Consider the following 72089-nt stretch of genomic DNA (forward strand, 5'->3'; position numbering starts at 1 on the left):
GGCTTTCATACCCGGCCACCAAAAATGTTTCTTGAGATCCTTGTACATCTTCCCCGTTCCATGATGTATTGAGTATCTGGTTTTATGAGCTTCTCTAAGTACCATTTCTCTCATATCTCCAAATTTTGATACCCAAATCCTTTCAGCCCTATACCGGGTTCCGCCTTCCCGAATATTAAGATGTTTCTTCGATCCTTTGGGTATTTCATCCTTTAAATTTCCCTCTTTTAAAACTCCTTGTTGCGCCTCCTTTATTTGAGTAGTAAGGTTAGTGTGAATCATTATATTCATAGATTTTACTCGAATGGGTTCTCTATCCTTCCTGCTCAAGGCGTCGGCTACCACATTTGCCTTCCCCGGGTGGTAACGAATCTCAAAGTCGTAATCATTTAACAATTCAATCCACCTACGCTGCCTCATATTCAGTTGTTTCTGATTAAATATGTACTGAAGACTTTTGTGGTCGGTATATATAATACTTTTGACCCCATATAAGTAGTGCCTCCAAGTCTTTAATGCAAAAACAACCGCGCCTAATTCCAAATCATGCGTCGTATAATTTTGTTCGTGAATCTTCAATTGTCTAGACGCATAAGCAATCACCTTCGTTCGTTGCATTAATACACAACCGAGACCTTGCTTTGATGCGTCACAATAAATCACAAAATCATCATTCCCTTCAGGCAATGACAATATAGGTGCCGTAGTTAGCTTTTTCTTCAATAACTAAAACGCTTTCTCTTGTTCATCCTTCCATTCAAATTTCTTCCCTTTATGCGTTAATGCAGTCAAGGGTTTTGCTATTCTGGAAAAGTCTTGGATGAACCTTCTGTAGTAACCAGCTAGTCCTAAAAACTGGCGTATGTGTTTCGGAGTTTTCAGGGTTTCCCACTTTTCAACAGTTTCTATCTTTGCCGGATCCACCTTAATACCTTCTTTGTTCACTATGGGACCGAGGAATTGAACTTCTTCCAACCAAAATGCACACTTTGAAAACTTAGCGTACAATTCTTCCTTCCTCAATACTTCTAACATCTTTCTCAAATGTTCACCGTGTTCTTGGTCATTCTTTGAGTAAATAAGTATGTCATCAATAAAAACAATGACAAACTTATCAAGGTATGGTCCACATACTCGGTTCATAATGTCCATGAACACAGCTGGTGCATTAGTTAAACCAAACGGCATGACCATAAACTCGTAATGACCGTAACGTGTTCTGAAAGCAGTCTTTGGAATATCATCTTCTTTCACCCGCATTTGATGATACCCGGAACGTAAGTCAATCTTTGAATAAACAGACGAGCCTTGTAGTTGATCAAATAAGTCATCGATTCTCGGTAGTGGGTAGCGGTTCTTGATGGTAACTTTGTTCAACTCTCGGTAGTCGATACACAACTTGAATCTACCATCTTTCTTCTTGACAAACAAAACAGGAGCTCCCCACGGTGATGTGCTTGGTCGAATGAAACCACGCTCTAAAAGTTCTTGTAATTGGCTTTGCAATTCTTTCATCTCGCTGGGTGCAAGTCTGTAAGGAGCACGAGCTATTGGTGCAGCTCCTGGTACAAGATCTATTTGAAATTCAATGGATCGATGTGGGGGTAATCCCGGTAATTCTTTCAGAAATACATCGGGAAATTCTTTTGCGATGGGAACATCATTGATGCTCTTTTCTTCAGTTTGTACTTTCTCGACGTGTGCTAGAATAGCATAGCAACCTTTTCTTATTAGTTTTTGTGCCTTCAAATTACTAATAAGATGTAGCTTCGTGTTGCCCTTTTCTCCGAACACCGTTAAGGGTTTTCCTTTTTCTCGTATAATGCGAATTGCATTTTTGTAACAAACGATCTCTGCTTTCACTTCTTTCAACCAGTCCATACCGATTATCACATCAAAACTCCCTAACTCTACTGGTATCAAATCAATCTTAAATGTTTCGCTAACCAGTTTAATTTCTCGATTCTGACATATATTATCTGCTGAAATTAATTTACCATTTGCTAATTCGAGTAAAAATTTACTATCCAAAGGCGTCAATGGACAACTTAATTTAGCACAAAAATCTCTACTCATATAGCTTCTATCCGCACCCGAATCAAATAAAACGTAAGCAGATTTATTGTCAATAAGAAACGTACCCGTAACAAGCTCCGGGTCTTCCTGTGCCTCTGCCGCATTAATATTGAAAACTCTTCCGCGGCCTTGTCCATTCGTGTTCTCCTGGTTCGGGTAATTTCTAATAATGTGGCCGGGTTTTCCACATTTATAACAAACTACATTGGCATAACTTGCTCCGACACTACTTGCTCCGCCATTACTCGTTCCGACACCATTTGTTTCTTTCGTTCTATTAACCCCTGGTCCGTAGACCTCACACTTCGCCGCGCTATGACCATTTCTTTTACACTTGTTCCAAAATTTGGTGCAGAACCCCGAGTGATACTTTTCACACCTTTGGCATAGCTGCTTCTGATTGTTGTTGTTGTTGCGGTTATTATTGTTGTTGGGATGATTGTTAAAGTTGCTGTTGTTGTTGTTGTTGTTGTTGTTGTTGTTGTTGTTGTTGTTGTTGTTGTTGTTTTTGTTGTTGTTGTTGTTGGGCCGTTTGTTGTAGTTGCGATTGATGTTGCAATTGTTGGGATAATTGTTGCGATTATTGTTGTAATTGCTGTTGCTGTTGTATTGGTGATTCTTATCACCGTTTTCCTCCCACTTTCTTTTGACTTGCTTCACATTGGCCTCTTCAGTAGTCTGTTCTTTAATTCTTTCTTCAATCTGGTTCACTAGTTTGTGAGCCATTCAACATGCCTTTGTATGGAGGCGGGCTCGTGTGAACTTATATCTTCTTGGATTCTTTCCGGTAATCCTTTCACAAACGCGTCGATCTTCTCTTCCTCATCTTCGAATGCTCCCGGACACAATAGGCACAATTCTGTGAATCGTCTTTCGTACGTGGTAATATCAAATCCTTGGGTTCGTAACCCTCTAAGTTCTGTCTTGAGCTTATTGACCTCGGTTCTGGGACGGTACTTCTCGTTCATCAAGTGCTTGAATGCTGACCACGGTAGTGCATAAGCATCATCTTGTCCCACTTGCTCTAGATAGGTATTCCACCATGTTAACGCAGAACCTGTGAAGGTATGCGTAGTGTACTTCACTTTGTCCTCTTCAGTACACTTACTTATGGCAAACACCGATTTGACCTTCTCGGTCCACCGTTTCAATCCGATCGGTCCTTCGGTTCCATCAAATTCCAAAGGTTTGCAGGCAGTGAATTCTTTGTAGGTGCGTCCTACACGATTTCCTGTATTGCAAGATCCAAGGTTATTGTTGGTATGTAGCGCATCCTGTACTGCGGCTATGTTTGAAGCTAGAAAAGTACGGAATTCCTCTGCATTCATATTCACGGTGTGTCGAGTAGTCGGTGACATTTCCTTCAAAATAGTCAAATGGAACAAGTTAATCATACAGAATATTAAGAGTAGTTAATAGTATTTCGTAGCATAATATGAACTCATTTATAAAAGCTTTTTCTTCATATTAGCGTTTTATAAGTTTAAATTCGGGTAGTACCTACCCGTTAAGTTCATACTTAGTAGCTAATATAAAATTCAACTACTACAATTCTATATGAAAAACTGATTATAATAATATTTCGCGTTCAAACTTTTACACAATATTTTACAAACTTACAATACCGCTTATTTTACATATAGCATGAAATATTTCACACAATAAATTTGATACAAGATGGTTGTGAAGATAATTCTTACTAGTACACAAGTCGTTCAGCAAAGGCAATAAAGACACGTAATTCATACGTCCAGAAACAAGTCATGCATTCTGGTTTTACTAGGATTACTTCCCATCCTTGGTCTTGTGGAACATAACCGTTATGGCCGTTGATAAGACAGCGTGTTGTAACGTCGTCAAAGGGACGAGGGTTACGTAATGTCCAACAGTCCCGTAACAATCTAAAAACCTCATTTCTTACCCCAATTACCGACTCCGTCACTTGTGGGAACGTTTTGTTTAATAGTTATAGCCCGATGTTCTTGTTCTCACTTTGGTGAGAAGCGAACATTACTAATCTGTAAGCATAACATGCTTCTTTATGTTGCATGTTTGCCGCTTTTTCTAAATCACGAAGTCCAATATTCGGATATATTGAGTCAAAATAATTTCTTAACCCATTGCGTAAAATAGCATTTGGGTTCCCCGCAATATATGCGTCAAAGTAAACACATCGTAACTTATGGATTTCCCAATGTGATATCCCCCATCTTTCGAACGAAAGCCTTTTATAAACCATGGCATTCTTGGAACGTTCTTCGAATGTCTTACAAACTGATCTCGCCTTAAATAGTTGTGCCGAAGAATTCTGACCGACTCTAGACAAGATTTCATCAATCATGTCTCCGGGTAGGTCTCTTAAAATATTGGGTTGTCTATCCATTTTGTGTTTTTATACTTTAAAATAGACAAGAGTTAGATTCATAAAAAAAAATACTTATTAATACAAGCAATTTTTACATATATCATAAAGCATAAGCACACTATATTACATATATTACACCACACGAATACAACTATCTTATTCCGACTCGCTTGTTTCTTCTTCTTCGGTTTTGGTTCGTTTTGCCAAGTTTCTAGGGATATATGATGTTCCCCTAATACGAGTCGTCGTTTTCCACATTGGTTTAGAAAAACCTGGTGGTTTAGAGGTTCCCGGGTCATTGTTACAACTTAAGGACTTCGGGGGTTGACGATACATATAAAGTTCATCGGGGTTGGAATTAGATTTCTCTATTTTTATGCCCTTTCCCTTATTATTTTCTTTTGCCTTTTTAAATTCAGTTGGGGTAATTTCTATAACATCATCGGAATTCTCGTCGGAATCCGATTCATCGGAGAATTGGTAATCCTCCCAATATTTTGCTTGCTTGGCGGAAACACCATTGACCATAATTAACCTTGGTCGGTTGCTTGAGGATTTTCTTTTACTTAACCGTTTTATTATTTCCCCCATCGGTTCTATTTCTTCATCCGGTTCCGATTCTTCTTCCGGTTCCGATTCTTCTTCCGGTTCCGACTCTTCTTCCGGTTCCTCTTTGGGAACTTGTGAATCAGTCCACGAATCATTCCAATTTACATTTGACTCTTCATTATTATTAGGTGAGTCAATGGGACTTGTTCTAGAGGTAGACATCTATCACATAATATCAAACGCGTTAAGAGATTAATATATCACATAATATTCACATGTTAAAAATATATAGTTTCCAACAAAATTTGTTAAGCAATCATTTTTCAAGTAAACACGGTCGAAGTCCAGACTCACTAATGCATCCTAACAAAATCGATAAGACACACTAATGCTAAATTCTGATTCTTTAAGACCAACGCTCGGATACCAACTGAAATGTCCCGTTCTTATTGATTAAAAACGTTCCATATTAATTGATTTCGTTGCGAGGTTTTGACCTCTATATGAGACGTTTTTCAAAGACTGCATTCATTTTAAAACAAAGCATAACCTTTATTTCATCAATAAAGGTTTAAAAAGCTTTATGTAGATTATCAAATAATGATAATCTAAAATATCCTGTTTACGCACGACCATTACATAATGGTTTGCAATACAAATATGTTACAACAAAATAAGTTTCTTGAATGCAGTTTTTACACAATATCTTACAAGCATGGACTCCAAATCTCGTCCTTATTTAAGTATGCGACAGCGGAAGCTCTTAATAATCACCTGAGAATAAACATGCTTAAAACGTCAACAAAAAATGTTGGTGAGTTATAGGTTTAACCTATATATATCAAATCATAATAATAGACCACAAGATTTCATATTTCAATACACATCCCATACATAGAGATAAAAATCATTCATATGGTGAACACCTGGTAATCGACATTAACAAGATGCATATATAAGAATATCCCCATCATTCCGGGACACCCTTCAGATATGATATAAATTTCGAAGTACTAAAGCATCCGGTACTTTGGATGGGGTTTGTTAGACCCAATAGATCTATCTTTAGGATTCGCGTCAATTAGGATGTCTGTTCCCTAATTCTTAGATTACCAGACTTAATAAAAAGGGGCATATTCGATTTCGATAATTCAACCATAGAATGTACTTTCACGTACTTGTGTCTATTTTGTAAATCATTTATAAAACCTGCATGTATTCTCATCCCAAAAATATTAGATTTTAAAAGTGGGACTATAACTCACTTTCACAGATTTTTACTTCGTCGGGAAGTAAGACTTGGCCACTTTGATTCACGAACCTATAACAATATATACATATATATCAAAGTATGTTCAAAATATATTTACATTACTTTTAATACATTTTGATGTTTTAAGTTTATTAAGTCAGCTGTCCTCGTTAGTAACCTACAACTAGTTGTCCACAGTTAGATGTACAGAAATAAATCGATAAATATTATCTTGAATCAATCCACGACCCAGTATATACGTATCTCAATATTGATCACAACTCAAACTTTATATATATTTTGGAATCAACCTCAACCCTGTATAGCTAACTCCAATATTCACATATAGAGTGTCTATGGTTGTTCCGCAATATATATATATATAGATGGGTCGACATGATAGGTCGAAACATTGTATACGTGTCTATGGTATCTCAAGATTACATAATATACAATATAAGTTGATTAGGTTATGGTTGGAATAGATTTATTACTAACTTTCACATAGGTAAAATGAGTAGTTTTTATCAATCTTGTTTTACTCGCCATTTCTTCGTTTCTAATCCGTTTTGAGTGATTCCAGTGGCCACGGTTTCGTATTGAACTTAACTTTATGAATCTAAACAGAAAAAGTATAAGTTTATAGTCGAAAAACTAAGTTACAAGTCGTTTTTGTAAAGGTAGTCATTTCAGTCGAAAGAACGACGTCTAGATGACCATTTTAGAAAACATACTTCCACTTTGAGTTTAACCATAATTTTTTGATATAGTTTCATGTTCATAATAAAAATCATTTTCTCAGAATAACAACTTTTAAATCAAATTTTATCATAGTTTTTAATTAACTAACCCAAAACAGCCCGCGGTGTTACTACGACGGCGTAAATCCGGTTTTACGGGGTTTTTCGTGTTTCCAGGTTTTAAATCATTAAGTTAGCATATCATATAGATATAGAACATGTGTTTAGTTGATTTTAAAAGTCAAGTTAGAAGGATTAACTTTTGTTTGCGAAAAAGTTTAGAATTAACTAAACTATGTTCTAGTGATTACAAGTTTAAACCTTCAAATAAGATAGCTTTATATGTATGAATCGAATGATGTTATGAACATTATTACTACCTTAAGTTCCTTGGATAAACCTACTGGAAAAAAGAAAAATGAATCTAGCTTCAACGGATCCTTGGATGGCTCGAAGTTCTTGAAGCAGAATCATGACACGAAAACAAGTTCAAGTAAGATCATCACTTGAAATAAGATTGTTATAGTTATAGAAATTGAACCAAAGTTTGAATATGATTATTACCTTGTATTAGAATGATAACCTACTGTAAGAAACAAAGATTTATTGAGGTTGGATGATCACCTTACAAGATTTTTAGTGAGCTAGCAAACTTGAAAGTATTCTTGATTTTATGTAACTAGAACTTGTAGAATTTATGAAGAACACTTAGAACTTGAAGATAGAACTTGAGAGAGATCAATTAGATGAAGAAAATTGAAGAATGAAAGTGTTTGTAGGTGTTTTTGGTCGTTGGTGTATGGATTAGATATAAAGGATATGTAATTTAGTTTTCATGTAAATAAGTCATGAATGATTACTCATATTTTTGTAATTTTATGAGATATTTCATGCTAGTTGCCAAATGATGGTTCCCACATGTGTTAGGTGACTCAAATGGGCTGCTAAGAGCTGATCATTGGAGTGTATATACCAATAGTACATACATCTAAAAGCTGTGTATTGTACGAGTACGAATACGGGTGCATACGAGTAGAAGTATTTTGATAAGTGTATTGAAGTCTTTCAAAAGTGTATAAATACATATTAAAACACTACATGTATATACATTTTAACTGAGTCGTTAAGTCATCGTTAGTCGTTACATGTAAGTGTTGTTTTGAAACCTTTAGGTTAACGATCTTGTTAAATGTTGTTAACCCAATGTTTATAATATCAAATGAGATTTTAAATTATTATATTATCATGATATTATCATGTATGAATATCTCTTAATATGATATATATATACATTAAATGTCTTTACAACGATAATCGTTACATATATGTCTCGTTTAAAAATCATTAAGTTAGTAGTCTTGTTTTTACATATGTAGTTCATTGTTAATATACTTAATGATATGTTTACTTATCATAGTATCATGTTAACTATATATATATATCCATATATATGTCATCATATAGTTTTTACAAGTTTTAAAGTTCGTGAATCACCGGTCAACTTGGGTGGTCAATTGTCTATATGAAACATATTTCAATTAATCAAGTCTTAGCAAGTTTGATTGCTTAACATGTTGGAAACATTTAATCATGTAAATATCAATCTCAATTAATATATATAAACATGGAAAAGTTCGGGTCACTACACATGTGAGTCACCTAACACATGTGGGAACCATCATTTGGCAACTAGCATGAAATATCTCATAAAATTATAAAAATATGAGTAATCATTCATGACTTATTTACATGAAAACAAAATTACATATCCTTTATATCTAATCCATACACCAACGACCAAAAACACCTACAAACACTTTCATTATTCAATTTTCTTCATCTAATTGATCTCTCTCAAGTTCTATCTTCAAGTTCTAAGTGTTCTTCATAAATTCTACAAGTTCTAGTTACATAAAATCAAGAATACTTTCAAGTTTGCTAGCTCACTTCCAATCTTGTAAGGTGATCATCCAACCTCAAGAAATCTTTGTTTCTTACAGTATGTTATCATTCTAATACAAGGAAATAATCATATTCAAACTTTGGTTCAATTTCTATAACTATAACAATCTTATTTCAAGTGATGATCTTACTTGAACTTGTTTTCGTGTCATGATTCTGCTTCAAGAACTTCGAGCCATCCAAGGATCCGTTGAAGCTAGATTCATTTTTCTATTTTCCAGTAGGTTTATCCAAGGAACTTAAGTTAGTAATGATGTTCATAACATCATTCGATTCATACATAAAAAGCTATCATATTCGAAGTGGTAAACTAGTAATCACTAGAACATAGTTTAGTTAATTCTAAACTTGTTCGCAAATAAAGTTAATCCTTCTAACTACACCTTTAAAATCCACTATACACATGATCTATATCTATATGATATGCTAACTTAATGATTTAAAACCCGGAAACACGATAAACACCATAAAACCGGATTTACGCCGTCGTAGTTACAACCGGGGGCTGTTTTGGTTTGGATAATTAAAAACTATGAAAAACTTTGATTTAAAAGCTATACTTCTGGGAAAATGATTTTTCTTATGAACATGAAACCATATCCAAAAATCATGGTTAAACTCAAAGTGAAAGTATGTTTTTCAAAATAGTCATCAAGATGTCGTTCTTTCGACGAAAATGACTACCTCTTTCAAAAACGACTTATAACTTGCATTTCCTACTATAAACCTATACCTTTTCTGTTTAGTTTCATAAATTCAAGTTCAATATGAAACCGTGGCCGCTTAAATCACTCAAAACGGATTAGAAACGAAGAAATGGCAAGCAAAACAAAATTGGTAAAAACTACTCATTTTAGCTACGTGAAAATTGGTAACAAATCTATTCCAACCATAACTTAATCAACTTGTATTGTATATTATGTAATCTTGAGATACCATAGACACGTATACAATGTTTCGACCTATCATGTCGACACATCTATATATATTTCGGAACAACCATAGACACTCTATATGTGAATGTTGGAGTTAGCTATACAGGGTTGAGGTTGATTCCAAAATATATATAGCTTGAGTTGTGATCAATACTGAGATATGTATACACTGGGTCGTGGATTGATTCAAGATAATATATATATATCGATTTATTTCTATACATCTAACTGTGGACAACTAGTTGTAGGTTACTAACGAGGACAGCTGACTTAATAAACTTAAAACATCAAAATGTAATAAAAGTGTTGTAAATATATTTTGAACATACTTTGATATATATGTACATATTTGTTATAGGTTCGTGAATCGACCAGTGGCCAAGTCTTACTTCCCGACGAAGTAAAAAATCTGTGAAAGTGAGTTATAGTCCCACTTTTAAAATCTAATAATTTTGGGATGAGAATAATGCAGGTTTTATAAATGATTTACAAAATAGACACAAGTACGTGAAACTACATTCTATGGTTGAATTATCGAAATTGAATATGCCCCTTTTTATTAAGTCTGGTAATCTAATAATTAGGGAACAGACACCCTAATTGACGCGAATCCTAAAGATAGATCTATTGCGCCTAACAAACCCCATCCAAACTACCGGATACTTTAGTACTTCGAAATTTATATCATATCCGAAGGGTGTCCCGGAATGATGGGGATATTCTTAAATATGCATCTTGTTAATGTCGGTTACCAGGTGTTCACCATATGAATGATTTTTATCTCTATGTATGGGATGTGTATTGAAATATGAAATCTTGTGGTCTATTATTATGATTTGATAATATATAGGTTAAACCTATAACTCACCAACATTTTTGTTGACGTTTTAAGCATGTTTATTCTCAGGTGATTATTAAGAGCTTCCGCTATCGCATACTTAAATAAGGACGAGATTTGGAGTCCATGCTTGTATGATATTGTGTAAAAACTGCATTCAAGAAACTTATTTCGTTGTAACATATTTGTATTGTAAACCATTATGTAATGGTCGCGTGTAAACAGGATATTTTAGATTATCATTATTTGATAATCTACGTAAAGCTTTTTAAACCTTTATTGATGAAATAAAGGTTATGGTTTGTTTTAAAATGAATGCGGTCTTTGAAAAACGTCTCATATAGAGGTCAAAACCTCGCAACGAAATTAATTAATATGGAACGTTTTTAATCAATAAGAACGGGACATTTCATTAAGTAGAATGTAAAAGTCATGTAACATGGCAAATGATGATTATAAAGTCTATGAATCATCATCTTCCATTAAAAATTTAGCATGACTTACTGTAATATAATCACGTTGGCCTGACGTCATTATATTATACTAACTCATGCTTCAATTCCCAACACTACCTCAAATCATTCAAAATTTAAACTTGTATGTTATAGAAATATAGAAACTAAAATAGTTTTCTTTATTATGTAACACAGATAGTGCGAAGTGATAAATAATTTCGGACAAGAATAGTTATGAAGGTATCTTTAGAAATATAGAGGATATTTATAACAAAAGATACGATGATATCTTAGAATTTTCTAAGATCCAATGATAATGAGGAAAATTCTTCTGTAAGGATTTAGAATGCGTAAGGAGATCTTTTGTGGTTTTCATCAGAATTCGAATCATCTAGATTCTTTGATTACAGGTTTAGTCCTTGTGATTTGTCCATGGTCTCCTTCATGGTTAGCATAATCCGTTTTTCAGTTCTAAATCTGAGCTTTTTCAATATGTCATTCTTTATCATCAAACTTTTAGCCATTAAGACCACCTATAGCTTTTGCTGCTTCGTCAGCATTCTCAAGGTTAACGAATCTGAATCATTGATTATCAATCCGAGGTGTTTTCAATAATTTTGAATTTGAAGAGTTTAAGCGTAGGATGTAACCATCAATGGTTCTAATTTTGGTGGTTTGACGTGATAATTCATCACAAAATACGAATGAATATATATATGAATTTAGTAATCTTTAGGAAGATAACACCTGCTAAAGCTTTACTTGGATTCTGATATGTCAAAATTAGAATATGTAATTGAATTTGTACGAAAATAGTTGTTCTTTAGTGAACGGATACATATATCTTGTGAATGTAAGTAGTATAGTTACTGATTATTGAATCAGGATTGAAGAATGTACAATGCAACATATTAATGTGAGATATAAATATTTCTCGGGTATTACCTAACCATTAAAATATTTTCACAATTAACAGTTTGTACAAAAGAACTTTAATTATAATCTTTATGGAGATATACGTTCATATATGTATTCTTCGAATATAATATAGATTTAATGAGTTAATATAATATTAAAATCATTTGATTTGCGGTTGGAACAAGAATAAATAATCTTCAAAACTTGAGAGATTACATAATCGTCGCGGAATATTTCTTTGATGGAGTTATGAATCAATACTTCATCGTTCATTGTTATTGATATACCTCGGTATATGATGTTGGTGCTCGTGGATTTATTGTGAAATTCACAAGGCACGAATAATGTTTTCTAGAAAGTTTTGAGTACATCGAAAATGGAAGTGTAAAATCAAACATGTATTTGAATAATACACTTGATTTAATATGAAAATGGAGTTTATTGTGCTGAATCAGTGATTAACGATTGTTAAGTCATTAACGAAGGATGTACATCATAGCATATTAGTGATATGAATTAACCGAGTAGTATTTACTAGTTAAGATTCACACGTAATAGCTTAGTACGAAAAGATTTATTATTGTTACAAACCATATATATATAAAGTATACATATATAATTCTTCAGGAAGAATGAGTCAATACATCTTAACTCATTATTACTAATATTCCTTGGTATCTATGGGGCGTATGATGTTAATGTTTGAGGTACTTAGTGTGATGTTGAGGTGTGGAATGCAGATCTTGTTGTTGGTGAAGCTGATGCTGTTGGTGGTGATGCTGATGGTACTGGTGGTGCTGGTTATGCTGCTAGTGCTCGTAAGTTTTGCACCATATTTTCTAAAGCCACTACTCGAGCGCGAATTGTAGTGACCCGAACTTTTCCATGTTTATATATATATATTAAATGAAATTGTTATTTACATGATTAAGTGTTTCCAACATGTTAAGCAATCAAACTTGTTAAGACTTGATTAATTGAAATAGGTTTCATATAGACAATTGACCACCCAAGTTGACCGGTGATTCACGAACGTTAAAACTTGTAAAAACTATACGATGACATATATATAGTTATATATATAGTTAACATGATTTTATTATAAGTATGTATCTCATTAGGTATTTTAACAATGAGTTATGAGTTATATACATAAAAATGAGACTATTAATTTAAGAAACTCGAAAACGATATATATAACGATTATCGATATAACAACGTCTTACTAGGTACATATGAAACATATTAAAATATTGATACACTTGGTTAATTATATTAAATAATAAGTAAATATATTATTAAGTGTATTAACAATGAAATACATATGTAATGATGTTCATAACATCATTCGATTCATACATATAAAGCTATCTTATTCGAAGGTTTAAACTTGTAATCACTAGAACATAGTTTAGTTAATTCTAAACTTGTTCGCAAATAAAAGTTAATCCTTCTAACTTGACTTTTAAAATCAACTAAACACATGTTCTATATCTGTATGATATGCTAACTTAATGATTTAAAACCAGGAAACACGAAAAACACCGTAAAACCGGATTTACGCCGTCGTAGTAACACCGCGGGCTGTTTTGGGTTAGTTAATTAAAAACTATGATAAACTTTGATTTAAAAGTTGATATTCTGGGAAAATGATTTTTATTATGAACATGAAACTATATCCAAAAATTATGGTTAAACTCAAAGTGGAAGTATGTTTTCTAAAATGGTCATCTAGACGTCGTTTTTTCGACTGAAATGACTACCTTTACAAAAACGACTTGTAACTTATTTTTATGACTATAAACCTATACTTTTTCTGTTTAGATTCATAAAATAGAGTTCAATATGAAACCATAACAATTTGATTCACTCAAAACGGATTTAAAATGAAGAAGTTATGGGTAAAACAAGATTGGATAATTTTTCTCATTTTAGCTACGTGAAAATTGGTAACAAATCTATTCCAACCATAACTTAATCAACTTTTATTGTATATTATGTAATCTTGAGATACCATAGACACGTATACAATGTTTCGACCTATCATGTCGAGACATCTATATATATTTCGGAACAACCATAGACACTATATATATGAATGTTGGAGTTAGCAATACAGGGTTGAGGTTGATTCCAAAATATATATAGTTTGAGTTGTGATCAATACTGAGATACGTATACACTGGGTCGTGGATTGATTCAAGATAATATTTATCGTTTTATTTCTGTACATCTAACTGTGGACAACTAGTTGTAGGTTACTAACGAGGACAGCTGACTTAATAAACTTAAAACATCAAAATATATTAAAAGTGTTGTAAATATATTTTGTACATACTTTGATATATATGTATATATTTTTATAGGTTCGTGAATCAACCAGTGGCCAAGTCTTACTTCCCGACGAAGTAAAAATCTGTGAAAGTGAGTTATAGTCCCACTTTTAAAATCTAATATTTTTGGGATGAGAATACATGCAGGTTTTATAAATGATTTACAAAATAGACACAAGTACGTGAAACTACATTCTATGGTTAAATTATCGAAATCGAATATGCCCCCTTTTTATTAAGTCTGGTAATCTAAGAATTAGGGAACAGACACCCTAATTGACGTGAATCCTAAAGATAGATCTATTGGGCCTAACAAACCTCATCCAAAGTACCGGATGCTATTGTACTTCGAAATTTATATCATATCCGAAGGGTGTCCCGGAATGATGGGGATATTCTTATATATGCATCTTGTTAATGTCGGTTACCAGGTGTTCACCATATGAATGATTTTTATCTCTATGTATGGGATGTGTATTGAAATATGAAATCTTGTGGTCTATTGTTACGATTTGATATATATAGGTTAAACCTATAACTCACCAACATTTTTGTTGACGTTTAAAGCATGTTTATTCTCAGGTGAATACTAAGAGCTTCCGCTGTTGCATACTAAAATAAGGACAAGATTTGGAGTCCATGTTTGTATGAGATTGTGTAAAAACTACATTCAAGAAACTGATGTCGATGTAACATATTTGTATTGTAAACCATTATGTAATGGTCGTGTGTAAAGATGATATTTTAGATTATCATTATTTGATAATGTACGTAAGGCTTTTTAAACCTTTATTTATGAAATAAAGGTTATGGTTTGTTTTAAAAATGAATGCAGTCTTTGAAAAACGTCTCATATAGAGGTCAAAACCTCGCAACGAAATCAATTAATATGGAACGTTTTTAATCAATAAGAACGGGACATTTCAGTTGGTATCCGAGCGTTGGTCTTAGAGAATCAGAAAATTTGCATTAGTGTGCCTTATCGAGTTTGTTAGGATGCATTAGTGAGTCTGGACTTCGACCGTGTTTTCTTTAAAAATGATTGCTTAACATTTTTGTTGGAAACTATATATTATTAACATGTATATATTATGTGTTATATTAATCTCTTAACATGTTTGATATTGTGTGATAGATGTCTACGTCTAGCACAAATCCCATTGACTCACCTAATAATAACGAAGAGTCGAATATATATTGGACTGATTCACAAGTTCTCGAAGAAGAACCGGAAGAAGAATCAGAACCGGAAGAAGAATCAGAACCGGGAGAGGAGGAACCGGAGGAGGAAATAGAACCGGTGAGGGAAATAATAAAACAGTTAAGTAAAAGAAAATCCACAACCTACCGACCAAGGTTAATTATGGTCAATGGTGTTTCCGCCAAGGAAGCAAAATATTGGGAGGATTACCAATTCTCCGATGAATCGGATTCCGACGAGAATTCAGATGATGTTATAGAAATTACCCCAACAGGATTTAAAAAGGCAAAAGAAAATAATAAGGGAAAGGGCATAAAAATAGAGAAATCTAATTCCAACCCCGATGAACTTTATATGTATCGTCAACCCCCGAAGCCCTTAAGTTGTAACAATGACCCGGGAACCTTTAAACTGAAATGACCCGTCCTAATCCATCCGGACAAAGTCCATATCGATTACAAACGATTCACAATAGTTGGTTACATCACGAGGTACTTGACCTCTATATGATACATTTTACAAACATTGCATTCGTTTTTAAAAGACAAACTTGCTTTATATCGAAAACTAATGACATGAAAATCATTTCATAATATATTCAACTATAATTGACTAAATAATAATCTTGATGAACCCTGACAACTCAAATGCAACGTCTTTTGAAATATGTCATGAATGACTCCAAGTAATATCTTTTAAATGAGCAATTGCACAGCGGAATACTTCTTTCTTACCTGAGAATAAACATGCTTTCAAGTGTCAACCAAAAGGTTGGTGAGTTCATTAGTTTAACATAAATAATCATTTCAATATTTTAATAGACCACAAGATTTCATTTCTAATTAAATATACGTCCCATGCATAGAGACAAAAATAATCATTCATATTGATTGAACACCTGGTAACCGACATTCACAATATGCATATAAGAATATCCCCATCATTCCGGGATCCTCCTTCGGACATGATATAAATTTCGAAGTACTAAAGCATCCGGTACTTTGGATGGGGCTTGTTGGGCCCGATAGATCTATCTTTAGAGTTCGCGTCAATTAGGGTGTCTGTTCCCTAATTCTTAGATTACCAGACTAAATAAAAAGGGGCATATTCGATTTCGATAATTCAACCATATAATGTAGTTTTGATTACTTGTGCCTATTTCGTAAAACAGTTATAAAAACAGCGCATGTATTCTCAGTCCCAAAAATATATATTGTAAAAGCATTTAAAAAGGGAATAATGAAACTCACCATACTGTATTTTGTAGTAAAAATACATATAACATCATTGAATAAGTGTAAGGTTGGCCTCGGATTCACGAACCTATATCATTTATATATATTAACACATATAATTTAACATGTAATAATAATCAACTTAGTATATATGTATTATTTATATAATATATTACTTATAGTAATATATTTGTTATTTCAATTGTTATATGTATCTACATCTCTGTTATATTAAAATAGTACATTAAATATATCATATATTTTAGATAACTAATTAATATTTATTATAGAATTATTAATATAGTTAGATTATATGTATTAAATATATTTTTTATATAACTAATATTTATTTGATAAAATTATATCAATAATAATTATAATAGTAGTAATTATATTAATATTAAAGATAGTAAAAAAATGGTAGTTTTACTAAAAATGAGAATTTTAGTAAAAATGATAATTGTACTAATCATGATAGTCTTAATAAAAAAAATAATTTTAAAAATAATGATATTTTTAATGATAATAATAATAATATCAATAGTCATAATAATCTTCATGCCTACTTCCTTACTTATAAATATGAACTCGTTAGTTCTAATTCGTAATCATAATTTTTATCGTGCATGTTTTAACATAATTAATCTTCTTCCGTATCCTCTTTTTCTAACATTTTCATATATTCAAATTTAGTCATAATTAACCTCTTTGATATCCATAATAATAATAATAATAATAATAATAATAATAATACTTAATGATAATATTATTAGTAATAATAGTGATAATACTATTAATTATACTAATAATCATATTACTAATATTAGTGATAATAATAATTAATTTAAAAAACAACAACAACTAATAATAATAATAACAACAAAAATAATAATACTTGAAACTACCTTCAAAAGCTTTTTCCCTAAAAAAAAAATGCCTCAGATAGGGCTCGAACTTGAGACCTCTCGCACACCCACTATAACCCCAAACCACTAATCCATTTCTGTAATTCTATTATAATAGGAAACCCAATCATATTACTTACTATCTTCGGCCCAACTCCATTAACCGGCCCAACAGAAGGGAAAGGATTCGGCCTATCATATTTCTGGTTCCTTTTTCAGAAAAAAAAATGCCATAGCAAGGATTGAACCCGAGACCTCATGCTAACGCGACACCCCTCTTAACCATCCATCTAACTCTATCTTTCTGTTTTATCTACCGAATTATAATTTTATAATTCATCTCATCGTCATCATCAAATTAACCATCACGATTATCATTTTATCATCATAACTATTTTATCAATAACAAACATTGATTATCATATCATAATTCATTATCTTTTTCGGTTATAGTTTCATAATAACATCTCGATTTCAAATTGAAAGATATGAGTTTCGTTGTCAAACATCCCGACTGGAAGAAGCTACCAAGACCAACAGCCCATTAAATGATCGAAGCCCAACAACACAGAAGACATTCGGCCCAACTGGATGCGACAGCCCATCTTGCAACTTAAAAAGGGATTTAGTGGCCCATCTCATTTCTCTTACAATTTCACACGTTCCAGAAAGAAAAAAAAATATGATCTACTTGTACTTGATGAAGTTGATTTACCTTGGTCATAACCGTGGGGTCTTCATCACCCACTTGTGTGCACATCTTCTATGATTTGGCCTACCACTTGTTTTACTTTTGCATTTTCTAATTATTGTTAGTGTTTATATAATGTAAATGTACAGCTCAAAAGTAGTTCTCCAACATTGAATCTCTCCTTTACAATCTTAAATGATTAACATCAATATTTCTATCATGCACGTATTATCATTATCAAAGTGATCAATTTTACATCTTCATTCATTTGTCTAGCCATCGTCGTCTTTATTTGTACACTAATAGAACGAATTAGTAGTAACAACAATACAGCAGTGTGGAAGTAATGGAGACGGTAATAAATGGCGTAACAACATCAATTTTACAAGGGTGGGTTGGTTAAAGATGATGGTATACATGGTGGTTAAGGAGATGATTAAAGGTGGGTTTTAAATGATGACTAATGGCTGTTTTGGTGATGAGTGATTTAAGTGGTGGGTTGTAATCGAAACAAAACAGTTATTATGGTGGTGATGGGTTTCACCGAGAAGAAAAACAAGAAAAAAGAAAGAGAGAGATGGGGTGTTCGATGGTTGGTGGTGGTGGTGGCTAACAGTGGTGTTTTGGTTATAAATTGAAAAGGAACAAGTAGTTTGAGAGTGGTTAAATGGGTTTCAAATGGTGATGACTCGATGGTGTTTGTGTTCGGTTTATTGTGGGTCAAGGTGGTGATCGAAGGTGTTAAGTGGAGGCTTGTGGTCCAAAAGTGTGATGTTTCTTGTGATGGCGATTTATGGTGATTACCGTATGGTTGTGATGGCTCACGGGGGTTGTTAAGATGAAGGCGAAGGATGATATAGATTGAAAAACGTAAACCTAATGCATACACAAATGCATGTGATCAATGAGACGTATGATCCATGCTTAAGGCACATAACAAGTAGAGATTGTTTGGGTTGCAAAATAAGGATACGATCATGGTGTTGGAAAGTGTAGTTGTAGGTGTTGGTAACCAAAGGCAGAAATAGAAAAAATGGGATATTTGTTGATCATATAAGAATATGAATCATATCTCTAGAGATATAGATATTGAACATAGATATAATATAGAATATAGAATAAACAATATCAATATGCAGTAAGATATATCAATCATTTCTTCAATCAGTGCATATTATAATAATAATAACAGAAATGTGAATTCAATTTAAAATAGTAAAGCCATCGCTGAGTTTGGATTATTCTGAGTCGACATGAATAAATAATTAGATAGATGACGGAGTGTTATATCGTGTCCATTGCTAAACAGTTAATATATAAAAGTATTCCTAAAAATCCCAAATTTTTAGATTAAACATATTTAATTATTTCACTCATTACCTGTTTGAAACCTGATCAAAAAGGTTCGAAAATTATTTATTTTTTGTTCCGATTTGTATGTACGGAGTGCTAATATTTAAACTTAAAAAGGTAAAAATATTTTTAACAAATCTACCATCTTCGTAATCAATTTACAATCCATCTTTTATTTCAATCCTTCATGAACATGTATAATATTTATATTAAAACTAACAAAATATCAACCGAGTGTTACTGACCTTTACTAATTAAGCTCGAAATCATTCATGTTTCATTTACTCTCTCTCTCTCTCTCTATATAATCAGTTTTAAATAACAAGTTTTATCCCATAAATACATATTATATATTTTTAAGCAAATAGTTTAAATATTATTTTATATATTTACAAGTATTATTTATATACATATTTATATACATATATATATATATCTATATCTATTTACATTTAGTTGTTCGTGAATCATCGGGCAAGGTTAAAGGGTCAATATATGAACATAGTTCCAAAGTTTTCGAGACTCAACATTACAGACTTTGCTTATCGTATCGAAATCATATAAAGATTAAGTTTAAATTTGGTCAGAAATCTCCGGGTCATCACAGTACCTACCCGTTAAAGAAATTTCGTCCCGAAATTTGAGTGAGGTGGTCATGGCTAACAATAGAAATGTTTTCATGACAAATATGAGTTGATAAATGAAGTTTTATCATTATTGACTAATATAGAATAAACGATTCGATTAGGTGATGCGTACGAATGAAGCTGTCACAACAGATTTAGATAGATATTTAACTTTTGACGTAGTCATGGTGGAATTTAGAAAATAATGTGCGTCTTAACTTTTGACGTCGTCTTGGTTGAATTTCCGGAATTCAAGGAATTTAGAGAAAATCTTCGAAATCTAAAAGATTTGATTCTCCGGCAAGTAAGGAAATTAAGATCTCTATAATTAAATACGGTGATCTGCCTCGATTACTCTGTCTGATATTTTCATTATAAATTAAACTTTTTCCGTTCCATTATTTTCCACCACTCACATTTTCTATACTTTCATTCTTAATTCTTACTTCTAAAAGATTTTGAAAATGCTTCATCCAGTTCTAATCATTGATATTTTCCTAATTATCCTTTCTGTCATCCTTCTTTTTAATCTTCCACCAGAAGAATCTGTTTACTTCTACTATTACCTTGAGGTGATACTATTCTTAATTATACCGTGTCTTTATATTGCTATTCGTATTAATATCCACGGTTTGTAACTTCCGTGTTGTTATTGGGCTTTATATTTTCTCTTATAATTTGGAGCTCTTTGCCTTTTTATTATCCTCCCGACCTCTAGTAAAGCGAGTAACGGTTCAGAATTCGTAAGTATGGAGTTTCAAATGAACATAATGTTCTAAACAAGAAAGAATGTAATAGCATGATTTGATTTGTCAAATTACCTGAATCATTGAGAATAGAACTATCAAGAATATACTTTCTTGATATGTTCAGAAGTTAAGTAGAATGTAAGAGTTATGTAACATGGCACATGATGACGTTATGATCTGTGAATCATCATGTTTCATTAGAAACTCAGCATGACTTACTGTAATATAATCACGTTGATCAAGTGTCATTATATTATACTAACTCATGCATCAGTTCCTAACATTACTTCAATAACATTCATATTTTTAAGCTCAAAAGTTTACAGAATATAGAAACTAACAGTTTCTATATGATGTAACACTGATAGCACTAATAGATTAATGATTTCAGATAAGAATAGTTACGAAAATATCTTCAGAAATATGGAGGATATTTATAATGAAAGATACGATGATATCTTGAAATTTCTAAGATCAGAGGATGATGAAGAATATTTTCCGCAAGGGTTTAGAGTAAGGAGCAAGATATTCGCTTAAGACTTCAGCAGACATTGATTCATTTGGATTCTTTGAAGTCAAACTTATTCTTTGTTATTTGTCCACGGCTTCCTTCATAGTCTCGCATAATCCGCTTTTCGATACTAAATTTTCTATTGAGTGCTTTCAATATAATGATACACAGGAAGCACGAAGAGGTATATAATTTCGGACGAGAATATTTATGAAAATATCCTCAGAAATATCGAAGATATTGATGATGATATTTTGGAATTTTTAAGTTCGATGATTGATGGAGAAAGATTTTTTTTCCCGCAAGATTTTAACATGACTTCGGAGCAAGATATTTTCTAAAGATTTCATCGGATCCAGAATTATCTGGATTCTTTGAATATAGGGTATGGTCCTTGTATTTGTCCTTGGTCTCCTTCATGGTTAACTTTAACCGTTTTCCAGTTTCAACGTTTCTGAGCTTTTCCAACATACTATTCTTTATCATTAAACTTCCGACGATTAAGGTCGTTTACAGTTATCTACAGTTTCTGCTGCTTCATTCAGCTTTTTCAACATTCAGAGTATTGGTTTGTAGGCTGAGTGCTGTTCAGAATTTCAGAATGAAGGATCATACTTCTAAGAGACGAATGTCATACATACAACTGTTGATATAGATATGCTGTGAGTTTTTAAAGTACTGATTGCTGATTCCCGGTAATTGGTATGTCAGTTCTCGTTACAAGATGCGGATGAGTATATGATAGGGTTTCAATGAATAAATATAATGATTTATTAGAGAGATTTAAGTCAAGAAGTAACGAGGTTGCTGGTACGTCTGCTGGTAATATAGTGGAATATAAATGGTTCTCCGGTAACAATAAAAGAACACACATATAAATCAAGGTTATAATATGGTTGTTTCGAATGAAAAGTCAAAGTTGTCTTGCTGGAGCTGTGACAAAATTGGCTATTTTGAAGAAGAACTGCAAAGTTATTTTGGGTGATGATAACACTAAAGGAATTAGCACAGCTACGTGTTAAATGTTTACTTAGTTGTCGAGAGTTTCTCAGGTGTATGACTATATGCATCAACCTTTTCTTCCCGTAGATGATGTGCGGTTGGTTTATCCTCTCGATGGAGGTGTTTTCAAGAATCATGAAAAGTTTGAACGCAGATTGGAATCGTGAAGATACAAATCAGGTTTAAGATGAAATCAAGTGGTAAACTTGAAGAATTGTTTAGTTTCATATGTTATAGTAAATATTTTAATTCATTTTAAATGTCCAATGTTATTAGTCCACAGTCGATAGTCTACAGTTGACAGCCCAATAATTCATATATAGTTTAATATATAATATTCGAATTAATTAATACGTGTCGTGACCCGTATATGTCTCAGACTCGATCACAACTCAAAGTATATATATTATTATAGAATGAACCTCAACCCTGTATAGAGAACTCGATCATTACTGCATATAGAGTGTCTATGGTGATTCCAAATAATATATATAGATGCGTCGATATGATATGTCAAAACCTTGTATACGTGTCTCGATATTTAAAGTGCGTATAATAAATAACAGAAATTAAATGACGATAAATTAAATTGCGATAATTAAATTGCGATAAATAAAGTGTAATCAGTTAGTTAGGAACAGTTAGCTGGAAAGAGTTAGCGTGGATTCTTAACAAAATTCTTCATAGTTAATTAGTCTGTTTCTAACAAATTTTATTTTATCAAATGTTTTCTTCATTATGCCACTTGTTGGATTCTGATAGGTCAAAATCCAAATTTAAAATTGAACGAAAATGGTTATTCTGCGGTGAACGGATACGTATATCGGTGGTTGTAAATAAGATAGTAAACGACTGTTGAATCAGATTCAAAGAATGTACGGTGTAATTTATTAATGTGAAATCTAAATATTCCTCGGGTATTACCTACCCGTTAAAATATTTTCACCATTAACACTTCGTACAAAAGAATTATTTTTAATTACAATCTTTATGAAAATATACTTACATATATATATTTTCTTCAGATGTAATTATGGATTTAATGAGATAATATGATATTAATCTCATTTGATTTAACGTCCGAACTATAATACATAATCTCTAAAACATTAGAGATTACATAATCGCCATGAAGAACGAAGATAATTGTTGTAGAACGATACGTAGAACGATGTTTATGCATGAGGTATAGGATGAGATGTTGAGTCATGGATTGTTGATGGTATTGATGTTGCTGGTGCTGTTGCTGAAGCTGGTACGTTTTGCACCATATGTTCCAAAGCTACAACTCGAACGCGAAGCTCGTTGACTCATTTCTCCGGAACGATTTTTTTTTGATAGAAACGAGCGGATGAATAAAGTTTATAATTTGAGATAGTATTTAATCGTGACAAAATACTTTAGAACTGAGAGAGAAAATGGTGTTTCGAATAGGTTCGTCAGTAAATGCTTCAGGTTCATCGCCAAGAGGTCAATTCGGTCGATGAAAAGGATCACCTTATTCTTGTCTCCAATGATTAAGTAGACTACGAACCCATCAGATGAATTGGGGATGGCTGACGGATTGATTCATTCTGGTGACACCGCTTTCGAAGCTTAGGTGAATATCCATGTCAGAATAGCTATCGGAACCTGAGGGACTCGAACTGGTTGAGGGATTCATCTTGTACGATCAGATGAAGTATTTTCGATAAGAAATAGATTATAGGATGTAGATTAGTACTCTGTAATACATAATTTACATATGTATAATTAATACTAAAATCCCATAAGTTACGGAGGAATCTACGAAATATGTTAGGCAAAGTCTACAGTAGCAGATACGCGAAGATATGAATTAGCAGATATGCTAAGATATGAATTTTGTCTACACACTATTCATGCAATCAATGCAGTAAGATGTGTCTAGACTAAGAATGATACACAAGTGATTCCCTAAGAATGATAAGTAGATAATTTTCGACACGAAATGATAAGCAAAATTTTTTTCATGCAGGCACGGTCGAAGTCCAGACTTACTACTGCATCCTAACGACTATCAATTAGACACACTAATGCAAGACCTGGTTCGCTAAGATCACCGCTCTGATACTGATAATGCTAAAAACGAACATATATTTCATAGCATTATTCCTCAAGAAAGACAAGCTTTTAGTTGCAATTGTTCTATTTACAAGTGATATTCGTTTAAATAATAAAAGGTGAAGACAAAAGACAGATTCGACGATTTAAAGACGCAAACGACCAGAAAGCTCAAAAGAACAAAAGACAATCAAAAAGGTTCCAATTATTGATAAGAAACGTCTAAAAATCACAAGAGTACAAGATTCAAAACGCAAAGTACAAGATATTAAATTGTACGCGAGGACGTTCGAAAATCCGGAACCGGGACCAGAGTCAATTCTTAACGCTCGACGCAACGGACTAAAAATTACAAGTTAACTATATATATAAATATAATATAATATATAATTAATTATATTAATTATATATATATTATATATATATAATAAAAACCGTCGGCAGCCAGAAACTCCAAGGGTGTGAAATGAAAATACCTCTCCGCGACTCGCGGAGTTTGAAGGGCTTTTTGCCGCGAGTCGCGGAGCCCCAAAAATCACTTCTGGCTATAAAGCCAACCGAATTCTGATCGAATTTTACACATTATTTTCATCTCTCTCTCAATATATACGAGTAATATATATTTATATTTATAATTTATATTTTAATTTTAATTATAATTCTAATAATAAGGGTATGTTAGCGAATGTTGTAAGGGTGTAAGTCGAAATTCTGTCCGTGTAACGCTACGCTATTTTTAATCATTGTAAGTTATGTTCAACCTTTTTATATTAATGTCTCGTAGCTAAGTTATTATTATGCTTGTTTAAAACGAAGTAATCATGATGTTGGGCTAATTACTAAAATTGGGTAATTGGGCTTTGTACCATAATTGGGGTTTGGACAAAAGAACGACACTTGTGGAAACTAGACTATGGGCTATTAATGGGCTTTATATTTGTTCAACTAAATGAAAGTTTGTTAATTTTAATATAAAGATTTACAATTGGGCGTCCCTATAAATTACCATATACACTCGATCGGACACGATGGGCGGGGTATTTATATGTACGAATAATCGTTCATTTAACCGGACACGGGAATGGATTAATAGCCACTAGAATAATTAAAACAGGGGTGAAATTACATTCAAGGGTAATTGGTGTAATTGTTAACAAAGTAGTAAAACCTTGGTTTACACGCAGTCGATAACCTGGTGTATTCATTAAACAAAGTATTAAAACCTTGTTACAATTCGAATCCCCAATTAGTTGGAATATTTATCTTCGGGTATAATAATAATTTGACAAGGACACTTGCAATTTATATTTATGACTGATGGACTGTTATGGACAAAAACCAGACGGACATATTGAATAATCCAGGACAAAGGACAATTAACCCATGGGCATAAAACTAAAATCAACACGTCAAACATCATGATTACGGAAGTTTAAATAAGCATAATTCTTTTATTTCATATTTAATTTCCTTTATTTTATATTTAATTGCACTTCTAATTATCGCACTTTTATTTATTGTTATTTTATTTTATCGCACTTTTAATTATCGTACTTTTAATTATCGCAATTTAATCGCATTTTTATTATTCGCAATTTCATTATCGTTATTTACTTTACGCTTTAATTTAAGTCTTGTATTTATTTTATATTTTACATTAGGTTTTAACTGCGACTAAAGTTTTAAAATCGACAAACCGGTCATTAAACGGTAAAAACCCCCCTTTATAATAATAATATTACCTATATATATATTTGTAAAATTATAAAAGTAAACTAATATAGCGTTGAGCTTTGTTCAAAGATTTCCCTGTGGAACGAACCGGACTTACTAAAAACTACACTACTGTACGATTAGGTACACTGCCTATAAGTGTTGTAGCAAGGTTTAAGTATATCCATTCTATAAATAAATAAATATCTTGTGTAAAATTGTATCGTATTTAATAGTATTTTCTGCTAAAATTAATAACTATTTTATATACACCTCGCGAAACATCAAGTATTTTTGGCGCCGCTGCCGGGGACTTACTCTTAAAAGCCGGAAGCGCAACGCTAATATAAAAAAAAAAAAAAAGATTTTTATTTACTTTTATTAAAAGTCGTTTTTGTAAAAATTACGTTTTAAATATTCAAAAATATAAAAAGAAAAACAAAAATATAAGTATTTTTAGGATTTTGTTAAATATTTAAGTTTTATAAGTTTCTTTATCTTTATTTTAATTTATAAAAATATAAATTTTATTAAAAATCGTTTATTTAAACTAAAAACAGAAAAAAGAAAATAAAAAAAAAAATAAAGAAAAACGCGTAAAAACAAAACCTGTCAACTGATTTCTGGATCCCCGCGACTCGCGGGGTTTTCCTCTTTATTCACCGCAACTCGCGGAGGGCCTCTGACACTCGGACAAAAACCCTAATCACGGGTTATTATTTATTATTATTATTATTATTATTAAAACCTAATTACTATTATTATTATTATTAGATTTAATTTTACTTTTTATTTAATTTGTTGTATTTTGTTAAATTAGTTTTAATAAAATTGTATTATTTGTAGTTTTATTAAATAAATAATATAAAAATAATATTTTTATAAAAATTGTACCTTTTACAACTTTTTGTATAATTTTATATTTTGTACCTTTTTAATCGTTGTAGCGTAATATTTGTATTTTTTAGCTCATATTTAATTTTAAACTTAGTTTTTACTATAGTTATTTTTACTCCTAGATTTTTAGGCTTTGCCGTAGAATTCCTTAAGTGCTTTTTCTTTAGACTAAGAATTAGGTGCTTTAGAATTTTGCGACGCCTTTTTAAGTTTTAGTTTCTTTTTAAGTTATTTCCAATTGGAATTTAGTTTTTCCTTGTAAGCTTTAATATTTTTAGACCTTTTACTATGTATCAATTATCATTCCAATTAGTAATTTCAATTTGCGATTATAATTTTAAGTTAGTTGTAGTAATAAGGTTAAATTAGTTAAGTATTTTTAAGTTTTGATAAGTTTCTTTTATTTCCATCACCTTTTATTTTTCAACCATTTTTCTTTTTCGACATTTTTCGACGCGCAATCTTTTTCTCTCTTATTTCTCGCCATTCTAGTTTTAGGACTTAGAATTTTATTCTACTTCTTATCTAAATTTCTTAAAATTACGAAAATTTATTTTAAGTGGTTAAATTGATAGACATCAAAATTTTCTGGTTCGTAGTAATAGTTGGATTTGTACGTGGACCGGGTTATTGGAGCCAAACAGTCCTCAATTATATTGAGACCAAACGAATCCTGCCCCTCTGCTGCATCTTTTGGCTATTCGAAACGTGGGCAAAATCAGAAAAGTCTATCTATTGGATAACTTATTATAATTTTTCTTTCCTTTTAAAAAACTAATAGGATATTCTGTGAATGCACCGAGCAAGACGTTCATCACCTTTTGTACGTTCACCACCTGTAACTCGATCAAGACATCGTTTAACAAATATAACCGCCGTTGATTTTTCTTTAGAATCGTCATCCAGTCGACCAAGTACTTCAGTTCAAATTTCCGATAATCCAGTTTTTGAAACAAACCTCACAATTGAGAATCCAGAAAATATTCAGGAACGGTTCATAGATCCTGAACCATTAAACTTTCCTCCGGAACCACCAATCATTCAAACAGAGATTGTTGAGGAACGAACTATTAAATCAGAATCATCTAGTGATACCGATTCAACAAATTCAATTATGGAGAATCTGGAACCTTTAAGTATGGAAGACCGAATGAGAGCTAAACGCACTGGCCAAGGTCACGCAATTACTCATCCAGACATTAATGCGCCAGATTATGAAATCAAAGGACAAATTCTACACATGGTGACTAATCAATGCCAATTTAGTGGTGCGCCGAAGGAAGATCCAAATGAACATCTACGTACCTTTAATAGGATCTGCACACTATTTAAAATACGAGAAGTGGAGGATGAACAGATATATCTCATGTTATTTCCCTGGACTTTAAAGGGAGAAGCCAAAGATTGGTTGGAATCGTTACCCGAAGGGGCGATTGATACATGGGATGTTTTAATTGACAAATTTCTTAAACAATTCTTTCCTGCATCTAAAGCCGTAAGACTTCAAGCAGAAATTGTTACGTTCACACAGAAGCCAAATGAAACTCTATATGAGGCGTGGACAAGATATGGGAAGTTATTAAGAGGATGTCCGCAACATGGTTTAGACACCTGTCAAATAGTACAAATATTTTACCGAGGATGCGACATCACTACAAGAAAAGACATAGATATAGCAGCTGGTGGTTCGATTATGAAGAAAACCGAAACTGATGCTTACAAAATTATTGATAATACTGCTTCCCACTCGCATGAGTGGCACCAAGAAAAAGATATCATTAGATCATCTAAAGCAGCTAGAGCCGATTCTAGCCATGACTTAGATTCCATTTCGGCAAAGATAGATGCTTTCGAGAGACGAATGGAAAAGATGACTAAAGATATTCACTCAATACGAATTAGTTGTGAGCAGTGTGGAGGACCACATTTGACAAAAGATTGTCTCAGTATTGAATTAACAATGGAGCAAAGAGAGAATATTTCATACATAAACCAAAGGCCTGGAAATAATTATCAGAATAATTATCAACCGCCAAGACCGATTTACAATCAAAACCAGAATTATAACCGAAATATTCCATACAACAACCAACAAGGTCCTAGCAATCAACAAGTATCCAATAATACTTACAATCAGCAAAGACCGAATTTTCAAAACAAACCACCACAACAACCCGATGATAAAAAGCCGAATTTAGAAGATATGATGACGAAGCTAGTTGAAACTCAAACGCAGTTTTTCACATCTCAAAAACAAACAAATGAACAAAATGCTCAAGCATTTAGAAATCAACAAGCTTCTATTCAAAATCTGGAACAAGAAGTAAGTAACCTAGCAAGGTTAATAGGTGAAAGAAAACCGGGAAGTTTACCTAGCGATACAAATGCTAACCCCCGGAATGAAACAGCTAAAGCTATTACCACAAGAAGTGGTACAACACTTAAACCACCTGAAATACCTGTAAATTCTGATGAAACTATTCCTACTCCACAAGAACCACAACCTGATCAGGATAAGGAAAAAGAACCGGTAGTTGAAAAGGTTAATGAAGATAACACAGTTAAGGATAAACCTTATGTTAAACCATACCAACCACCACTTCCTTACCCAAGTAAAATGAAGAAAGAAAAACTTGAAGCCGAGCAATCCAAATTCTTGGATATGTTTAAACAGATAAATGTAAATCTTCCTTTCATTGATGTAATTTCAGGAATGCCAAGATATGCTAAATTCTTGAAAGATCTAATCACGAATAGAAAGAAAATGGAAGAACTCTCGGCTGTTACTATGAATGCAAATTGTTCAGCAGTGCTGTTGAATAAGATACCAGAAAAACTATCTGATCCAGGAAGTTTCACAATTCCATGTTTTCTGGGTAGTCTTAGTTCAATAGAAGCATTGGCAGACTTAGGTGCTAGTATAAATTTAATGCCGTATTCACTATACGCTAAACTAGACCTTGGAGAATTGAAACCAACCAGAATAAGCATACAACTAGCCGATAGATCAATAAAATATCCTAGAGGGATAATGGAGAACATGCTAGTTAAAGTTGGTACTTTAGTATTTCCAGTAGATTTTGTTGTTTTGGACATGGAAGAAGATTCTCAAGTTCCTCTCATATTAGGAAGACCATTCTTAAACACGGCTAAAGCAATGATAGACGTGTTCGGTAAAAAACTGACCCTAAGTATAGAGGATGAGAGTGTTACCTTTTCAGTTGATAGAGCAATGCAACAACCACAATCTGCAGATGATACATGTTATTATATTCAAACTATAGATGCACATGCAGAATTATTAGAAGAATTTCCAGAATTACAAGGAACAGGAGAATGTTCTTTAGGAGAAAGTAATGAACCAATTGATGAAGCTGAAATGTTAGCTACACTTATAGCTAATGGATATGAACCAACAACAGAAGAAATTCAAATGCTAAAAGAAGAAGACAGATATCGATATAAATCATCGATAGAAGAACCTCCGAAATTAGAGTTAAAGCCACTTCCAAACCATTTGGAATACGCTTATTTACATGGTGAATCTGAATTACCTGTAATAATATCGTCTTCTCTTACTGAAAATGAGAAATCACAACTCATTTCTGTGTTGAAAGCTCATAAACCAGCCATTGCATGGAAGATTCATGATATTAAAGGAATAAGTCCTTCGTATTGCACACATAAAATCCTTATGGAAGAAGGTCATAAAACGTATGTACAACGCCAACGAAGACTAAATCCTAATATGCAAGATGTAGTTAAAAAGGAAATTATTAAACTGCTAGATGCAGGTTTGATATATCCAATTTCTGATAGTCCATGGGTAAGCCCAGTTCAATGCGTACCTAAGAAGGGTGGCATGACTGTCATCACAAATGAGAAAAATGAGCTTATTCCTACTAGGACTGTAACAGGATGGCGTGTATGTATTGATTATAGAAAATTAAATGACGCCACCAGAAAAGATCACTTTCCCTTACCTTTCATAGATCAAATGTTGGAAAGATTAGCCGGAAATAGTTACTATTGTTTTCTAGATGGATTTTCCGGATATTTTCAAATTCCAATAGCACCCGAAGACCAAGAGAAAACCACATTCACGTGCCCTTATGGTACTTTTGCTTACAAACGCATGCCATTTGGACTTTGCAACGCCCCTGCAACCTTTCAAAGGTGTATGATGGCGATTTTTCATGACATGATAGAAGAATGCATGGAAGTATTCATGGATGACTTTTCAGTCTTCGGTGATACATTTAAATCATGTCTAGTTAATCTGGAACGAATGCTAATTAGATGCGAAAAATCAAATCTAGTACTTAATTGGGAGAAATGCCATTTCATGGTTAAAGAAGGCATCGTTCTTGGACATAAAATTTCAAAAGAAGGAATTGAAGTGGATAGAGCTAAAGTAGATGTAATTGCTAAACTTCCACATCCCACCAATGTTAGAGGAGTTAGGAGTTTTCTAGGGCATGCCGGTTTTTACCGACGTTTCATAAAAGATTTTTCCAAAATTGCCACTCCTATGAATAAACTCCTAGAAAAGGATGCGCCATTCATCTTTTCAGATGAATGTATCAAATCTTTTAATATTCTTAAAGAAAAACTCACTAATGCACCAATCATGATAACACCAAATTGGAATCTACCATTTGAACTAATGTGCGATGCAAGTGATTTTGCAATGGGAGCCGTTTTAGGACAAAGGATTGAAAAACGATTTCAACCTATATATTATGCTAGTAAGACATTACAAGGAGCACAAACGAACTATACAACTACTGAAAAAGAACTCCTTGCTATTGTCTTTGCTTTTGACAAATTTCGATCATATCTCGTTCTAGCAAAAACGGTGGTCTATACCGACCATTCTGCTCTTAGATACCTATTTTCAAAACAAGATGCTAAACCAAGATTAATCCGTTGGATCTTACTCTTACAAGAGTTTGATATTGAAATCCGAGATAAAAAAGGAGCAGAAAATCTCGCCGCTGATCATCTTTCTCGTCTTGAAAATCCCGAATTAGAAGTTCTGAATGAATCGGCCATACAAGACAACTTTCCTGATGAATATCTATTGAAGATAGATTATAAAGAAATCCCATGGTTTGCAGACTATGCAAACTACTTAGTTTGTGGATTCCTTGAAAAAGGATTATCGTACCAAAAACGGAAGAAATTCTTCAGTGATATAAAACACTATTTCTGGGAAGATCCACATCTGTTTAAAAGTTGTCCCGATGGAATAATACGCCGATGTGTATTTGGAGATGAAGCTAGTAAAATTTTAAACCATTGTCACACAGGACCAACAGGAGGGCATTATGGGCCTCAACTAACAGCAAGAAAAGTTTATGAAGCTGGATTCTATTGGCCTACAATTTACAAAGACGCACACCTTCTTTGCAAATCCTGTGATGCATGTCAAAGGGCCGGAAGAATAAGTCAACGTGATGAAATGCCACAAAATGTCATCCAAGTATGTGAAGTATTTGACATTTGGGGTATTGACTTTATGGGTCCATTTCCAAAATCTCATAATAATCTATATATACTCGTAGCCATTGATTATGTATCTAAATGGGCGGAAGCACAAGCTCTCCCAACTAATGATGCACGAGTTGTAGTAAACTTTTTAAAACGTCTTTTTGCAAGGTTTGGAACACCGAAAGCTTTAATAAGTGATCGGGGTACTCATTTCTGTAATAATCAACTTGAGAAAGTTCTTAAAAGATATGGAGTAACTCATAAAATCTCCACCGCATATCATCCACAAACAAGTGGACAAGTTGAAAATACCAACCGAGCTTTAAAACGTATTCTAGAGAAAAACGTAGGATCAAATCCGAAGGAATGGTCCATTAAATTGGAGGATGCACTCTGGGCTTTTAGAACAGCCTACAAAACTCCAATTGGAACCACACCTTTTAGACTTGTTTATGGAAAAGCATGCCATCTTCCAGTAGAAATTGAACACAAAGCATTTTGGGCTTTGAAGACATGTAATCTTGATTTACATGAAGCCGGACGTCTACGATTAAGTCAACTAAACGAATTAGAAGAATTAAGACATGAAGCATACGAAAATTCGTTAATATATAAAGAAAGAACGAAGAAATGGCATGATAAAAGAATCAGAAGTTCAAAAGAATTTAAAGAAGGAGACAGAGTTCTTCTTTTCAATTCACGATTCAAGCTATTTCCTGGAAAATTGAAATCAAGATGGTCTGGACCATTCATAGTCAAAAGAGTTTTCCCATACGGAACGATAGAATTAATAAATTCAAATGGGATTGAATTTAAAGTTAATGGTCACAGAGTTAAACATTACATACATGGTCCGATGGAAGTCGACAACGAAGTTAATCACAATTTCGACACCACAGCTAACTAAGTGTGGGGAGAATCAAATCTTTAAAGGATAATATGTATTTCTGTTAGAGTTAGATTGTCTGTTTTCGTGTAGTTCTCGAAAATGGAACACGTATGGTCTTTCCCTAGCAGACCCTAAAGAACTAGTCTTCTCCCCCCATTCTGAATTTTTATTTTTTTTTAGGTTTTTACAAAATGAAGACTGCCTGTGAACTAAACCATGGTCTAATGCTACACGCTTTGATCACTAAACGTAATAATGACATACTACCGAGTGAATTAGTATCAGTAATCAGAGAAAGAATGGACGGAGTTAGAAAAGGATCCAGATGCGAAGATAATAAGTTACAATTTGGTAAAGGAAAATCAAAATCCGCAGCGAAAAGAAGAGCACGACACCTAGAAAAATGTCACAAATGCGGAAAATGGTCACATGGAGGTAAATGTTCAAATAATCAAACCTATTCAAATACCGAATTTGTTACTTTATGCAGAGACGGACCGTTCATATGTTTAGAAGAAAAGACAATGAATGCTCGAGGTTACGCCTATGCAGCCATGGAAAACCAATTAAACCGACTATCTTATGAATATAATAGATCATATAACTAAGAAATCTATTTCACAGGTATGTCTGTACAGTTTTTATTTTTATTTTTAATCTTTTGATAATAAACGCTAATTTGTTCGCTAAAAAGTATTAAATTGGTATTAAATAAAATTAGGTTTGGCGACCGAAATTATTGATATTGTTCAAAAATTTATTACATCACTGCGAAATTTAACGTTTATTCTTAAGGTATAAATATCTTTAATCAATCAACCCAAAATATTTTAAAAATTCGTCATGAGTTAAATTAGGTCTTGGAACCGAAATTACTTTACCGAAAAGAGGGGCGCATATTTTTGATAATATTTGATTGATTAAAGTGGGATAAAAAGACAAAAAGATTTTTAATTTTATTATGTTTTTAATCTTAATATTTAAACCTTAAATTAATATTGTAAACTTTATAAAAACAATATATTTAAAATTGTAAATATTTGAAAAATTAATATAAGTTTGATATGAATTTATGAATTTTTAAATTAAGTTTGGTGTGAATTTTTAATTTTTAATTTTTTAATTTTGAATTTATTATTTAAGTTGTGTGAATTTAAAAACAAAAATTTACTTTATCTCATTAAGTTAAAAATATGATTTTTAAAATTCGTCGTAAGTTGAAGACTAGGTCTTTGAACCGAAATTGCTTTACCCGAGGGAGGGACGAGAACTTTTATTATCATTATTTTTAATCTTATTGATTTAAAGTATGCCAAAAACATTGAAAAAACCCAAAAATCTTAGCTTTTAAAACAATCGCTACAAAAAGACAAATTTTAAAAATTTTGTCGAGGGACGGACTAGGACATCGATCCGAAACGACCTCGTCCTAAATAACAAGGGAAACAAAATTTTAAAATTAATTTCTTAATTGTTTTATAAGTTAAAGATTATATAAAAAAAAAAAAAAAAAAAAAAAAAAAAAAAGTAACTCCGCGACTCGCGGAGTTTTAAGTACAAACCTCCGCGACTCGCGGAGGGATAAAAATACAGAAAAAAAATATAACCAGCTGCACGAACAGAATAACACACACACACATACTGCACTTCGAAAAAACCCGAAAAAACCCACAAAAATCATCCCAAAAACTCAATTTTTCACCGTTAATCTTCAAATTTTTCACTACAATCATGTTGAGAAGGATGATATCTAGGAACTACTCAAGAAAACAGGTACAATTACACCCCAAATCACCTTTAAATCCGAATTTTAGTGTGTTCTTGAGCATATTTTCATAATTTGAATTTTGTTAATTTTTAGTGTAATTAGTGTTAAATTGTTAGTATATTATGCATGTATAACCTAGATTGATGCTTGTTAACATGATTTGAAGCCAAAAACTTCAAAATCTTTAGAATCTAGGGTTTGTGTTCTTGAGCAATTTGGGGCTTTTTGATATAAACAGGTTATGGCCGATTTTTGTCATGAATTGTTGCTAAATTGAGTAGTGTAACATGTCTAGGTAGTTAAAAGATCCAAACTTTGAGCCTAAACATGATTTTGAGAATTAAAGTGGACTTTTTCAAGTCCAAAATTCATGAACTTGATTTTTGAAAGATAATGCCATTTGAGACTTGTTTATTTGCTAGTAATGATTATTTTGACATGTTATTTGAGTTGAATGCTTATGAACTTGGCGAAAATTTTCGTATATGCTTATTTGAAAAAGTGTAGATTTGATAAAAATGTGAAAATAAGCTTAAGTTTGATATAAATTGATAATGTCATTGTAATTATTTTGATTGATGATTTTGCTGACACTAATGCATATTTGGATGCACAAAATTTGTGTTTGATGTGTTTTGCAGACTGAAAGGGGTGAATCTTCATCCCAAGCCCGCCATGCTCCTGCTGAGAACTTGGAACAACAGGAGGTAGATAACTACTACAAGCAGGATGTACCTCATCCAGTCATGACCTTTTCAGATATGCACTTGGAACAGTTACACCCGAACCTGCGATTTGACAGACTTTGGATAGATTATCCAAAATATCAACGGGGTTTGCATACTCTTCACTCTAAGGTTGTTGAGGTACCAAGGGTCATAGAATGGGGACCCTTGGAAGCTGTAGAATTGGCCGGGCCAATTAGGGAATTACTGGTACAGAGGTATGGTAATTCTTCTTTTAATGACTGGATATGTTTATTCACCATACGCAGACCTGTATATAAAGTATGGTGTGAAGAGTTGTTATGTAGTATAGAGTTGAATGATCGGGTAGCCAGTTTAACCGATCGTTCTTTTGTTAGATTTTTGTTAGGCGGTTCGATGCGCCACATGTCTTTACTAGACATGGCTCAGGCTTTACGTATATATACGCCTGAGGAATTAGCGTCTGCCGATTGTAGAGGATTGATACTAAACGGTAGGAAAATAGATGAGAATTTTGATACACACGGTGTGTGGAGTCAAATGACAAGCCATCACCGTTTTAAAGGGGGAAACTACTCTTATTTGGATATAGATAGAGCCGAATTAAGAGTAATACATAGGTTTTTAGCTAACTCGATTACACAAAGGGGTAAAAACAAAGAAAAGGTAAATGAACAAGATTTGTTTTACCATATGTGTATTCGAGACCCACACAGCGCTGTAAGTATACCATATTGTGTGGGTTATTATTTATCAGCTATGGTTCGAGGGATGCGTCCACATAGCATAATAGGGGGTGGTATTTTTATTACTTTGATTGGTGAATATCTCGGTGTGGATATAAGTCGGGGGGGATTATTAGTAGAAGAGCCGGAACCCCGCGACACTATAGGTTTAAATGTGTACCATGGTGCGAAAGTTTTGAAGCGGCGAAACAACGCCGCAGTACGATACAATGGTAGACATCCACAAGTAGAGAGAAACCAGGAACAAGGTAATGTAGGAGGGGGGCAAGAAATGCATAGGTTTATAGCTTCTCAGGAATACGAAAATGCTAGACAGAGAGCATTTGAAGATTGGCAAGTTCATCAGAACCAGATCATAGCGCATTGCCAACATATAGGTAGAAACTATATTCCTACACCGAAACCCGTCTTCCCTCCTTGGTCGATAGAGATGCAGCCACCATATCCTACGTATGACCCTGCCGAAGCATTCTATAGCACTTATGGTTATGCGTGGAACCCCTATTGGTACCAATATCATCCTTAGTTTACTTATTATTTTTTATTATTTTGTAATTTGTAATTATTGATATATTTAATATTTTTGTTAATATTGTAATCATTTTTATAATTATCTAACTTTTATTCTTAGATTTTAATAATTTTTGAATGTGGGGTAATAAACCAAATTTCAAAAATATGTATATATGTTTGCAGTTTATCTTATGTAAACAACAGGGTAAAACAACGCATTTTCAAAGACTGGCATTAAGTTCAGCAAAAGCAAGTAATTTTGACGACAATGATGCAAAATATATGTGAAATAACAACAAGACGGAATGAACAAATGACGTGCACCATTTATCATTCAGCAAACAAACGCCAATATATTTGGAAACTTTGGTAAAAATTTAATCATTTTCACACAAATCACCCTCAATAATTTAAATTGTTACTGATTTCTTGCAAATGAGGGCATTGCAAGATCTTAAGTGTGGGAAGGGATTAAATTCTTTCGGATTTTAAAATTTTTATATTAAACACTTGGTTACCATTAAAAAAACTAGTAAAGCAGTAGTTGTATTAGAATCTAGTGCTCTCTGATAATAAAGAACAGCCCTGGTCTTATATACTGACTACCCAATTCTAGTAAAAATTTTTCAAAATTTTCAATTAAATGAATTCAAAAACATGTTTATACATATTTATGAACGATAAAACTAGGTTTTAACACCGAAATTATTGTTACCTCAAAAAGGACATAAATTGAGAAACAAACTAAAACGTCAAAATTCATTTAAAATGGAATAGAGGACGATAAAAAGAAAAATAAAAAGCCAAGTGTGGGAAAATTTACCAAGTTATTTTAAACATATGCCACATATATTTGTAACAAATAACTGAAAATACTTTTGCTTTGAACTAAACTAAACTGTTTTACCCAATGAAAGAAAAGAAGAGATGGATCTACACGATGAATCAATTCCATCATTAAAAGGAAGTAAAGTCTTCCGAAAAAGACACGCGCTTCTTGATTTAGGTCATGAAGTTGTCGTCCAGACCAGCTGTAGGTTGACGAAAAATCTAGAAAAGTCATCACTAAAATCAGCAGGAAATCCACGGACCTCAGCATTAAACAGGGTCGCCAAGTGGTCAGATTTATCCTAACCATGAGAAGGATTTATCTCGTACAATGGGGAGGCACCGTGCAAATTAGCTGGATAAGACTAATGAATCAGATCCCCAGAAAGGATAATCTCCTTAAAGATTAAAAATCAGCTTTTAAGACTGATATTACTCAATCCTAGAGATTGACCTTAAAGATTGAGAATTACAAACTCATGGAATTCAATGATATCTAAACTCGAGCTTGAACGAGAAAATATTTTGATCAAAATTATAAACCGATTTGTTTTCTGAAAACCCTATTTTCAATGCGTTCATTACCATTGAACGTAAAATCCTAGGAATTCACCTAGAATTCATTAGGTCACCTGAACCAAATCGGGTGTCAACCGTAAGAACGGTGGTTGCATAGCATGGTCAAAGACAGAACCTTGTGCCAGACCGACAAATTATAAGGGTGAGCTTTACTATTGCTCCTACCAAGAATAGTAATTGCGTCCGACACGTTATAGACCATAATCAAAAGCATGTCACGGGACATTGCCTTAACAGTTGCTTGTTCAACGCTTTCCTTTACAACCGGACGGTAGTTTGCCGAAAGGTAATATACGGAACAAGTAAACTGGACGTGTTGCTTTCCAAATACAAGGTTAGCAAGTGGGTGACACAAAACCGCAAGTTTTGAGCTAAAATTTTCAAATCTGAAACCCACCAAACCCACAAATATTTTGCAAACACCGGTAAAGGGTTATTCCGGAAAACTTATCTAGGGTAAAAACTAGATTTAATTTTCAAAAGATCAAATGTTTTCATAAAGATCCAATTTCCTTAATGGATCTAAATTTTTATAGTCATGTGGGACTGTAAACCATATCGTTACTACCATTGTTTATACCGCCGTATAGAAATCACTGATGTACAAAGTGTGAAGAATAAAGAAGTGATTCTAGTATTTCAAGACAATATTGCTTGAGGACAAGCAACGCTCAAGTGTGGGAATATTTGATAATGCTAAAAACGAACATATATTTCATAGCATTATTCCTCAAGAAAGACAAGCTTTTAGTTGCAATTGTTCTATTTACAAGTGATATTCGTTTAAATAATAAAAGGTGAAGACAAAAGACAGATTCGACGATTTAAAGACGCAAACGACCAGAAAGCTCAAAAGAACAAAAGACAATCAAAAAGGTTCCAATTATTGATAAGAAACGTCTAAAAATCACAAGAGTACAAGATTCAAAACGCAAAGTACAAGATATTAAATTGTACGCGAGGACGTTCGAAAATCCGGAACCGGGACCAGAGTCAATTCTTAACGCTCGACGCAACGGACTAAAAATTACAAGTTAACTATATATATAAATATAATATAATATATAATTAATTATATTAATTATATATATATTATATATATATAATAAAAACCGTCGGCAGCCAGAAACTCCAAGGGTGTGAAATGAAAATACCTCTCCGCGACTCGCGGAGTTTGAAGGGCTTTTTGCCGCGAGTCGCGGAGCCCCAAAAATCACTTCTGGCTATAAAGCCAACCGAATTCTGATCGAATTTTACACATTATTTTCATCTCTCTCTCAATATATACGAGTAATATATATTTATATTTATAATTTATATTTTAATTTTAATTATAATTCTAATAATAAGGGTATGTTAGCGAATGTTGTAAGGGTGTAAGTCGAAATTCTGTCCGTGTAACGCTACGCTATTTTTAATCATTGTAAGTTATGTTCAACCTTTTTATATTAATGTCTCGTAGCTAAGTTATTATTATGCTTGTTTAAAACGAAGTAATCATGATGTTGGGCTAATTACTAAAATTGGGTAATTGGGCTTTGTACCATAATTGGGGTTTGGACAAAAGAACGACACTTGTGGAAACTAGACTATGGGCTATTAATGGGCTTTATATTTGTTCAACTAAATGAAAGTTTGTTAATTTTAATATAAAGATTTACAATTGGGCGTCCCTATAAATTACCATATACACTCGATCGGACACGATGGGCGGGGTATTTATATGTACGAATAATCGTTCATTTAACCGGACACGGGAATGGATTAATAGCCACTAGAATAATTAAAACAGGGGTGAAATTACATTCAAGGGTAATTGGTGTAATTGTTAACAAAGTAGTAAAACCTTGGTTTACACGCAGTCGATAACCTGGTGTATTCATTAAACAAAGTATTAAAACCTTGTTACAATTCGAATCCCCAATTAGTTGGAATATTTATCTTCGGGTATAATAATAATTTGACAAGGACACTTGCAATTTATATTTATGACTGATGGACTGTTATGGACAAAAACCAGACGGACATATTGAATAATCCAGGACAAAGGACAATTAACCCATGGGCATAAAACTAAAATCAACACGTCAAACATCATGATTACGGAAGTTTAAATAAGCATAATTCTTTTATTTCATATTTAATTTCCTTTATTTTATATTTAATTGCACTTCTAATTATCGCACTTTTATTTATTGTTATTTTATTTTATCGCACTTTTAATTATCGTACTTTTAATTATCGCAATTTAATCGCATTTTTATTATTCGCAATTTCATTATCGTTATTTACTTTACGCTTTAATTTAAGTCTTGTATTTATTTTATATTTTACATTAGGTTTTAACTGCGACTAAAGTTTTAAAATCGACAAACCGGTCATTAAACGGTAAAAACCCCCCTTTATAATAATAATATTACCTATATATATATTTGTAAAATTATAAAAGTAAACTAATATAGCGTTGAGCTTTGTTCAAAGATTTCCCTGTGGAACGAACCGGACTTACTAAAAACTACACTACTGTACGATTAGGTACACTGCCTATAAGTGTTGTAGCAAGGTTTAAGTATATCCATTCTATAAATAAATAAATATCTTGTGTAAAATTGTATCGTATTTAATAGTATTTTCTGCTAAAATTAATAACTATTTTATATACACCTCGCGAAACATCAGATACCAACTGAAAGGACCCGTCCTAATCCATCCGGACAAAGTCCATATCGATTACAAACGATTCACAATAGTTGGTTACATCGCGAGGTACTTGACCTCTATATGATACATTTTACAAACATTGCATTCGTTTTTAAAAGACAAACTTGCTTTATATCGAAAACTAATGACATGCAAATCATTTCATAATATATTCAACTATAATTGACTAAATAATAATCTTGATGAACCCTGATGACTCGAATGCAACGTCTTTTGAAATATGTCATGAATGACTCCAAGTAATATCTTTTTAATGAGCAATTGCACAGTGGAAGACTTCTTTCTTACCTGAGAATAAACATGCTTTCAAGTGTCAATCAAAAGGTTGGTGAGTTCATTAGTTTAACATAAATAATCATTTTAATATTTTAATAGACCACAAGATTTCATTTCTAATTAAATATACGTCCCATGCATAGAGACAAAAATAATCATTCATATTGATTGAACACCTGGTAACCGACATTCACAATATGCATATAAGAATATCCCCATCATTCCAGGATCCTCCTTCGGACATGATATAAATTTCGAAGTACTAAAGCATCCGGTACTTTGGATGGGGCTTGTTGGGCCCGATAGATCTATCTTTAGAGTTCGCGTCAATTAGGGTGTCTGTTCCCTAATTCTTAGATTACCAGACTAAATAAAAAGGGGCATATTCGATTTCGATAATTCAACCATATAATGTAGTTTTGATTACTTGTGCCTATTTCGTAAAACAGTTATAAAAACAGCGCATGTATTCTCAGTCCCAAAAATATATATTGCAAAAGCATTTAAAAAGGGAATAATGAAACTCACCATACTGTATTTTGTAGTAAAAATACATATAACATCATTGAATAAGTGTAAGGTTGGCCTCGGATTCACGAACCTATATCATTTATATATATTAACACATATAATTTAACATGTAATAATAATCAACTTAGTATATATGTATTATTTATATAATATATTACTTATAGTAATATATTTGTTATTTCAATTGTTATATGTATCTACATCTCTGTTATATTAAAATAGTACATTAAATATATCATATATTTTAGATAACTAATTAATATTTATTATAGAATTATTAATATAGTTAGATTATATGTATTAAATATATTTTTTATATAACTAATATTTATTTGATAACATTATATCAATAATAATTATAATAGTAGTAATTATATTAATATTAAAGATAGTAAAAAAAATGGTAGTTTTACTAAAAATGAGAATTTTAGTAAAAATGATAATTGTACTAATCATGATAGTCTTAATAAAAAAAATAATTTTAAAAATAATGATATTTTTAATGATAATAATAATAATATCAATAGTCATAATAATCTTCGTGCCTACTTCCTTACTTATAAATATGAACTCGTTAGTTCTAATTCGTAATCATAATTTTTATCGTGCATGTTTTAACATAATTAATCTTCTTCCGTATCCTCTTTTTCTAACATTTTCATATATTCAAATTTAGTCATAATTAACCTCTTTGATATCCATAATAATAATAATAATAATAATAATACTTAATGATAATATTATTAGTAATAATAGTGATAATACTATTAATTATACTAATAATCATATTACTAATATTAGTGATAATAATAATTAATTTAAAAAACAACAACAACTAATAATAATAATAACAACAAAAATAATAATACTTGAAACTACCTTCAAAAGCTTTTTCCCTAAAAAAAAAAATGCCTTAGACAGGGCTCGAACTTGAGAGCTCTCGCACACCCACTATAACCCCAAACCACTAATACATTTCTGTAATTCTATTATAATAGGAAACCCAATCATATTACTTACTATCTTCGGCCCAACTCCATTAACCGGCCCAACAGAAGGGAAAGGATTCGGCCTATCATATTTCTGGTTCCTTTTTCAGAAAAAAAAAATGCCACAGCAAGGATTGAACCTGAGACCTCATGCTAACGTGACACCCCTCTTAACCATCCATCTAACTCTATCTTTCTGTTTTATCTACCGAATTATAATTTTATAATTCATCCCATCGTCATCATCAAATTAACCATCACGATTATCATTTTATCATCATAACTATTTTATCAATAACAAACATTGATTATCATATCATAATTCATTATCTTTTTCGGTTATAGTTTCATAATAGCATCTCAATTTCAAATTGAATGATATGAGTTTCGTTGTCAAACATCCCGACTGGAAGAAGCTACCAAGACCAACAGCCCATTAAATGATCGAAGCCCAACAACACAGAAGACATTCGGCCCAACTGGATGCGACAGCCCATCTTGCAACTTAAAAAGGGATTTAGTGGCCCGTCTCATTTCTCTTACAATTTCACACGTTCCAGAAAGGAAAAAAAATATGATCTACTTGTACTTGATGAAGTTGATTTACCTTGGTCATAACCGTGGGGTCTTCATCACCCACTTGTGTGCACATCTTCTATGATTTGGCCTACCACTTGTATTACTTTTGCATTTTCTAATTATTGTTAGTTTTTATATAATGTAAATGTACAGCTCAAAAGTAGTTCTCCAACATTGAATCTCTCCTTTACAATCTTAAATGATTAACATCAATATTTATATCATGCACGTATTATCATTATCAAAGTGATCAATTTTACATCTTCATTCATTTGTCTAGCCATCGTCGTCTTTATTTGTACACTAATAGAACGAATTAGTAGTAACAACAATACAGCAGTGTGGAAGTAATGGAGACGGTAATAAATGGCGTAACAACATCAATTTTACAAGGGTGGGTTGGTTAAAGATGATGGTATACATGGTGGTTAAGGAGATGATTAAAGGTGGGTTTTAAATGATGACTAATGGCTGTTTTGGTGATGAGTGATTTAAGTGGTGGGTTGTAATCGAAACAAAACAGTTATTATGGTGGTGATGGGTTTCACCGAGAAGAAAAACAAGAAAGAAGAAAGAGAGAGATGGGGTGTTCGATGGTTGGTGGTGGTGATGGCTAACAGTGGTGTTTTGGTTGTAAATTGAAAAGGAACAAGTAGTTTGAGAGTGGTTAAATGGGTTTCAAATGGTGATGACTCGATGGTGTTTGTGTTCGGTTTATTGTGGGTTAAGGTGGTGATCGAAGGTGTTAAGTGGCGGCTTGTGGTCCAAAAGTGTGATGGTTCTTGTGATGGCGAGTTATGGTGATTGCCGTATGGTTGTGATGGCTCACGGTGGTTGTTAAGATGAAGGCGAAGGATGATATAGATTGAAAAACGTAAACCTAATGCATACACAAATGCATGTGATCAATGAGACGTATGATCCATGCTTAAGGCACGTAACAAGTAGAGATTGTTTGGGTTGCAAAATAAGGATACGATCATGGTGTTGGAAAGTGTAGTTGTAGGTGTTGGTAACCAAAGACAGAAATAGAAAAAATGGGATATTTGTTGATCATATAATAATATGAATCATATCTCTAGAGATATAGATATTGAACATAGATATAATATAGAATATAGAAAAATCAATATCAATATGCAGTAAGATATATCAATCATTTCTTCAATCAGTGCATATTATAATAATAATAACAGAAATGTGAATTCAATTTAAAATAGTAAAGCCATCGCTGAGTTTGGATTATTCTGAGTCGACATGAATAAATAATTAGATAGATGACGGAGTGTTATATCGTGTCCATTGCTAAAAAGTTAATATATAAAAGTGTTCCTAAAAATCCCAAATTTTTAGATTAAACATATTTAATTATTTCACTCATTACCTGTTTGAAACCTGATCAAAAAAGTTCGAAAATTATTTATTTTCTGTTCCGATTTGTATGTACGGAGTGCTAATATTTAAACTTAAAAAGGTAAAAATATTTTTAACAAATCTACCATCTTCGTAATCAATTTACAATCCATCTTTTATTTCAATCCTTCATGAACATGTATAATATTTATATTAAAACTAACAAAATATCAACCGAGTGTTACTGACCTTTACTAATTAAGCTCGAAATCATTCATGTTTCATTTACTCTCTCTCTATATATAATCAGTTTTAAATAACAAGTTTTATCCCATAAAAACATATTATATATTTTTAAGCAAATAGTTTAAATATTATTTTATATATTTACAAGTATTATTTATATACATATTTATATACATATATATATATCTATTTACATTTAGTTGTTCGTGAATCATCGGGCAAGGTCAAAGGGTCAATATATGAACATAGTTCCAAAGTTTTCGAGACTCAACATTACAGACTTTGCTTATCGTATCGAAATCATATAAAGATTAAGTTTAAATTTGGTCGGAAATCTCCGGGTCATCACATATACCACCAGGTTTTTCTAAACCGTTGTGGAAAACGACAGTGCGTATTAGGGGAACATCATATATCCCTAGAAACTTGGCAAAACGAACCAAAACCGAAGAAGAAGAAACGAGCGAATCGGAATAAGATAGTTGTATTCGTGTGGTGTAATATATGTAATATAGTGTTCTTATGCTTTATGTTATATGTAAAAATTGCTTGTATTGATAAGTATTTTTTATATGAATCTAACTCTTGTCTATTTTACAGTATAAAAACACAAAATGGAGAGACAACCCAATATTTTAAGAGACCTACCCGGAGACATGATTGATGAAATCTTGTCTAGAGTCGGTCAGAATTCTTCGGCACAACTATTTACGGCGAAATCAGTTTGTAAGACATTCGAAGAACGTTCCAAGAATGTCTTGGTTTATAAGAGACTTTTGTTTGAAAGATGGGGGATATCCCATTGGGAAACCCATAAGTTACGATGTGTTTACTTTGACGCATATATTGCGGGGAACCCAAATGCTATTTTACGCAACGGGTTAAGAAATTATTTTGACTCAATGTATCCGAATATAGGACTTCATGATTTAGAAAAAGCGGCTAACATGCAACATAAAGAAGCATGCTATGCTTACGGGTTAGTAATGTTCGCTTCTCACCAAAGTGAGAAAAAGAACATCGGGCTACAACTATTAAACAAAACGTTCCCACAAGTGACGGAGTCGGTAATTGGGGTAAGAAATGAGGTTTTTAGGGTATTACGAGACTGTTGGTCATTACGTAACCCTCATCCCTTTGACGATGTTACAACACGCTGTCTTATCAACGGCCATAACGGTTATGTTCCACAAGACCAAGGATGAGAAGTAGTCCTAGTAAAACCAGAATGCATGACTTGTTTCTGGACGTATGAATTACGTGTCTTTATTGCCTTTGCTGAACGACTTGTGTACTAGCTAGAATTATCTTCACAACTATCTTGTATCAAAGTTATTGTGTGCTATATTTCATGCTTTATGTAAAATAAGCGGTATTGTAACTTTGTAAAATATTGTATAAAAGTTTGAACGCGAAATATTATTATAATCAGTTTTTCATATAGAATTGTAGTAGTTGAATTGTATATTAGCTACTAAGTATGAACTTAACGGGTAGGTACTACCCGAAATTAAACTTATAAAACGCTAATATGAAGAAAAAGCTTTTATAAATGAGTTCATATTATGCTACGAAATACTATTAACTACTCTTAATATTATGTATGATTAACTTGTTCCATTTGACTATTTTGAAGGAAATGGCACCGACTACTCGACACACTGTGAATATGAATGAAGAGGAATTCCGTACTTTTCTAGCTTCAAACATAGCCGCAGTACAGGCTGCGCTACATACCAACAATAACCTTGGATCTAGCAGTACAGGAAATCGTGTAGGATGCACCTATAAAGAATTCACTGCCTACAAACCTTTGGAATTTGATGGAACTGAAGGACCGATCGGATTGAAACGGTGGACCGAGAAGGTCGAATCGGTGTTTGACATAAGTAAGTGTACTGAAGAGGATAAAGTGAAGTACGCTATGCCTACCTTCACAGGTTCTACGTTAACATGGTGGAATACCTATCTAGACCAAGTGGGACAAGATGATGCGTACGCACTACCGTGGTCAGCATTCAAGCAATTGATGAACGAGAAGTACCGTCCCAGAACCGAGGTCAATAAGCTCAAGACAGAACTTAGAGGGTTATGAACCCAAGGATTTGATATTACCACATACGAAAGATGATTCACAGAATTGTACCTATTGTGTCCGGGAGCGTTCGAAGATGAGGAAGAGAAGATCGACGCGTTTGTGAAAGGATTACCGGAAAGAATCCAAGAAGATATAAGTTCACACGAGCCCGCCTCAATACAACAGGCATGTAGAATGGCTCACAAACTAGTGAACCAGATTGAGGAAAGAATTAAAGAACAGGCGGCTGAAGAGGCCAATGTGATTCACGTCAAAAGAAAGTGGGAGGAAAATGGTGATAAGAATCACCAATACAACAACAACAGAAATTACAATAATAATCGCAACAATTATCCCAACAATCGCAACATCAATCGCAACTACAACAAACGGCCCAACAACAACAACAACAACAACAACAACAACAACAACAACAACAACAGTAACTACAACAATCATCCCAACAATAATAACAACCGCAACAACAACAACAATCAGAAGCAGCTATGCCAAAGGTGTGAAAAGTATCACTCGGGGTTCTGCACCAAATTTTGCAACAAGTGTAAAAGAAATGGTCATAGCGCGGTGAAGTGTGAGGTCTACAGACCAGGGGTTAACAGAACGAAAGGAACAAATGGTGTCAGAACGAGTAATGGCGAAGCAAGTAGTGTCGGAGCAAGTTATGCCAATGTAGTTTGTTATAGATGTGGAAAACCGGGCCACATTATTAGAAATTGCCCGAACCAGGAGAACACGAATGGACAAGGCCGCGGAAGAGTTTTCAATATTAATGCGGCAGAGGCACAGGAAGACCCGGAGCTTGTTACGGGTACGTTTCTTATTGACAATAAATCTGCTTACGTTTTATTTGATTCGGGTGCGGATAGAAGCTATATGAGTAGAGATTTTTGTGCTAAATTAAGTTGTCCATTGACGCCGTTGGATAGTAAATTTTTACTCGAATTAGCAAACGGTAAATTAATTTCAGCAGATAATATATGCCGGAATCGAGAAATTAAACTGGGTAGCGAAATATTTAAGATTGATTTGATACCAGTAGAGTTAGGGAGTTTTGATGTAATAGTTGGCATGGACTGGTTGAAGAAGGTGAAAGCAGAGATCGTATGTTATAAAAATACAATTCGCATTGTACGAGAAGAAGGAGAACCCTTAATGGTGTACGGAGAAAAGGGCAACATGAAGCTACATCTTATTAGTAATTTGAAGGCACAAAAACTAATAAGAAAAAGGTTGCTATGCTGTTCTAGCACACGTCGAGAAAGTACAAACTGAAGAAAAGAGCATCAATGATGTTCCCGTCGCAAAAGAATTTCCCGATGTATTTCTGAAAGAATTACCGGGACTACCTCCACATCGATCTGTTGAATTTCAAATAGATCTTGTACCAGGAGCTGCACCAATAGCTCGTGCTCCTTATAGACTCGCACCCAGCGAGATGAAAGAACTGCAAAGCCAACTGCAAGAACTATTAGAACGTGGTTTCATTCGACCAAGCACATCACCATGGGGAGCTCCTGTTTTGTTTGTCAAGAAGAAGGATGGTACATTTAGGTTGTGTATTGACTACAGAGAGTTGAACAAACTTACCATCAAAAACCGTTATCCACTGCCGAGAATTGACGACTTATTTGATCAACTACAAGGCTCGTCGGTTTATTCGAAGATCGATTTACGTTCTGGATATCATCAAATGCGAGTAAAGGAGGATGATATTCCAAAAACTGCTTTTAGGACGCGTTATGGTCATTACGAGTTTATGGTTATGCCGTTTGGATTAACTAACGCACCAGCTGTGTTCATGGACCTTATGAACCGAGTGTGTGGGCCATATCTTGACAAGTTTGTCATTGTTTTCATCGATGACATACTTATTTACTCAAAGAATGATCAAGAGCATGAAGAACATTTGAGAAAGGTGCTAGAAGTATTGAGGAAAGAAAAACTGTACGCTAAGTTTTCAAAGTGTGTATTTTGGTTGGAAGAAGTTCAATTCCTCGGTCACATAGTGAACAAAGAAGGTATTCAGGTGGACCCGGCAAAGATCGAAACCGTTGAAAAGTGGGAAACCCCAAAAACTCCGAAGCATATACGTCAATTTTTAGGATTGGCTGATTACTACAGAAGATTCGTCCAAGATTTCTCCAAAATAGCAAAACCCTTGACTGCATTAACGCATAAAGGGAAGAAATTTGAATGAAAGGATGAACAAGAGAAGGCGTTTCAATTATTGAAGAAAAAGCTAACTACGGCACCTATATTGTCATTGCCTGAAGGGAATGATGATTTTGTAATTTATTGTGACGCATCAAAGCAAGGTCTCGGTTGTGTATTAATGCAACGGATGAAGGTGATTGCTTATGCGTCTAGACAATTGAAGATTCACGAGCAAAATTATACGACGCATGATTTGGAATTAGGCGCGGTTGTTTTTGCATTAAAGACTTGGAGGCACTACTTATATGGGGTCAAAAGTATTATATATACCGACCACAAAAGTCTTCAACACATATTTAATCAGAAACTACTGAATATGAGGCAGCGTAGGTGGATTGAATTGTTGAATGATTACGACTTTGAGATTCGTTACCACCCGGGGAAGGAAAATGTGGTAGCCGACGCCTTGAGCAGAAAGGACAGAGAACCCATTCGAGTAAAATCTATGAATATAATGATTCACACTAACCTTACTACTCAAATAAAGGAAGCGCAACAAGGAGTTTTAAAAGAGGGAAATTTAAAGGATGAAATACCCAAAGGATCGGAGAAGCATCTTAATATTCGGGAAGAAGGAACCCGGTATTGGGCTGAAAGAATTTGGGTACCAAAATTTGGAGATATGAGAGAAATGGTACTTAGAGAAGCTCATAAAACCAGATACTCAATACATCCTGGAACGGGGAAGATGTAAAAGGATCTTAAGAAACATTTTTGGTGGCCAGGTATGAAAGCCGATATTGCTAAATATGTAGGAGAATGTTTGGCGTGTTCTAAGGTCAAAGCTGAACATCAGAAACCATCAGGTCTACTACAAAAACCTGAAATCCCGGAATGGAAATGGGAAAACATTACCATGGATTTCATTACTAAATTGCCAAGGACTGCAAGTGGTTATGATACTATTTGGGTAATAGTTGATCGTCTCACCAAGTCAGCACACTTCCTGCCAATAAGAGAAGATGACAAGATGGAGAAGTTAGCACGACTGTATTTGAAGGAAGTCGTCTCCAAACATGGAATACTAATCTCTATTATCTCTGATAGGGATGGCAGATTTATTTCAAGATTCTGGCAGACATTACAGCAAGCATTGGGAACTCGTCTAGACATGAGTACTGCCTATCATCCACAAACTGATGGGCAGAGCGAAAGGATGATACAAACGCTTGAAGACATGCTACGAGCTTGTGTTATTGATTTCGGAAACAGTTGGGATCGACATCTACCATTAGCAGAATTTTCCTACAACAACAGCTACCATTCAAGCATTGAGATGGCGCCGTTTGAAGCACTTTATGGTAGAAAGTGCAGGTCTCCGATTTGTTGGAGTGAAGTGGGGGATAGACAGATTACGGGTCCGGAGATAATACAAGAAACTACCGAGAAAATCATCCAAATTCAACAAAGATTGAAAACCACCCAGAGTCGACAAAAGAGCTACGCGGACAGTAAAAGAAAAGATATAGAGTTTAAAATTGGAGAAATGGTCATGTTTAAGGTTTCACCTTGGAAAGGCGTTGTTCGATTTGGTAAACGGGGGAAACTAAATCCAAGGTACATTGGACCATTCAAGATTATAGATCGTGTCGGACCAGTAGCTTACCAACTGGAGCTACCTCAACAACTTGCGGCTGTACATAACACTTTCCACGTCTCAAATTTGAAGAAATGTTTTGCAAAAGAAGATCTCACTATTCCGTTGGACGAAATCCAAATCAATGAAAAACTTCAATTCATTGAAGAACCCGTCGAAATAATGGATCGTGAGGTTAAGAGACTTAAATAAAACAAGATATCGATTGTTAAGGTTCGATGGAATGCTCGTAGAGGACCCGAGTTCACCTGGGAGCATGAAGATCAGATGAAGAAGAAATACCCGCATTTATTTCCAGAAGATACGTCAACACCTCCAACTGCTTAAAATTTCGGGACGAAATTTATTTAACGGGTAGGTACTGTAGTGACCCGAACTTTTCCATGTTTATATATATTAAATGAAATTGTTATTTACATGATAAAGTGTTTCCAACATGTTAAGCAATCAAACTTGTTAAGACTTGATTAACTGAAATAGGTTTCATATAGACAATTGACCACCCAAGTTGACCGGTGATTCACGAACGTTAAAAGTTGTAAAAACTATACGATGACATATATATGGTTATATATATATAGTTAACATGATTTTATTATAAGTATGTATCTCATTAGGTATTTTAACAATTGAGTTATATACATAAAAATGAGACTATTAATTTAAGAAACTCGAAAACGATATATATAACGATTATCGTTATAACAACGTCTTACTAGGTACATATGAATCATATTAAGATATTGATACACTTGGTTAATTATATTAAATGATAAGTAAATATATTATTAAGTGTATTAACAATGAAATACATATGTAATGATGTTCATAACATCATTCGATTCATACATATAAAGCTATCTTATTCGAAGGTTTAAACTTGTAATCACTAGAACATAGTTTAGTTAATTCTAAACTTGTTCGCAAATAAAAGTTAATCCTTCTAACTTGACTTTTAAAATCAACTAAACACATGTTCTATATCTGTATGATATGCTAACTTAATGATTTAAAACCTGGAAACACGAAAAACACCGTAAAACTGGATTTACGCCGTCGTAGTAACACCGCGGGCTGTTTTGGGTTAGTTAATTAAAAAATATGATAAACTTTGATTTAAAAGTTGTTATTCTGGGAAAATTATTTTTATTATGAACATAAAACTATATCCAAAAATTATGGTTAAACTCAAAGTGGAAGTATGTTTTCTAAAATGGTCATCTAGACGTCGTTCTTTCGACTGAAATGACTACCTTTACAAAAATGACTTGTAACTTATTTTTCCGACAATAAACCTATACTTTTTCTGTTTAGATTTATAAAATAGAGTTCAATATGAAACCATAGCAATTTGATTCACTCAAAACGGATTTAAAATGAAGAAGTTATGGGTAAAACAAGATTGGATAATTTTTCTCATTTTAGCTACGTGAAAATTGGTAACAAATCTATTCCAACCATAACTTAATCAACTTGTATTGTATATTATGTAATCTTGAGATACCATAAACACGTATACAATGTTTCGACCTATCATGTCGACACATCTATATATATTTCGGAACAACCATAGACACTCTATATGTGAATGTTGGAGTTAGCTATACAGGGTTGAGGTTAATTCCAAAATATATATAGTTTGAGTTGTGATCAATACTGAGATACGTATACACTGGGTCGTGGATTGATTCAAGATAATATTTATCGATTTATTTCTGTACATCTAACTGTGGACAACTAGTTGTAGGTTACTAACGAGGACAGCTGACTTAATAAACTTAAAACATCAAAATATATTAAAAGTGTTGTAAATATATTTTGAACATACTTTGATATATATGTATATATTGTTATAGGTTCGTGAATCAACCAGTGGCCAAGTCTTACTTCCCAACGAAGTAAAAATCTGTGAAAGTGAGTTATAGTCCCACTTTTAAAATCTAATATTTTTGGGATGAGAATACATGCAGGTTTTATAAATGATTTACAAAATAGACACAAGTACGTGAAACTACATTCTATGGTTGAATTATCGAAATCGAATATGCCCCCTTTTTATTAAGTCTGGTAATCTAAGAATTAGGGAACAGACACCCTAATTGACTTGAATCCTAAAGATAGATCTATTGGGCCTAACAAACCCCATCCAAAGTACCGGATGCTTTAGTACTTCGAAATTTATATCATAGCCGAAGGGTGTTCCGGAATGATGGGGATATTCTTATATATGCATCTTGTTAATGTCGGTTACCAGGTGTTCACCATATGAATGATTTTTATCTCTATGTATGGGATGTGTATTGAAATATGAAATCTTGTGGTCTATTGTTACGATTTGATATATATAGGTTAAACCTATAACTCACCAACATTTTTGTTGACGTTTAAAGCATGTTTATTCTCAGGTGAATACTAAGAGCTTCCGCTATTACATACTAAAATAAGGACAATATTTGGAGTCCATGTTTGTATGATATTGTGTAAAAACTGCATTCAAGAAACTGATTTCGATGTAACATATTTGTATTGTAAACCATTATGTAATGGTCGTGTGTAAACAGGATATTTTAGATTATCATTATTTGATAATCTACGTAAAGCTTTTTAAACCTTTATTTATGAAATAAAGGTTATGGTTTGTTTTAAAAATGAATGCAGTCTTTGAAAAACGTCTCATATAGAGGTCAAAACCTCGCAACGAAATCAATTAATATGGAACGTTTTTAATCAATAAGAACGGGACATTTCACGAATCTCGTTGACTTCTTCGATTATTCCGGGATGATTAGCGGTTTGGACAAGGGGATGAATAAGATCTAAAATTCTAGATATTATATATTCGTGACGGGATATCCTGGAAATGAGGGTAAAAATAGTGTTCCAAACGGGTTCGCCGGTAAGTGCTTCAGGTTCTTCGCCAATAGGGCAATGTGGTGGGTGAAAAGGATCACCTTCTTCACTTCTCCATTGATTAAGTAGACTACGAACCCACCCCCAATTCATCCAGAAAAGGTGATGACTAATTGGTTGGTTCATTCCGGTTACGCTGCCATTAGAGCTTGAGGAGTTCGAGGAATCAAGTGAGAAATCCATATTATCTGATTGGAATAAGGGTTTTTGTTATAAGATGAGTGTTGAATATTGAATGATATAGTTGTCTTCTTGATATACGTATATATAGCAAAAAGATTTCCGTAATTTACGAAGGAAATTTAGGGAAAGTGTTAGACAAAGTCTATTAAGATAGATATGATAAGATATAATAAGATATGACGTATCTATACTCCAATAATAGCAGTATGACGTGTCGAGATCATAAAATGATAAGTATGTAATCTAATAATCTTTCGATTAAAGACTTTCAATTCGTAATGGCCTATTCAGGTCTAGGGGCTTGAGCTATAGGATCCTTTAAATCGGTAATCCAAACCCTTCCATTCTAGAGTTTCGTAGACGCCATCCGTCAAGAAAATTCAATGATAAAAAATAAAGAGAAATCAAAGATTTAAAAGTAATGAATATGAGTAGTGATGACATTATAATGTCTTTGAGATTCTCGATAACTGAATGACATTTTCCGATTCGCAAACTGATGCATAAAGGCATAAAACATATAGGTACATGATATAACAAGGAGGTTATATACGTTTGAGTATGAATAGTAACAAATATAGGAGTTTCAAAAATCATGGATAATATTTCATGTAATACATATGTAATACACAAAACTATGATAGATGACATAGGAATGTCGAGAGAGGTGTCGCATTTAAATGTGGTGGCGGAATTGAATAGTACTTAGGAAAGTGAGCAGAGTTCTTAGGTTGGCTCGGCATTCTAAGATAAGTAAAATTTCTAAAGTATAGTGTAGCATTTAACAGTTAAAGGCAACAATTAAAGGCACTATACTCAAGAAAAGTTGTAGTCATATATTGCTAAGATACCTAATTGTATAAGGCAAACATAAAATGTAATCCTGGTTCTCTACACCAAAATCTGGCTCTGATACCAATCTGTCACACCCCCCAAAATGGACCAGGGGTAATTGTGACCAATCATATCATAACACAATTGTATAAACGAGAACGACTCTATATGAGACTTTTTAAATAAAACCTTTGTTAATAAAATAGCGGAAGCAGTAATACATGTTTACATTATTATTAAAATGTAAAATAAATGTTTATGAACTAAAATATAATATGCGATGTGGACTCCATGCAAGCATCAAATTTATCATCACAAAGTTGCAAACAGCTAGCTCAATCATCACCTGAGACAAAATATGCTTAAAGTGTCAACCAAAAAGGTTGAGTGAATTTCACAGGTTTATAAATAATATCCAAAGTTTTAGACCACAAGATTTAGTTTAAAGTTGGTTGATATATAAATATCAATCTAAAAGTGTTGCTGCATTTTGTAATATCGCTACTAAACAAGTTTACCATATGACACCTTGTACTGTAAGTGTCGTGGAATCATTATTATGTAACCAAAGACCAACGGTCGAATGGTTAGAGACGTTACGCTCAATAGGCCTACTCACAATAATCAAGTTTTCATTTAAACGTAGTAATTGACGATATTACGGTAGGAATTTAGCATGAATCAAAGCATGACAACATAGTTAACAATTTAGTACTTGTGTCTAAGTGTAAAATAATTATAAAGCAAGCATGTGTCTCACCGTAAAAGTTATAAATAGTTATGTAAACAGTAAAAGTGGGGCTATGAAAATCACCTTAGTAGCACAAAAGAGTATTCCACGAAAGAATTGAATGGAAGGACGTGACCGAGATCTCAACCTAGAGATAGAACGTATGATCAGACATTGCCTAATAGACAATAGTATATAGTACTATATTGATAGTAATGGTTCACTAAAGAATTTCCATTTTTGAAAAGTTACTATTTATGGAAAGTTTCCACTTATAGTAATTTTCCAATTTTAGAAAGTTCGGGTTAATCTTTAGCAAGACGTTGTATAACTTTACTCAAACTTCGTTGCTATCAAATAAGTCAGGAATGACCAGATGTAACCGGGGGCCCAGGACTCTTGACCAGAATCTAAGTCATGGCATTCGAGATCCACAAGCTTACCCATAAATGGCAACCTAGACATCATTCACTTACGACCGTGAGTAGCGATGAAGTTCACATGAATTGTACATTATATTTGATTAACCTTCACTTTAGGTTTATATGTTATTATATATGTTATATTATATTTATTAATGTATTAACAATTTGATTATTTTATATTATATACTATAAGTTATTATTATTAAATTAGTATAGTTATAAAATAAGTGTTTATTAATAATGTATTGTTATTAACTTACATTATAAGCATTATACTTTATTATATAGTATACTTAGTTATTAACCGTAAGTTATAATAATAATATTAATTTAGTATATGTAATATACTTATGTTAATCGAAAATCATACTAATATATGTTAATTCAAATATTAATTCATTAAATATTATATTTATAATTTTTATAAACTTAGTTAATTATACAATTCAGTAGGATATTTTATAAAAATAATTTTATCAAGTTTTTGTATTTATTTCCCACTTTTCTTTATATATATACTCGGTTTATATTAATCAAATTTAATTAGGTAATAAATATTAAATCGACCTAAATAAATAATTTTATATTTTTTACAGGTTCTATATTATGTAAAAATGTTATAAAAATTATTAAATCAAATTTTATATCAAAATTATATTTATTTAATATTTTCTAATTATTTAACCATTGTAAACGGCCTATAATTAAATAAATAGGAAAAATAATTTAAAATTAATTTTTATAATTTTTTTAAAGTATCTAGTGATTCTACTAATCATATAAAAATTTTATAAAAATATTTAATGCACGTTTGTATTTATTTTGTATTTTCTTTATTATTTCACTCGGTTTAGAATAATGCAAAAGTAAATTCTTTTTTAATACTAATCGTCCCATTTATTTAATTTTTATAATTTTTTCTAGTTTATAAAAGTATAATAATCTCAAAAAAAATTTATAATTATTTTTATTACTGTTTAATATTTTATTACGAATTTTATATTGTTTTTATGTTTAAATACTACATAATTCATATTTATTTATAAATAATATTCCATAAATTATCAAAATTATTTTTATACATCCTAATACTTATAATACTAATTATAACATGTAAAAATAATTTATATATATTAAATTAAAATTTTTAAAGAATATATAAAAAATAAAAGCAATTCGATAAAAATATAGAAAATACCTCAAGTACTTTCCCAAGTTTGTGAGCGAGTTTTTCCAAAGATTTGATACAAATTTTTATGAAATGTAAGTGGGTATTTATAGGAAAAAATGGTTGGTGAAAACAAAAAATATAAATAAAATAAAGGTGCCAATTTTGACAAAAAATAAAAACATGTTAAAAATGTTTTTAATAAGTTTTTGTTTTTGAAAATATTAAGTCAAAATTCATGGGCTCATTATTTAATTTATAAAAAAAATCTCTTTTTTTATAAGCTAAAAATATATATATATAATGATTAAAATAACTTATAATTTAATTAATAATTATGTTTCATATAGTTTTAAATATAATACGCATTAATATTAATATTAACTAAAGTTATTTTATATAATTAGTGTAAACTTTAGTTAACAAAAAGTGTCGACTAAAAATAAATATTTGATCAATGTCAAATTTAATTATATATTACGTATGGATAACAACCCTGTAGTCAAATTAGTCAATTCAGGTATGGAAATATGAGGGTTGTTATATTAATGTTAACATGATCACAAAACCAATTGATTTAGAGTTATAGCAAGCGGAAGTATAATTATTAAGAAAACAAGTTTATATGTTTAACCATTTAAATTGAATCCCATGTAGATATCAAGTAATGAACATATGCTTACATATAATAACAAGGAAGTAAGATTATACCTCCTCAAGATTAATTGAGGGATGAATTTGATGAGTAAGATGATGATGAAAAACAACCTCTAACTTGAAGCCTCAAGTGTGAAATGTCCCGTTCTTATTGATTAAAAACGTTCCATATTAATTGATTTCGTTACGAGGTTTTGACCTCTATATGAGACGTTTTTCAAAGACTGCATTCATTTTAAAACAAACCATAACCTTTATTTCATCAATAAAGGTTTAAAAAGCTTTACGTAGATTATCAAATAATGATAATCTAAAATATCCTGTTTACACACGACCATTACATAATGGTTTACAATACAAATATGTTACAACAAAATAAGTTTCTTGAATGCAGTTTTTACACAATATCATACAAGCATGGACTCCAAATCTCGTCCTTATTTAAGTATGCGACAGCGGAAGCTCTTAATAATCACCTGAGAATAAACATGCTTAAAATGTCAACAAAATGTTGGTGAGTTATAGGTTTAACCTATATATATCAAATCATAATAATAGACCACAAGATTTCATATTTCAATACACATCCCATACATAGAGATAAAAATCATTCATATGGTGAACACCTGGTAACCGACATTAACAAGATGCATATATAAGAATATCCCCATCATTCCTGACACCCTTCGGATATGATATAAATTTCAAAGTACTAAAGCATCCGGTACTTTGGATGGGGTTTGTTAGGCCCAATAGATCTATCTTTAGGATTCGCGTCAATTAGGGTGTCTGTTCCCTAATTCTTAGATTACCAGACTTAATAAAAAGGGGCATATTCGATTTCGATAATTCAACCATAGAATGTAGTTTCACGTACTTGTGTCTATTTTGTAAATCATTTATAAAACCTGCATGTATTCTCATCCCAAAAATATTAGATTTTAAAAGTGGGACTATAACTCACTTTCACAGATTTTTACTTCGTCGGGAAGTAAGACTTGGCCACTGGTTGATTCACGAACCTATAACAATATATACATATATATCAAAGTATGTTCAAAATATATTTACAATACTTTTAATATATTTTGATGTTTTAAGTTTATTAAGTCAGCTGTCCTCGTTAGTAACCTACAACTAGTTGTCCACAGTTAGATGTACCAAAATAAATCGATAAATATTATCTTGAATCAATCCACGACCCAGTGTATACGTATCTCAGTATTGATCACAACTCAAACTATATATATTTTAGAATCAACCTCAACCCTGTATAGCTAACTCCAACATTCACATATAGAGTGTCTATGGTTGTTCCGAAATATATATAGATGTGTCGGAATGATAGGTCGAAACATTGTATACGTGTCTATGGTATCTCAAGATTACATAATATACAATACAAGTTGATTAAGTTATGGTTGGAATAGATTTGTTACCAATTTTCACGTAGCTAAAATGAGAAAAATTATCCAATCTTGTTTTACCCATAACTTCTTCATTTTAAATCCGTTTTGAGTGAATCAAATTGCTATGGTTTCATATTGAACTCTATTTTATGAATATAAACAGAAAAAGTATAGGTTTATAGTCGGAAAAATAAGTTACAAGTTGTTTTTGTAAAGGTAGTCATTTCAGTCGAAAGAACGACGTCTAGATGACCATTTTAGAAAACATACTTCCACTTTGAGTTTAACCATAATTTTTGGATATAGTTTCATGTTCATAATAAAAATCATCTTCTCAGAATAACAACTTTTAAATCAAAGTTTATCATAGTTTTTAATTAACTAACCCAAAACAGCCCGCGGTGTTACTACGACGGCGTAAATCCGGTTTTACGGTGTTTTTCGTGTCTCCAGGTTTTAAATCATTAAGTTAGCATATCATATAGATATAGAACATGTGTTTAGTTGATTTTAAAAGTCAAGTTAGAAGGATTAACTTTTGTTTGCGAACAAGTTTAGAATTAACTAAACTATGTTCTAGTGATTACAAGTTTAAACCTTCGAATAAGATTGCTTTATATGTATGAATCGAATGATGTTATGAACATCATTACTACCTCAATTTCCTTGGATAAACCTACTGGAAAAGAGAAAAATGGATCTAGCTTCAACGGATCCTTGGATGGCTCGAAGTTCTTGAAGCAGAATCATGACACGAAAACAAGTTCAAGTAAGATCATCACTTGAAATAAGATTGTTATAGTTATAGAAATTGAACCAAAGTTTGAATATGATTATTACCTTGTATTAGAATGATAACCTACTGTAAGAAACAAAGATTTCTTGAGGTTGGATGATCACCTTACAAGATTGGAAGTGAGCTAGCAAACTTGAAAGTATTCTTGATTTTATGTAACTAGAACTTGTAGAATATATGAAGAACACTTAGAACTTGAAGATAGAACTTGAGAGAGATCAATTAGATGAAGAAAATTGAAGAATGAAAGTGTTTGTAGGTGTTTTTGGTCGTTGGTGTATGGATTAGATATAAAGGATATGTAATTTTGTTTTCATGTAAATAAGTCATGAATGATTACTCATATTTTTGTAATTTTATGAGATATTTCATGCTAGTTGCCAAATGATGGTTCCCACATGTGTTAGGTGACTCACATGGGCTGTTAAGAGCTGATCATTGGAGTGTATATACCAATTGTACATACATCTAAAAGCTGTGTATTGTACGAGTACGAATACGGGTGCATACGAGTAGAATTGTTGATGAAACTGAACGAGGATGTAATTGTAAGCATTTTTGTTAAGTAGAAGTATTTTGATAAGTGTATTGAAGTCTTTCAAAAGTGTATAAATACATATTAAAACACTACATGTATATACATTTTAACTGAGTCGTTAAGTCATCGTTAGTCGTTACATGTAAGTGTTGTTTTGAAACCTTTAGGTTAACGATCTTGTTAAATGTTGTTAACCCAATGTTTATAATATCAAATGAGATTTTAAATTATTATATTATCATGATATTATCATGTATGAATATCTCTTAATATGATATATATACATTAAATATCTTTACAACGATAATCGTTACATATATGTCTCGTTTAAAAATCATTAAGTTAGTAGTCTTGTTTTTACATATGTAGTTCATTGTTAATATACTTTATGATATGTTTTCTTATCATAGTATCATGTTAACTATATATATATCCATATATATGTCATCATATAGTTTTTACAAGTTTTAACGTTCGTGAATCACCGATCAACTTGGGTGGTCAATTGTCTATATGAAACATATTTCAATTAATCAAGTCTTAAAAAGTTTAATTGCTTAACATGTTGGAAACATTTAATCATGTAAATATCAATCTCAATTAATATATATAAACATGGAAAAGTTCGGGTCACTACAGTACCTACCCGTTAAATAAATTTCGTCCCGAAATTTTAAGCTGTTGAAGGTGTTGACGAATCTTTTGGAAATAGATGCGGGTATTTCTTCTTCATCTGATCTTCACGCTCCCAGGTGAACTCGGGTCCTCTATGAGCATTCCATCGAACCTTAACAATTGGTATCTTGTTTTGCTTAAGTCTTTTAACCTCACGATCCATTATTTCGACGGGTTCTTCGATGAATTGGAGTTTTTCGTTGATTTGGATTTCATCTAACGGAATAGTGAGATCTTCTTTAGCAAAACATTTCTTCAAATTCGAGACGTGGAAAGTGTTATGTAAAGCCGCGAGTTGTTGAGGTAACTCAAGTCGGTAAGCTACTGGTCCGACACGATCAATAATCTTGAATGGTCCAATATACCTTGGATTTAATTTCCCTCGTTTACCAAATCGAACAACGCCTTTCCAAGGTGCAACTTTAAGCATGACCATCTCTCCAATTTCAAATTCTATATCTTTTCTTTTAATGTCAGCGTAGCTCTTTTGTCGACTTTGGGCGGTTTTCAATCGTTGTTGAATTTGGATGATCTTCTTGGTAGTTTCTTGTATAATATCCGGACCCGTAATCTGTCTATCCCCCACTTCACTCCAACAAATCGGAGACCTGCACTTTCTATCATAAAGTGCTTCAAACGGCGCCATCTCAATGCTTGAATGGTAGTTGTTGTTGTAGGAAAATTCTGCTAACGATAGATGTCGATCCCAACTGTTTTTGAAATCAATAACACATGCTCGTAGCATGTCTTCAAGCGTTTGTATCGTCCTTTCGCTCTGCCCATTAGTTTGTGGATGATAGGCAGTACTCATGTCTAGACGAGTTCCTAATGCTTGCTGTAATGTCTGCCAGAATCTTGAAATAAATCTGCCATCCCTATCAGAGATAATAGAGATTGGTATTCCATGTCTGGAGACGACTTCCTTCAAATACAGTCGTGCTAACTTCTCCATCTTGTCATCTTCTCTTATTGGCAGGAAGTGTGCTGATTTGGTGAGACGATCAACTATTACCCAAATAGTATCAAAACCACTTGCAGTCCTTGGCAATTTAGTGATGAAATCCATGGTAATGTTTTCCCATTTCCATTCTGGGATTTCGGGTTGTTGAAGTAGACCTGATGGTTTCTGATGCTCAGCTTTGACCTTAGAACACGTCAAACATTCTCCTACGTATTTAGCAACATCGGCTTTCATACGCGGCCACCAAAAATGTTTCTTGAGATCCTTGTACATCTTCCCCGTTCCAGGATGTATTGAGTATCTGGTTTTATGAGCTTCTCTAAGTACCATTTCTCTCATATCTCCAAATTTTGGTACCCAAATCCTTTCAGCCCTATACCGGGTTCCGTCTTCCCGAATATTAAGATGCTTCTCCGATCCTTTGGGTATTTCATCCTTTAAATTTCCCTCTTTTAAAACTCCTTGGTGCGCCTCCTTTATTTGAGTAGTAAGGTTATTATGAATCATTATATTCATAGATTTTACTCGAATGGGTTCTCTGTCCTTCCTGCTCAAGGCATCGGCTACCACATTTGCCTCATATTCAGTTGTTTCTGATTAAATATGTGTTGAAGACTTTTGTGGTCGGTATATATAATACTTTTGACCCCATATAAGTAGTGCCTCCAAGTCTTTAATGCAAAAACAACCGCGCCTAATTCCAAATCATGCGTCGTATAATTTTGTTCGTGAATCTTCAATTGTCTAGACGCATAAGCATTCACTTTCGTTCGTTGCATTAATACACAAGCGAGACCTTGCTTTGATGCGTCACAATAAATCACAAAATCATCATTCCCTTCAGGCAATGACAATATAGGTGCCGTAGTTAGCTTTTTCTTCAATAACTGAAACGCTTTCTCTTGTTCATCATTCCATTCAAATTTCTTCCCTTTATGCGTTAATGCAGTCAAGGGTTTTGCTATTCTGGAAAAGTCTTGGATGAACCTTCTGTAGTAACCAGCTAGTCCTAAAAACTGGCGTATGTGTTTCGGAGTTTTCGGGTTTTCCCACTTTTCAACAGTTTCTATCTTTGCCGGATCCACCTTAATACCTTCTTTGTTCACTATGTGACCGAGGAATTGAACTTCTTCCAACCAAAATGCACACTTTGAAAACTTAGCGTACAATTCTTCCTTCCTCAATACTTCTAACACCTTTCTCAAATGTTCACCGTGTTCTTGGTCATTCTTTGAGTAAATAAGTATGTCATCAATGAAAACAATGACAAACTTGTCAAGGTATGGTCCACACACTCGGTTCATAAGGTCCATGAACACAGCTGGTGCATTAGTTAAACCAAACGGCATGACCATAAACTCATAATGACCGTAACGTGTTCTGAAAGCAGTCTTTGGAATATCATCTTCTTTCACCCGCATTTGATGATACCCGGAACGTAAGTCAATCTTTGAATAAATAGACGAGCCTTGTAGTTGATCAAATAAGTCGTCGATTCTCGGTAGTGGGTAGCGGTTCTTGATGGTAAGTTTGTTCAACTCTCGGTAGTCGATACACAACCTGAATGTACCATTTTTCTTCTTGACAAACAAAACAGGAGCTCCCCACGGTGATGTGCTTGGTCGAATGAAACCACGCTCTAAAAGTTCTTGTAATTGGCTTTGCAGTTCTTTCATCTCGTTGGGTGTGAGTCTGTAAGGAGCACGAGCTATTTGTGCAGCTCCAGGTATAAGATCTATTTGAAATTCAACGGATCGATGTGGGGGTAATCCCGGTAATTCTTTCGGAAATACATCGGGAAATTCTTTTGCAATGGGAACATCATTGATGCTCTTTTCTTCAGTTTGTACTTTCTCAACGTGTGCTAGAACAGCATAGCAACCTTTTCTTATTAGTTTTTGTGCCTTCAAATTACTAATAAGATGTAGCTTCGTGTTGCCCTTTTCTCCGTACACCATTAAGGGTTTTCCTTTTTCTCGTATAATGCGAATTGCATTTTTGTAACAAACAATCTCTGCTTTCACTTCTTTCAACCAGTCCATACCGATTATCACATCAAAGCTCCCTAACTCTACTGGTATCAAATCAATCTTAAATGTTTCGCTAACCAGTTTAATTTCTCGATTCCGACATATATTATCTGCTGAAATTAATTTACCATTTGCTAATTCGAGTAAAAATTTACTATCCAAAGGCGTCAATGGACAACTTAATTTAGCACAAAAATCTCTACTCATATAGCTTCTATCCGCACCCGAATTAAATAAAACGTAAGCAGATTTATTGTCAATAAGAAACGTACCCGTAACAAGCTCCGGGTCTTCCTGTGCCTCTGCCGCATTAATATTGAAAACTCTTCAGCGGCCTTGTCCATTCGTGTTCTCCTGGTTCGGGCAATTTCTAATGATGTGGCCCGGTTTTCCACATTTATAACAAACTACTCCGGCACTACTTGCTCCGACACTACTTGCTCCGCCATTACTCGTTCCGACACCATTTGTTCCTTTCGTTCTATTAACCCCTGGTCCGTAGACCTCACACTTCGCTGCGCTATGACCATTTCTTTTACAATTGTTGCAAAATTTGGTGCAGAACCCCGAGTGATACTTTTCACACCTTTGGCATAGCTGCTTCTGATTGTTGTTGTTGTTGCGGTTATTATTGTTGTTGGGATGATTATTGTAGTTGCTGCTGCTGTTGTTGTTGTTGTTGTTGTTGTTGGGCTGTTTGTTGTAGTTGCGATTGATGTTGCGATTGCTGGGATAATTGTTGCGATTATTGTTGTAATTGCTGTTGTTGTTGTATTGGTGATTCTTATCACCGTTTTCCTCCCACTTTCTTTTGACTTGCTTCACATTGGTCTCTTCAGCAGTCTGTTCTTTAATTCTTTCTTCAATCTGGTTCACTAGTTTGTGAGCCATTCTACATGCCTATTGTATGGAGGCGGGCTCGTGTGAACTTATATCTTCTTGGATTCTTTCCTGTAATCCTTTCACAAACGCGTCGATCTTCTCTTCCTCATCTTCGAACGATCCCGGACAAAATAGGCACAATTCTGTGAATCGTCTTTCGTACGTGGTAATATCAAATCCTTGGGTTCGTAACCCTCTAAGTTCTGTCTTGAGCTTATTGACCTCGGTTCTGGGACGGTATTTCTCGTTCATCAAGTGCTTGAATGCTGACCACGGTAGTGCGTACGCATCGTCTTGTCCCACTTGCTCTAGATAGGTATTCCACCATGTTAACGCAGAACCTGTGAAGGTATGCGTAGCGTACTTCACTTTGTCCTCTTCAGTACACTTACTTATGGCAAACACCGATTCGACCTTCTCGGTCCACCGTTTCAATCCGATCGGTCCTTCGGTTCCATCAAATTCCAAAGGTTTGCAGGCAGTGAATTCTTTGTAGGTGCATCCTACACAATTTCCTGTACTGCTAGTTCCAAGGTTATTATTGGTATGTAGCGCAGCCTGTACTGCGGCTATGTTTGAAGCTAGAAAAGTACGGAATTCCTCTTCATTCATATTCACGGTGTGTCGAGTAGTCGGTGCCATTTCCTTCAAAATAGTCAAATGGAACAAGTTAATCATACAGAATATTAAGAGTAGTTAATAGTATTTCGTAGCATAATATGAACTCATTTATAAAAGCTTTTTCTTCATATTAGCGTTTTATAAGTTTAAATTCGGGTAGTACCTACCCGTTAAGTTCATACTTAGTAGCTAATATACAATTCAACTACTACAATTCTATATGAAAAACTGATTATAATAATATTTCGCGTTCAAACTTTTACACAATATTTTACAAACTTACAATACCGCTTATTTTACATATAGCATGAAATATAGAACATAATAAATTTGATACAAGATGGTTGTGAAGATAATTCTAGCTAGTACACAAGTCGTTCAGCAAAGGCATTAAAGACACGTAATTCATACGTCCAGAAACAAGTCATGCATTCTGGTTTTACTAGGATTACTTCCCATCCTTGGTCTTGTGGAACATAACCGTTATGGCCGTTGATAAGACAGCGTGTTGTAACGTTGTCAAAGGGACGAGGGTTACGTAATGTCCAACAGTCCCGTAACAATCTAAAAACCTCATTTCTTACCCCAATTACCGACTCCGTCACTTGTGGGAACGTTTTGTTTAATAGTTGTAGCTCGATGTTCTTGTTCTCACTTTGGTGAGAAGCGAACATTACTAATCCGTAAGCATAACATGCTTCTTTATGTTGCATGTTAGCCGCTTTTTCTAAATCACGAAGTCCAATATTCGGATATATTGAGTCAAAATAATTTCTTAACCCATTGCGTAAAATAGCATTTGGGTTCCCCGCAATATATGCGTCAAAGTAAACACATCGTAACTTATGGATTTCCCAATGTGATCCCCCATCTTTCGAACGAAAGCCTTTTATAAACCAAGGCATTGTTGGAACGTTCTTCGAATGTCTTACAAACTGATCTTGCCTTAAATAGTTGTGCCGAAGAATTCTGACCGACTCTAGACAAGATTTCATCAATCATGTCTCCGGGTAGGTCTCTTAAAATATTGGGTTGTCTATCCATTTTGTGTTTTTATACTGTAAAATAGACAAGAGTTAGATTCATAAAAAAAATACTTATTAATACAAGCAATTTTTACATATATCATAAAGCATAAGCACACTATATTACATATATTACACCACACGAATACAACTATCTTATTCCGACTCGCTTGTTTCTTCTTCTTCTTCGGTTTTGGTTCGTTTTGCCAAGTTTCTAGGGATATATGATGTTCCCCTAATACGAGCCGTAATTTTCCACATTGGTTTAGAAAAACCTGGTGGTTTAGAGGTTCCCGGGTCATTGTTACAACTTAAGGACTTCGGGGGTTGACGATACATATAAAGTTCATCGGGGTTGGAATTAGATTTCTCTATTTTTATGCCCTTTCCCTTATTATTTTCTTTTGCCTTTTTAAATTCAGTTGGGGTAATTTCTATAACATCATCGGAATTCTCGTCGGAATCCGATTCATCAGAGAATTGGTAATCCTCCCAATATTTTGCTTCCTTGGCGGAAACACCATTGACCATAATTAACCTTGGTCGGTTGGTTGAGGATTTTCTTTTACTTAACCGTTTTATTATTTCCCCCACCGGTTCTATTTCTTCATCTGGTTCCGATTCTTCTTCCGGTTCCGATTCTTCTTCCGGTTCCGACTCTTCTTCCGGTTCCTCTTCGGGAACTTGTGAATCAGTCCACGAATCATTCCAATTTACATTTGACTCTTCATTATTATTAGGTGAGTCAATGGGACTTGTTCTAGAGGTAGACATCTATCACATAATATCAAACGCATTAAGAGATTAATATATCACATAATATTCACATGTTAAAAATATATAGTTTCCAACAAAATTTGTTAAGCAATCATTTTTCAAGTAAACATGGTCGAAGTCCAGACTCACTAATGCATCCTAACAAACTCGATAAGACACACTAATGCAAAATTCTGGTTCTCTAAGACCAACGCTCGGATACCAACTGAAATGTCCCGTTCTTATTGATTAAAAACGTTCCGTATTAATTGATTTCGTTGCGAGGTTTTGACCTCTATATGAGACGTTTTTCAAAGACTGCATTCATTTTAAAACAAACCATAACCTTTATTTCATCAATAAAGGTTTAAAAAGCTTTACGTAGATTATCAAATAATGATAATCTAAAATATCCTGTTTACACACGACCATTACATAATGGTTTACAATACAAATATGTTACAACAAAATAAGTTTCTTGAATGCAGTTTTTACACAATATCATACAAGCATGGACTCCAAATCTCGTCCTTATTTAAGTATGCGACAGCGGAAGCTCTTAATAATCACCTGAGAATAAACATGCATAAAACGTCAACAAAAATGTTGGTGAGTTATAGGTTTAACCTATATATATCAAATCATAATAATAGACCATAAGATTTCATATTTCAATACGCATCCCATACATAGAGATAAAAATCATTCATATGGTGAACACCTGGTAACCGACATTAACAAGATGCATATATAAGAATATCCCCATCATTCCGTGACACCCTTCGGATATGATATAAATTTCGAAGTACTAAAGCATCCAGTACTTTGGATGGGGTTTGTTAGGCCCAATAGATCTATCTTTAGGATTCGCGTCAATTAGGGTGTCTGTTCCCTAATTCTTAGATTACCAGACTTAATAAAAAGGGGCATATTCGATTTCGATAATTCAACCATAGAATGTAGTTTCACGTACTTGTGTCTATTTTGTAAATCATTTATAAAACCTGCATGTATTCTCATCCCAAAAATATTAGATTTTAAAAGTGGGACTATAACTCACTTTCACAGATTTTTACTTTGTCGGGAAGTAAGACTTGGCCACTGGTTGATTCACGAACCTATAACAATATATACATATATATCAAAGTATGTTCAAAATATATTTACAACACTTTTAATATATTTTGATGTTTTAAGTTTATTAAGTCAGCTGTCCTCGTTAGTAACCTACAACTAGTTGTCCATAGTTAGATGTACCGAAATAAATCGATAAATATTATCTTGAATCAATCCACGACCCAGTGTATACGTATCTCAGTATTGATCACAACTCAAACTATATATATTTTGGAATCAACTTCAACCCTGTATAGCTAACTCCAACATTCACATATAGAGTGTCTATGGTTGTTCCGAAATATATATAGATGTGTCGACATGATAGGTCGAAACATTGTATACGTGTCTATGGTATCTCAAGATTACATAATATACAATACAAGTTGATTAAGTTATGGTTGGAATAGATTTGTTACCAATTTTCACGTAGCTAAAATGAGAAAAATTATCCAATCTTGTTTTACCCATAACTTCTTCATTTTAAATCCGTTTTGAGTGAATCAAATTGCTATGGTTTCATATTGAACTCTATTTTATGAATCTAAACAGAAAAAGTATAAGTTTATTGTCGGAAAAATAAGTTACAAGTCATTTTTGTAAAGGTAGTCATTTTAGTCGAAAGAACGACGTCTAGATGACCATTTTAGAAAACATACTTCCACTTTGAGTTTAACCATAATTTTTGGATATAGTTTCATGTTCATAATAAAAATCATCTTCTCAGAATAACAACTTTTAAATCAAAGTTTATCATAGTTTTTAATTAACTAACCCAAAACAGCCCGTGGTGTTACTACGACGGCGTAAATCCGGTTTTACGGTGTTTTTCATTTCTCCAGGTTTTAAGTCATTAAGTTAGCATATCATATAGATATAGAACATGTGTTTAGTTGATTTTAAAAGTCAAGTTAGAAGGATTAACTTTTGTTTGCGAACAAGTTTAGAATTAACTAAACTATGTTCTAGTGATTACAAGTTTAAACCTTCGAATAAGATAGCTTTATATGTATAAATCGAATGATGTTATGAACATCATTACTACCTTAATTTCCTTGGATAAACCTACTGGAAAATAGAAAAATGGATCTAGCTTCAACGGATCCTTGGATGGCTCGAAGTTCTTGAAGCAGAATCATGACACGAAAACAAGTTCAAGTAAGATCATCACTTGAAATAAGATTATTATAGTTATAGAAATTGAATCAAAGTTTGAATATGATTATTACCTTGTATTAGAATGATAACCTACTGTAAGAAACAAAGATTTCTTGAGGTTGGATGATCACCTTAGAAGATTGGAAGTGAGCTAGGAAACTTGAAAGTATTCTTGATTTTATGTAACTAGAACTTGTGGAATATATGAAGAACACTTAGAACTTGAAGATAGAACTTGAGAGAGATCAATTAAATGAATAAAATTGAAGAATGAAAGTGTTTGTAGGTGTTTTTGGTCGTTGGTGTATGGATTAGATATAAAGGATATGTAATTTTGTTTTCATGTAAATAAGTCATGAATGATTACTCATATTTTTATAATTTTATGAGATATTTCATGCTAGTTGCCAAATGATGGTTCCCACATGTGTTAGGTGACTCACATGGGCTGCTAAGAGCTGATCATTGGAGTGTATATACCAATAGTACATACATCTAAAAGCTGTGTATTGTACGAGTACGAATACGGGTGCATACGAGTAGAATTGTTGATGAAACTGAACGAGGATGTAATTGTAAGCATTTTTGTTAAGTAGAAGTATTTTGATAAGTGTATTGAAGTCTTTCAAAAGTGTATAAATACATATTAAAACACTACATGTATATACATTTTAACTGAGTCGTTAAGTCATCGTTAGTCGTTACATGTAAGTGTTGTTTTGAAACCTTTAGGTTAACGATCTTGTTAAATGTTGTTAACCCAATGTTTATAATATCAAATGAGATTTTAAATTATTATATTATCATGATATTATCATGTACGAATATCTCTTAATATGATATATATACATTAAATGTCTTTACAACGATAATCGTTACATATATGTCTCGTTTAAAAATCATTAAGTTAGTAGTCTTGTTTTTACATATGTAGTTCATTGTTAATATACTTTATGATATGTTTTCTTATCATAGTATCATGTTAAATATATATATATCCATATATATGTCATCATATAGTTTTTACAAGTTTTAACGTTCGTGAATCACCGATCAACTTGGGTGGTCAATTGTCTATATGAAACATATTTCAATTAATCAAGTCTTAACAAGTTTGATTGCTTAACATGTTGGAAACATTTAATCTTGTAAATATCAATCTCAATTAATATATATAAACATGGAAAAGTTCGGGTCACTACAAAGTGTGCAATACCCACAAGCCTTTTATGCACCAACACCACCTTTGATTAGTTAGGATTTTTGACACTTGAATGAGTTAGTTACCAAGCAAGAAACCCTCTCTATTTGCTCTTTAAAATTTGGCCAGCAGCACTACTAGGTGAAAGTAAGAGTGTTTTGAACTTATGAGAGCAAAACTTGAGTCAAAACCTTGGTTAAAGAAACTTGCATGCACATATGGAGATGTGTTCTTAAAAGTAACAAAAATAACAAGCATGGGTGGTGTCTTGGAGCCCTAAAAACATCCACCCATGTGTGTTTTATATCAAGAATTTCAATTTTATAAAACCTGTATAAAACATAATGCATTTGTTAAGTTACTTGTATTTTATAAACTATTTTATAAAATATAACACAACACAATTATTTAAATCTATAAATAATTAAATCCATATCATATATAAATTATCCAAATAATTTATCTCAAGTGATTATATTTTAGAAAACCCATTTTCTAA

Source organism: Rutidosis leptorrhynchoides, chromosome 11 (assembly GCF_046630445.1).
Source record: "Rutidosis leptorrhynchoides isolate AG116_Rl617_1_P2 chromosome 11, CSIRO_AGI_Rlap_v1, whole genome shotgun sequence".
NCBI lineage: Eukaryota > Viridiplantae > Streptophyta > Magnoliopsida > Asterales > Asteraceae > Rutidosis > Rutidosis leptorrhynchoides.